This window comes from Embiotoca jacksoni, unplaced genomic scaffold (genome assembly GCF_022577435.1).
Source record: "Embiotoca jacksoni isolate LCO1_2020_lvr unplaced genomic scaffold, fEmbJac1.0.p SCAF_67, whole genome shotgun sequence".
NCBI lineage: Eukaryota > Metazoa > Chordata > Actinopteri > Embiotocidae > Embiotoca > Embiotoca jacksoni.
The window spans coordinates 1,418,891-1,489,450 of NW_027185422.1; the positions used below are offsets into that span (position 1 = coordinate 1,418,891).

The following is a 70,560-nucleotide window of genomic DNA, read 5'->3' on the forward strand; positions in this document are numbered from 1 at the left end:
AACCATGGCAACGACTAAAGGGCAAATTCTGGTTCAAAAGACACTCCTTGAACCATATAATCATGAGAGCTCTTTAAATGAGGTGGTTGAACACTTCAACAACTCTGTCGTCTGTTCTAAATACTGTTGTAATGTTTCTGAATACTTCATCCACCATTTGTCTGAGTTGAATTAGACTAAATGGTGCTGCTTGTTTCCAGAATGGCCACCAGAGGGAGCACTCTGCCCACTGACAGCGCTCGTTGCCCCTGGAGACTAATAAGTGAACTTATCAGAGGTAAAACAAAGATCCTCAAATCTTTGTTTCATGTTACAGCAGCAGAAACAGAGGGCGTCTCAGTTTGTGGGGAAACTTCAACTTAGTCATGAATCACAGCCGAGACGACGAGTTTGAGGAGGAATAAAAAAAACTGCTCTCAAACTCAGCAGCTGCAGTCTGTCACGTTTCCTTGTTCCCTCCATCAGATCTGCAGTTGGAAGATGGGCGGAGCCAACGTGGGTGGAGTCTAAGAGCTGACGTCCTCATTGGCTGCAGAGTCACATGATATTTAAATCAGAGCTGAAACTAGTTTTATCTTTGAGGAAGTGAAACTCACACAGTCACTGCTGCTGAGAGGTGAAATGGAGCAGAAAGGAGTTCAGTTGGACCGAGAAACCTTCTCTTGTTGCATCTGTCTGGATCTACTGAAGGATCCGGTGACTCTTCCATGTGGACACAACTACTGCATGGAGTGTATTAAAGTCCACTGGGACGGACAGGACGGGACAGGAGTCTACAGCTGTCCTCAGTGCATGAAGAAGTTCTCACCAAGGCCTTTACTGGACAAAAACACCATGTTGGCAGCTTTAGTGGAGGAGCTGAAGAAGACTGGACTCCAAGCTGCTCCTGCTGATCACTGCTATGCTGGACCTGAAGATGTGGCCTGTGATGTCTGCACTGGGAGAAAACTGAAAGCTGTCAAGTCCTGTTTAGTCTGTCTGGTTTCTTATTGTGAGAAACACCTTCAGCGTCATTATGATGTCGCTCCATTAAAGAAACACAAGCTGGTGAACCCCTCCAAGAAGCTCCAGGAGAACATCTGCTCTCTTCACGACGAGGTGATGAAGATGTTCTGCCGCACCGATCGTCAGATTATCTGTTCTCTCTGCTCTGTGGAGGAACATAAAGACCACGACACCGTCTCAGCTGCAGCAGAAAGGACCGAGAGGCAGAGAGAGCTCGAGGGGAGTCGAGGAAACGTCCAGCAGAAAATCCAGGACAGACAGAAAGATGTGAAGCTGCTTCAGCAGGAGGTGGAGGACATCAATCAGTCTGCTGAGAAAACACTGGAGGGCAACGAGAAGCTCTTCACCCAGGTGATGCGTCTCCTCAAGAAAAGAAGCCGCGATGTGAAGCAGGAGGTCAGATCCCAGCAGGAAACCCAAGTGAGTCGAGTCAAAGAGCTTCAGGAGAAGCTGGAGCAGGAGATCGCTGAGCTGAAGAGGAAAGACGCCGAGCTGGAGCAGCTCTCACACACAGAGGATCACAACGAGTTCCTGCACAACTACCCCTCAGTGTCAGCACTCAGTGAGCCTACAGACTCATCCAGCATCCATATCCGTCCTCTCACCTACTTTCAGGATGTGACAGCAGCTGTGTCAGAGGTCAGAGATAAACTACAGCAAGTTCTGGATGAAGAATGGAAGAAGATCTCAGTGTCAGTGAAGGAAGTGGACGTTTTACTGTCACAACCAGAACCAAAGACCAGAGCCGGATTCTTAAGATATTCACAAGAAATCACACTGGATCCAAACACAGTAAACAGACAGATGTTATTATCTGATGGGAACAGAAAAGTAACAGTAATGGATCAGAATCAGTCTTATTCTGATCATCCAGACAGATTCAGTAGATGTTATCAGGTCCTGAGTAGAGAGAGTCTGACTGGACGTTGTTACTTTGAGGTGGAGATGAGAGGAAGAAGAGTTCATGTAGCAGTCGCATACAAGAATATCAACAGAACAGGGAGCGGGAAGGAAAGTGGATTTGGACGTAATAACAAATCTTGGTCATTAAATTGTTCCAAGAACAGGTTTTGGTTCAACAACATTGAAACTCCCGTCTCAGGTCCTCCATCCTCCAGAGTGGGGGTGTACCTGGATCACAGTGCAGGTACTCTGTCCTTCTACAGCGTCTCTGAGACCATGACTCTCCTCCACAGAGTCCAGACCACGTTCACTCAGCCGCTCCACGTTGGGTTGGGGTTCGGGTTCAGGTTAGGGTTCGGGTTAGGGTTTGTCTCCGTTGGAGACTCTGCTGAGTTTTGTAAACTGAAATAAACTGAAGTCTTTCAGGTTTCAGTGGGTTTAAACCTGCATTTTCATTTTCCATTTCATTTTCTCTCCATCATTGAGGCGTTTCTGCTCTGAACAAAGATCTGCTGTCAATCAAGCATTATGGGCGTCACCTGGACGTCTTCTTGATAGTTGTTATCTTCATGTTAATATGTTTTATTATTGTTTTTAAACTCTTTTCACACCGTTCCTGTAGTGAAAACCACGTATCTCTAAATTTGGTGAAGTTGAATTTTGAATTATTTTCTGATCATTTAAAGTGATTTAAATGTTCTTTTATGGACTGAGATGATTCTCCTGCTAAATTAACTATTTTAAAAACCTGACAAAGCTGAAAAGGTGTTTATTTCTTAGATACGTGGTTCTCACAGGACAGCAACGCTCCAAATATGTGATGATCTGGTTCAATATGACGCTTTACAAATCAACAATATATAAAGTAGTTGAAATGAGCAAAACCTTCAGTGACTATGACGGTAAAATTCACTTTAATCCAGCAGCAATATGAATCTACAAACATCATATATATTATAGGAAAACACTAACAGGGAACATTTTCTGCTTCGTGTGTACTTTTACTTTTTGTGTTTTCAGTGTATTTCTGCTGACGATACTTTTACTTCAACAAGGTTTTGAATGCAGGACTTCTAGTATTTTCAGTCTGGTATCAGAACTTTTTCTGAAATAAAGGAGCTGAATTCTTTCACTGCTTCATATATAGTAATATAGATTGTTCAGAGGGAACAAAGCAGCACTTTTACTTTAATACTTTCACTAAATGTTGCTGCTAACGCTTCTGTACTTTTACCTGATTAAGCTGCTTAATTAAGGACTTTGACTTGTAATGGAGTATCTTTGTTTTCTTTGCTGAATTTGTACTTTTACTTCAATAAATGTTCTGAATACTTCATCCACCATTTGTCTGAGTTGAATTTGAAACTAGATTAGATGTTCACACGGGGAACACGTCTGCACTACATTTAACTATAGTATGGAGGAATCTAGCAGGGATGTGTGAGTGGGATGTAGAAGATGAAACATCGGTGGGTGGTGGCCATTTTCCAATATGTTGTAAAGTATCATTACAAAGGAGGAAGCAGGAGATATAGTGGGTAAGTTGGTCTTTAAAACATATATATATATGAGAGAGAAATGGATCAAATACATTTAAATGATGAAATTGAAGAGATTGATAGAAAATTAATATTTACAGTGCTGGAAGCTGCAAATCCAACAAGTGCTAAAGGTGAAGGAAGGATGAAGAGAAAGGCTGCCCCCTGGTGGACAGATGAGTGTTGGAGAGCAGCGACAGAAAGAAACAAAGCTCTCTTAGGTTATGAAGAAAAATCACATCACTTCCAGAATTTAATACAATACGAACAAGCAGAAACGAGAGTTCATAAAAAATCATTCTGAAAGCAAAGAGGGAAATCTGGAAGAGTTATTGGATCAGATTTGGGGGATGATTAGAAGCAGGAGAGGAATTAGAAGAGTACGGCAGGTTAGTTAAGATTATAAGATTATGGAAATAATGATTACAGACAGATTCACATTTTATTTTGAAACCAGGGAGAATGATACCAACTCATCAAAGTGGATTTCAGAAAGGTAGAGGAACTATGGACCCAGTTATTTGTTTAGAAACAGAAATTTAAAAAGAGCTCAAGTGAATAAGGAGTCAGTGATGTGTTTTTTGATGTGGAAAAGGCATCATGATTTGGTTTGGAAGGAGGGATTGTTGATGAAATTAAATATGATAGGAATATGTGTCAGAACATGTCATCGGATTAAAGAGATAAATGATGTTTCCTCTCAAGTTCAGGGTGATGTTGGACGATCCCTTTTTGCTGATGATGGAGCACCGTGGAAGAACACGAAGCACATTAAAGATGCTGTAAAGTAGAAATGAAAATGAGTTTTAAGTTTATCACACCACAGAAGTATGGGCTGTTAACTACCCATCCAAATTTGAATGGAAAAAAACACCGACAAGTTTGTTAAATTAGGGTTTGAAATGGTGAGAAAATCATCAGTCTTCTCTGCCCTGAGACTGAGGGGGCGTGTCCTGAAGGAGCTGAAGCTCCGCCCCCTCACTGGAAGGTGTTCAGCGTTCTGCAGGACAGTCCTCTGGCTGCAGTTCTTTTCCCCACTAAGCGGTCCGTCTGACATCCAACCTCTCGGTGACTTTATGCATGATGTCCCACTGGTCCTCTGTCTCTCTGGTGGACGGAGCAGCCTGCTTTAAGAAAACACAATAGAATCAGAATTTATTTGTCCAATGAGTGAAACATACAGATGCAATCAAATCCAGCTTGTCCCCCTGAGCTGTAACACAGGAAGTAAAACTGGACACCAGAGACAGCAGACAGTGAGTCTCCAACTACAGTGGTGTGAAAAAGTGTTTGCCTCCTTCCTGATTTCCAATTTTTTTGCATGTCTGTCACACTTAAATGTTTCAGATCATCAAACAAATTTAAATATTAGTCAAAGATAACACAAGTAAACACAAAATACAGTTTTTAAATGAAGGTTTTTATTATTAAGGGAGAAAAGAAATCCAAACCCACATGGCCCTGTGTGAAAAAGTGAAGTAGACCAAAAGATCCTCAAAAGATAGACATCATGTCGAGATCCAAAGAAATTCAGGAACAAATGAGAAAGAAAGTAATTGAGATCTATCAGTCTGGAAAAGGTTCTAAAGCCATTTCTAAAGCTTTGGGACTCCAGAGAACCACAGTGAGAACCATTATCCACAAATGGAGAAAACATGGAACAACGGTGAACCTTCCCAGGAGCGGCCGGCCGACCAAAATTACCCCGAGAGAGCAGCGACGACTCATCAGAGAGGTCACAAAAGACCCCACGACAACATCCAAAGAACTGCAGGCCTCACTTGCCTCAGTTCAGGTCAGTGTTCATGACTCCACCAGAAGAAAGAGACTCGGCAGAAATGGCTGCATGGCAGAGTTCCAAGACCAAAACCACCGCTGAGCAAAAAGAACATAAAGACTCGTCTGATTTTTGCCAGAAAACATCTTGATGATCCTCAAGACTTTTGGGAAAATACTCTGTGGACTGACAAGACAAAAGTTGAACTTTTTGGAAGGTGTGTGTCCCGTTACATCTGGTGTAAAAGTAACACCGCATTTCAGAACAAGAACATCATACCAACAGTAAAATATGGTGGTGGTAGTGTGATGGTCTGGGGCTGTTTTACTGCTTCAGGACCTGGAAGACTTGCTGTGATAAATGGAACCATGAATTCTACTGTCTACCAAAACATCCTGAAGGAGAACGTCCGACCATCTGTTTGTGACCTCAAGCTGAAGCCAACTTGGGTTCTGCAGCAGGACGATGATCCAAAACACACCAGCAAGTCCACCTCTGAATGGCTGAAGAAAAACAAAATGAAGACTTTGGAGTGGCCTCGTCAAAGTCCTGACCTGAATCCTATTGAGATGCTGTGACATGACCTTAAAAAGGAGGTTGGTGCTGGAAAACCCTCCAATGTGGCTGAATTACAACAACTCTGTGAAGATGAGTCGGCCAAAATTCCTCCACAGCTGGAAAAGACTCATTGGAAGTTATCGCAAACACTTGATTGCAGTTGTTGCTGCTAAGGGTGGCCCAACCAGTTATTAGGTTTAGAGGGAAACACTTTTTCACACAGGGCCATGTGGGTTTGGATTGTTTTTCTCCCTTAATAATAAAAACCTTCATTTAAAAACTGCATTTTGTGTTTACTTGTTATCTTTGACTAATATTTAAATTTGTTTGATGATCTGAAACATTTAAGTGACAAACATGCAAAACAATAAGAAATCAGGAAGGAGACAAACACTTTTTCACACCACTGTACTTCTAACGACCTGCATTACAATAGTGGAGATAATAAGAGAGGAGGAGTTGATTTAGTTCTGTAACGACTGCAACATGAACAACGCTGGATTATATCACGTTAATTAATTATATCACATGCTAATTAATTATATCACATGATAATTAATTATATCACATGATAATTAATTATATCACATGTTAATTAATTACATGTTAATTAATTATATCACATGTTAATTAATTACATGTTAATTAATTATATCACATGTTAATTAATTATATCACATGATAATTAATTATATCACATGTTAATTAATTACATGTTAATTAATTATATCACATGTTAATTAATTATATCACATGTTAATTAATTACATTACATGTTAATTAATTACATCACATGTTAATTCATTACATTACATGTTAATTAATTATATCACATGTTAATTCATTACATTACATGTTGATTAATTATATCACGTGTTAATTAACTACATTACATGTTAATTAATTATATCACATGTTAATTCATCACATCACATGTTATTTAATTACATCACATGTTAATTCATCACATCACATGTTATTTAATTATATCGCATGTTAATTAATTACATCACATCAATTCAAACTTTCAAGCTGCTCAGGTCGAGCCGACAGTCTTTCTCTTCCACTGATGTACCTTCTCCTCCTCCATCTCCACCACCTCCTCCATCTCCACCACCTTCTCCTCCTCCTCCACCTCCACCCCTCATTAATGTGAGGACTAGATCTCTGGTCCATGTCCACCATCACCCCGACATGTAAAATACAGAGTTACATATATTATAGTTTCTTATCGGATCTTTATTGAGACTCTTAAAACAATCTGCGGTTATCGGAACATTTTCTCTGAACTCTGCTACGAGCTCAATAGAAGCTAATTAGCACGTTAGCTCCCATTTCATTAAAATAAAGTTCTTCTACAACGAATAAAATCACGTTAGAGGTTTGAACCGCGGATTAAATACAGCAGAGTTACTGTGGACAAGTTATCTGGTTTAATTATAACAAGCACAGGACTTAGTGGTGGACCGGGGAGGGGACACTCTGGGACACTCTGGGACGGGACACTCTGGGACACTCTGGGACGGGACACTCTGGGACACTCTGGGACGGGACACTCTGGGACACTCTGGGACGGGACACTCTGGGACACTCTGGGACGGGACACTCTGGGACACTCTGGGACGGGACACTCTGGGACACTCTGGGACGGGACACTCTGGGACACTCTGGGACGGGACACTCTGGGACACTCTGGGACACTCTGGGACACTCGGCCGGCGGCGGACGGTGCCGGTGCGACCGGGAGATGAACGGCCGGGAGGGTGAAGCTCGGTTCGGCTCCACGCTGCAGGAGGAGCGGTGTGTCCGTGAACTCCGTCCGTCTCCGGCGGAAGTTGGTGAAACTATCCACCATGAAATGGTTCCTGCAGACGCCTGTTGGTGTTCATCCTAAAGACTCCTTTAGATCTTCACGAAATCAATCCACCTCTTTCTCCTTCATCAGTAGGACATTTAAATAGTGATGCAGCGCTGCTTTGGAGGTTCTTGCTTCGAGGAAAGATGGACGTGCAGGTGGAGGGAGACATCCAGCAGAAGGTGGAGGGAGACAGCCTGTATGTAGCAGGTGGAGTAGAACGGAAGTCCAGTGGGAGGAGCTCTTATGCAAATGACCTGCAGGCTTTTATAGCGCTTCACCGTGAGAGAGGAGGAGCCATGCAGAAGGTGATATAAACCAGCTGTGATCTGACGTAGTAGGTTGTTGTGACGTAGTAGGTTGTTGTGAGGTAGATACAGTAGGTTGTTGTGACGTAGATACAGTAGGTTGTTGTGACGCAGATAGGTTTTTGTGACGTAGATAGGTTGTTGTGAGGTTGATAGGTTGTTGTGACGTAGATAGGTTGTTGTGAGGTTGATAGGTTGTTGTGACGTAGATAGGTTGTTGTGACGTAGATAGGTTGTTGTGACGTAGTAGGTTGTTGTGACGTAGCAGGTTGTTGTGACATAGCAGGTTGTTGTGACGTAGTAGGTTGTTGTGACGCAGATAGGTTGTTGTGACGTAGATAGGTTGTTGTGAGGTTGATAGGTTGTTGTGACGTAGATATGTTGTTGTGACGTAGATAGGTTGTTGTGACGTAGTAGGTTGTTGTGACGTAGATAGGTTATTGTGACGTAGATAGGTTGTTGTGACGTAGTAGGTTGTTGTGACGTAGCAGGTTGTTGTGACATAGCAGTTTGTTGTGACGTAGTAGGTTGTTGTGACGCAGATAGGTTGTTGTGACGTAGATAGGTTGTTGTGAGGTTGATAGGTTGTTGTGACGTAGATATGTTGTTGTGACGTAGATAGGTTGTTGTGACGTAGTAGGTTGTTGTGACGTAGTAGGTTGTTGTGACGTAGATAGGTTGTTGTGAGGTAGATAGGTTGTTGTGAGGTTGATAGGTTGTTGTGACGTAGATAGGTTGTTGTGATGTAGTAGGTTGTTGTGACGTAGATAGGTTATTGTGACGTAGATAGGTTGTTGTGACGTAGTAGGTTGTTGTGACGTAGCAGGTTGTTGTGACGCAGATAGGTTGTTGTGACGTAGATAGGTTGTTGTGAGGTTGATAGGTTGTTGTGACGTAGATAGGTTGTTGTGATGTAGTAGGTTGTTGTGACGTAGATAGGTTATTGTGACGTAGATAGGTTGTTGTGACGTAGTAGGTTGTTGTGACGTAGCAGGTTGTTGTGACATAGCAGGTTGTTGTGACGTAGTAGGTTGTTGTGACGCAGATAGGTTGTTGTGACGTAGATAGGTTGTTGTGAGGTTGATAGGTTGTTGTGACGTAGATATGTTGTTGTGACGTAGATAGGTTGTTGTGACGTAGTAGGTTGTTGTGACGTAGATAGGTTGTTCTGAGGTAGATAGGTGGTTGTGACGTAGATACAGTAGGTTGTTGTGACGTAGATACAGTAGGTTGTTGTGACGTAGTAGGTTGTTGTGACATAGCAGGTTGTTGTGACGTAGTAGGTTGTTGTGACGCAGATAGGTTGTTGTGACGTAGATAGGTTGTTGTGAGGTTGATAGGTTGTTGTGACGTAGATAGGTTGTTGTGACGTAGTAGGTTGTTGTGACGTAGCAGGTTGTTGTGACATAGCAGGTTGTTGTGACGTAGTAGGTTTTTGTGACGCAGATAGGTTGTTGTGACGTAGATAGGTTGTTGTGAGGTTGATAGGTTGTTGTGACGTAGTAGGTTGTTGTGACGCAGATAGGTTGTTGTGACGTAGATAGGTTGTTGTGAGGTTGATAGGTTGCTGTGACGTAGATAGGTTGTTGTGACGTAGTAGGTTGTTGTGACGTAGATAGGTTATTGTGACGTAGATAGGTTGTTGTGACGTAGTAGGTTGTTGTGACGTAGCAGGTTGTTGTGACATAGCAGGTTGTTGTGACGTAGTAGGTTGTTGTGACGTAGATAGGTTGTTGTGAGGTAGATAGGTTGTTGTGACGTAGATACAGTAGGTTGTTGTGACGTAGATACAGTAGGTTGTTGTGACGTAGTAGGTTGTTGTGACATAGCAGGTTGTTGTGACGTAGTAGGTTGTTGTGACGTAGATAGGTTGTTGTGACATAGTAGGTTGTTGTGACGTAGCAGGTTGTTGTGACGTAGTAGGTTGTTGTGACGTAGATAGGTTGTTGTGACGTAGTAGGTTGTTGTGACGTAGCAGGTTGTTGTGAGGTTGATATGTTGTTGTGAGGTAGATAGGTTGTTGTGACGTAGATAGGTTGTTGTGACGTAGATAGGTTGTTGTGACGTAGATAGGTTGTTGTGACGTAGTAGGTTGTTGTGACGTAGATAGGTTGTTGTGACGTAGTAGGTTGTTGTGACGTAGATAGGTTGTTGTGACGTAGTAGGTTGTTGTGATGTAGTAGGTTGTTGTGACGTAGCAGGTTGTTGTGACGTAGATAGGTTATTGTGACGTAGATAGGTTGTTGTGACGTAGATAGGTTGTTGTGAGGTTGATAGGTTGTTGTGACGTAGTAGGTTGTTGTGACGTAGCAGGTTATTGTGACGTAGATAGGTTATTGTGACGTAGATAGGTTGTTGTGAGGTTGATAGGTTGTTGTGACGTAGTAGGTTGTTGTGACGTAGCAGGTTATTGTGACGTAGATAGGTTATTGTGACGTAGATAGGTTGTTGTGACGTAGATAGGTTATTGTGACGTAGATAGGTTGTTGTGAGGTTGATAGGTTGTTGTGACGTAGCAGGTTATTGTGACGTAGCAGGTTGTTGTGATGTAGTAGGTTGTTGTGACGTAGCAGGTTATTGTGACGTAGATAGGTTATTGTGACGTAGATAGGTTGTTGTGAGGTTGATAGGTTGTTGTGACGTAGCAGGTTGTTGTGACGTAGATATGTTGACTGTCCAACAGTTTAAATCCACATTTCAGTGCGACAAAGTTTTCTATCTTTTCAGAATCTTTCAGCGACTCATTTCAAACGTATAAAATGTTCTGAGAAGGAAATCATGGAATTTACTTTACAGCACATTAAAGGGAAAAGTCCAAGAGGCTGTGAACGTGGTAGAAAGATGGTCTTCTTCATGGAGATTCAAGTTTTCTGTGGAATAAAAACAACTAAATGTCGCCGGGCGAAGTGGAGACAGGAAGGTTGTTGGTTCTGTCCCCGATAGATGTGATCTACGTGCAGGTTAGTGACGGTGACAGCTGCTGCTTTTATTTTGGTCGTACTGTCACTTTAAGAGCAGCGAAGCGGGAGACGCGCGAGACTACGGAGTTCACGTGAGATGTGGAGATCCAGAGCGGGAATTAGAGGCTGCTGAGGACCGAGCATTTAGCATTTAGCATTTAGCACCCAGACTGATGAAGGGAAAGACTTGAACGACGGGTCAGCGTCAGTAGCGGGAGAAGTCGCTGAGAAATGAAGAATCACCTCGTAACTGGGTTTGTTAACTGGTATAGAGGGAGTTCATTATTCTCTTTGAACATGTTGGTGTTCCTGTAGAAATGAATGCTACCTACATATCATCCTTTTAACCAGGACACATAAAACAGTGTTGTTCACCAGGAAGAGAGGAGTTGATGCTCAGATAAAGATTCATGGACAAAACATCATGACGGTAAGATTCACTTTAATCCAGCAGCAATATGAATCTACAAACATCAGATATATAATAGGAAAACACCAACAGGGAACATTTTCTGCTTCGTGTGTACTTTTACTTTTTGTGTTTTCAGTGTATTTTTGCTGACGATACTTTTACTCCAACAAGGTTTTGAATGCAGGACTTCTAGTATTTTCAATCTGGTATCAGAACTTTTTCTGAAATAAAGGAGCTGAATTCTTTCACTGCTTCATATATAGTAATATAGATTATTCAGAGGGAACAAAGCAGCACTTTTACTTTAATACTTTCACTAAATGTTGCTGCTAACGCTTCTGTACTTTTACCTGAGGAAGCTGTTTAATTAAGGACTTTGACTTGTAATGGAGTATCTTTGTTTTCTTTGCTGTATTTGTACTTTTACTTCAATAAATGTTCTGAATACTTCATCCACCATTTGTCTGAGTTGAATTAGACAACATGATGCTGCTTGTTTCCAGAATGGCCACCAGAGGGAGCACTCTGCCCACTGACAGCGCTGGTTGCAGCTGAAGACTACATATCCCAGAATGCCTCGCGTTCAGTCTTCGTTCCCAGGAAGTGAGGAGCGGGGTGAATTTTCTATAGTTGGATGGTGAAAACTTCCCAGATTGAGGATATTCTCGAGGCTAAAGTTTGGAAAGATGGAAACCTGTTGATTGTGTGTAGAAATGCAGAACAAAGAGAGCGAGCGGACGGGATTAAAGAAACATGTCGTTTTAAAGTAGTGAATAGTAGTGACGTCACGAGGTGAGCCAACGCTTCGAAGTGCGTGTCGAGGCTTGCTTCATTTAGGGGAGGAGCCACAAATGATGACGTCCGAAGCCTGGCTGCCAGGCTGTACCACGTGACTGTTTCAGGAAGTGGTTCAGATTTTGCCTGGAGGTTTGACAGCAATATAAACTCTTCAGGCTCCATTCAAAATGTGGGTTGTTGGTGGAGAGTTGAGGTCAGTTGAGAGTTTGGATAGTTTGGAGAAGTTAGAGAGAGAGAGATAGTTTGGAGATTTAGGAGAGTGAGGAGAGAAGGAGGTGATAAGATGGAGCCAGCTAGGAAGAGGAGGATTTCCCCTGTGGGAACACTTTGATTTGATAACTCCTAATAAGCTAAATCTAACTCTATTTCAGACACATTAGGTTTGCTTATCAAGAACTGTATTTTTCACAGTTTCTTATTTTATTCAAAGGTGAGGTGTTTATTGTGCTCCAAGGAGTTGGGGTACAATAACAACACCTCATCCATGCTGAGGTGTTACCGTGCCTTGCATGAGAATAAGGAGGAAACTGGAGCTTCACCCAGCCAAGGTAAGTCATTACAATATTACAAATGCACCATCACAATTTTTCCCTGTTCACTTTTGTTTATTGTGCAAATAAAGACAGGTAACAGACTCTGTATTTATTCTCTTTTAACCAGCCACCAGAAAACAAGAGCTGGATGAAGCCCTCGTCTCCATGATAGTGAAGGACACACAGCCCTTCAGTATTGTGGATGATGTTGGATTCAGGGCATTTGTGTCCAAACTGGATCCTAATTATGTTCTCCCTACAAGGCAGGTATGTATGGGTGCATGCATGAAACAAATGAGTACTTTATTGTGTCTCACAGTTCAGCACTATATGTTTTTTCCTTGAGGCTCTGAAGGCCATGGTGGAGGCCAAGTATGAGTCAGCTAAGGAGAAGGAGAAGGCTAAAGTGGAAAAGGTGGCTGCTGTTAGCCTTACTTCTGACATGTGGACATCCACAAAACCAAAAACTGTTGAGAAACTGTTATTTCTGAATAAAAATGAATAAAATGTCCCCTGTCCTGTACATCATTGTCCAAGTTACACAAGCATATTCAGTCCCCTCTTCCTCATTCCACAAACACTTCCACTGTCCTCTGCCTGCTTAAGCTCATGACATTTTCCTAAAGTGACAGAAAAACATGATTACACAACCTGCCATATCATATGATACGACCATTTTGGGAAAATTTACACACAGAATACATTCAAAAAATATTTTATTATGCACATATGTGATAATTTATGTACAGAAATTATTTGGTCATACATTTTTGTAATTCATAGTCATTCCCAACAGCCATAACAGACACAAAAATTCAATGCATCACATGATGTGGTTCAGATACAGCTGCCTGTGATTATACACTTGGCCAGCAGGTGGTTTCGTGTTCACGTGAAGCTTCGAGAAATGAACCCTTTCTAGAACCAATTGGCTGAAGTGGTTCGATGCCTCATGAGGCTTCATCTCACCATCACTAGTGGATAGAAACCGTATCCAAAAAGAAAGTAAGTGGAGTAATGATTGAGAAAGGGGAGAGGGAAATACAGCAGGTGAAGGTGCAGAATAAAACCACCTCTGCAGAGGCAGTGAAGAGGTTCAGCCAGAGTGGAGGAGCCGATGGAAGAAGTAAAGCCGGCAAAACGAGCCACAGCAGTCCTCCATCAGACAAAACGAGGGGGAAACAACGGTTGACTTACAAAACACAAACAAAGCTGGTCACTTTCACAGCAGGGGGTAGTAAATGCTACGATGGAGGTCGAATCCAAACCAGAGAGGATTCAGATCATTGTTAAAGCAGCAGTCCACCACTTAGATATCAGCGGACTAACACGGGAGGACGTCAGAAATGATCTCAGTATTCAGGCAAGTCCGGAGCAAATATGATCTGAGAGTTTTTAAATACACATCGCACTGGAGCGAGGCCCAAAACATCACCTCCATCCAGGGCTCAGTTTGATGTTATCCACCACAGAAACAAACACATGAGGAACACAGCTCCAACGCTCACTCCACCGCTGGAACTCTCCCTGCACAACAGGTATGAGCTGCTGACTCATGAAGTGTGTGATGACACTAAGTCTGTGGAAACTGGTCATTACATCACCAGAAACAAGGCTGATGGAAGCACGAGAAACAGCCTCAAAACCACTGCTAGATCAAGAGCCAGAAGAGACACAGTTCAGGTCCCTCAGACACCAGGCGGTATTTTGATGGAGGACGCCATCACCAAGCACGTTAAAATGGCTGAAAATCTGTGTTTGGATACCACCAGTGTGAAGGAGTTAACGGAGCTCCTCCCAGTTATCCTCTGGACTCGTCCAAGAAGTCTGAGGGTTCTGATCCACACGGGTTCTTCTGACATCCTGCAAAAGAGAACGGGCTCTGAGACTCTGGAAAAAGATTTCACACTGCTGCTGAAAACCCTGAGTGACCATCGATCACAAGACGCGTTTATTTCCGGACCGATTCCGACGCGCAAGAAAGGAAGTGAATCGTTCAGTGGACTCCTGATCCTGAAAACATGGCTGACGTCAACACGCCTCAAACATGGGATACGTTTGATTGACAGTTTTAACCCTTTGTGGAACCGTGAGGAGCGTTTCAACCTGATGGAGTTCATCTGAACTTCACTGGATCCAGACTTCTCGGCGCCGACCTACAACCTAAATTACTATCTTACTAGACGGCGATCTCAAAATTGTCAAAGTTCATCCACAACCAGCCTCCTCTCCAGTCTGAGAGTCCCTGCAGATGAAATTGCCTTTTTTTTATCGTCGGATCTTTGACCGATAAATCTTTTCTGGTTAATGATCTCATCATCGATAAGACTTTGTACTTTCTGCTCCTGGTTGAAACGTGGCTTAACAACACGACTGGTGAAGCAACTCTGATAGAGGCTTGTCCTCCTCACTATAAATGTTATCAGTCAGTTACACAGAACAAGAGAGGAGGAGGGATCGCAGTGATCTTCACCACAGTTTGGGTGTAATGACATCGACCTCGCTGATTTGACATCATTTGAATATGTTGCTCTGCAGCTGAAAGGTAAATCAACAGTACTGATCATCACAGTTTACCGGCCACCGACGTACTCGGCACTATTTCTGCAGGAACTCTCAGAGTCGATCTCACCAGGTATCACCAGATATGACAGGTTCATTCTGAACGGAGACTTTAATATTCATGTAAATAACAAGAACGACCACAAAGCTCCAGAGCTGATGGATTTACTGGACAGCTTTGAAGTGACCCAACATGTAAAGGAAGCCGCCCACCAGCAGGGTAACACCCTGGACTTGGTGATAACAAGAGGGTTACACGTGGATCAGGTTTCAGGACGTGAATTATCTTTCTCTGACCATCGCTGTATACTTTATGATGTGATTGTAACCATGGCAACAACTAAAGGGCAAATTCTGGTTCAAAAGACACTCCTTGAACCATATAATCATGAGTGCTCTTTAAATGAGGTGGTTGAACACTTCAACAACTCTGTCGTCTGTTCTAAATACTGTTGTAATGTTTCTGAATACTTCATCCACCATTTGTCTGAGTTGAATTAGACTAAATGGTGCTGCTTGTTTCCAGAATGGCCACCAGAGGGAGCACTCTGCCCACTGACAGCGCTCGTTGCCCCTGGAGACTAATAAGTGAACTTATCAGAGGTAAAACAAAGATCCTCAAATCTTTGTTTCATGTTACAGCAGCAGAAACAGAGGGCGTCTCAGTTTGTGGGGGAAACTTCAACTTAGTCATGAATCACAGCCGAGACGACGAGTTTGAGGAGGAATAAAAAAAACTGCTCTCAAACTCAGCAGCTGCAGTCTGTCACGTTTCCTTGTTCCCTCCATCAGATCTGCAGCTGGGAGATGGGCGGAGCCAACGTGGGTGGAGTCTAAGAGCTGACGTCCTCATTGGCTGCAGAGTCACATGATATTTAAATCAGCTGAAACCAGTTTTATCTTTGAGGAAGTGAAACTCACACAGTCACTGCTGCTGAGAGGTGAAATGGAGCAGAAAGGAGTTCAGTTGGACCGAGAAACCTTCTCTTGTTGCATCTGTCTGGATCTACTGAAGGATCCGGTGACTCTTCCATGTGGACACAACTACTGCATGGAGTGTATTAAAGTCCACTGGGACGGACAGGACGGGACAGGAGTCTACAGCTGTCCTCTGTGCAGGAAGAGGTTCATACCGAGGCCTGTCCTGGTGAAAAACACCATGTTGGCAGCTTTAGTGGAGGAGCTGAAGAAGACTGGACTCCAAGCTGCTCCTGCTGATCACTGCTATGCTGGACCTGAAGATGTGGCCTGTGATGTCTGCACTGGGAGAAAACTGAAAGCTGTCAAGTCCTGTTTATTCTGTCTGGCTTCTTATTGTGAGAAACACCTTCAGCCTCATTATGATGCCGCTCCATTAAAGAAACACAAGCTGGTGAACCCCTCCAAGAAGCTCCAGGAGAACATCTGCTCTCTTCACGACGAGGTGATGAAGATGTTCTGCCGCACCGATCGTCAGATTATCTGTTATCTCTGCTCTGTGGAGGAACATAAAGACCACGACACCGTCTCAGCTGCAGCAGAAAGGACCGAGAGGCAGAGAGAGCTCGAGGGGAGTCGAGGAAACGTCCAGCAGAAAATCCAGGACAGACAGAAAGATGTGAAGCTGCTTCAGCAGGAGGTGGAGGACATCAATCAGTCTGCTGAGAAAACACTGGAGGGCAACGAGAAGCTCTTCACCCAGCTGATGAGTCTCCTCCAGGAAAGAAGCCGCGATGTGAAGCAGGAGGTCAGATCCCAGCAGGAAACCCAAGTGAGTCGAGTCAAAGAGCTTCAGGAGAAGCTGGAGCAGGAGATCGCTGAGCTGAAGAGGAAAGACACCGAGCTGGAGCAGCTCTCTCACACAGAGGATCACAACGAGTTCCTGCACAACTACCCCTCAGTGTCAGCACTCAGTGAGCCTACAGACTCATCCAGCATCCATATCCGTCCTCTCACCTACTTTCAGGATGTGACAGCAGCTGTGTCAGAGGCCAGAGATAAACTACAGCAAGTTCTGGATGAAGAATGGAAGAAGATCTCAGTGTCAGTGAATGAAGTGGACGTTTTACTGTCACAACCAGGACCAAAGACCAGAGCTGGATTCTTAAGATATTCACAAGAAATCACACTGGATCCAAACACAGCATACAGACAGATGTTATTATCTGATGGGAACAGAAAAGTAACAGTAATGGATCAGAATCAGTCTTATTCTGATCATCCAGACAGATTCAGTAGATGTTGGCAGGTCCTGAGTAGAGAGAGTCTGACTGGACGTTGTTACTTTGAGGTGGAGAGGAGAGGAGGAGGAGGAGTTGATGTAGCAGTCGCATACAAGAATATCAACAGAACAGGGAGCGTGATGGAAAGTAGATTTGGATTTAATAACAAATCTTGGTCATTAGATTGTTTCAATAACAGTCTTTGGTACAACAACATCAAAACTCCCGTCTCAGGTCCTCCACCCTCCAGAGTGGGGGTGTACCTGGATCACAGTGCAGGTACTCTGTCCTTCTACAGGGTCTCTGAGACCATGACTCTCCTCCACAGAGTCCAGACCACGTTCACTCAGCCGCTCCACGCTGGGTTAGGGTTAGAGTTCGGGTTCAGGTTAGGGTTCGGGTTAGGGATTGTCTCCGTTGGAAACTCTGCTGAGTTTTGTAAACTGAAATAAACTGAAGTCTTTCAGGTTTCAGTGGGTTTAAACCTGCATTTTCATTTTCCATTTCATTTTCTCTCCATCATTGAGGCGTTTCTGCTCTGAACAAAGATCTGCTGTCAATCAAGCATTATGGGCGTCACCTGGACGTCTTCTTGATAGTTGTTATCTTCATGTTAATATGTTTTATTATTGTTTTTAAGCTCTTTTCACACCGTTCCTGTAGTGAAAACCACGTATCTCTAAATTTGGTGAAGTTGAATTAGATTATTTTCTGATAAACTAAAGAGATTTAAATGTTATTTTATGGACTGAGATATTTCTCCTGCTAAATTAACTATTTTAAAAAACCTGACAAAGCTGAAAAGGTGTTTATTTCTTAGATACGTGGTTCTCACAGGACAGCAACGCTCCAAATATGTGATGATCTGGTTCAATATGACGCTTTACAAATCAACAATATATAAAGTAGTTGAAATGAGCAAAACCTTCAGTGACTATGACGGTAAAATTCACTTTAATCCAGCAGCAATATGAATCTAAAAACATCAGATATATAATAGTAAAACACTAACAGGGAACATTTTCTGCTTCGTGTGTACTTTTACTTTTTGTGTTTTCAGTGTATTTTTGCTGACGATACTTTTACTTCAACAAGGTTTTGAATGCAGGACTTCTAGTATTTTCAGTCTGGTATCAGAACTTTTTCTGAAATAAAGGAGCTGAATTCTTTCACTGCTTCATATATAGTAATATAGATTATTCAGAGGGAACAAAGCAGCACTTTTACTTTAATACTTTCACTAAATGTTGCTGCTAACGCTTCTGTACTTTTACCTGAGTAAGCTGTTTAATTAAGGACTTTGACTTGTAATGGAGTATCTTTGTTTTCTTTGCTGTATTTGTACTTTTACTTCAATAAATGTTCTGAATACTTCATCCACCATTTGTCTGAGTTGAATTAGACAACATGATGCTGCTGTTTCACAAACTGACCACCAGAGGGAGCACTCTGCCCACTGACAGCGCTGGTTGCCGCTGAAGACTCTCAAAGGTCATGAAATGTCATCTTCCAGCCTTTGGTGCAGATCCCTGTGAGAGAGGAACGCCCCTCAGCTTCATCAATATGTTCAGGCTGAGAAAGTTTCTTCCTGAAATGACTTCCATGATAAATCAAATCCCGGCTCTGTGCTGAGCACGGTCACCTCAGAGCAGAAAGCTTCTCCGTGTGGACGTTGGACGGTCTCACGTTGTCTGCTTGGTTTTCTCCAGCTGCTCTGTTTTCCTGCCAGTTTAGATACTTGCAGGTCGGTTAACTGGTAAATCTGCTAGCTGTGAATGTGTCGGTCAGTTAACAGCTTGTCCCGGCTGTATTCTGCATCTCTGCAAAGTTTAGAAATGAATGCTGGTAATTGTAAAAGTCAGATAAAGTACATTGTGGTGTCGTCACATGCTGCATATGCTGACATTTATGAACACGTCCAAAGGTTTTCTTGAATGAGAATTAACGGTTTGTTTCACTCAAATTCTCCCCAAAATCAAACAAACAGATGTTTTGCATTTAGATCTGGAGGTGTGCAGATATAGTTTGTATTCTCGACCTCAGAAAGAGGTTGTTTACCCCCAAAAGAAAAACCCAAGTTCGCTAAAGATTCTCTTCCTTGTTTTTCCAGAAGCTTCTAAATGCATGTCGTGGTCTTTGTCAGTAAACTGTAATGTAGAAACACACCAAGTCATTCAAGGGTTCCTGAACTTTTGCCTTTTTTCTACCCTGTAGAACAACACTGAAGACATTTAAAACTCATATCTATTTCCTTTGAAATGTATTTTTCAGCTGTATGGCTCTCCACTTCTAGAAATAAGCAGTGCTCACTACAAATCCATTTAAAAATCCCTTCTGCTGGTACTTTTAATCCTTTGATCCAGATTGAATTTGTATGGTACGTACTGCTTCCAAGAAACAGCTGTAAGCACAGACTCTAAATTCAGACTCTGAAAATGTCTCCTGACTTCTCCCTCCTCCTTGATTTGATGTTTTACCAAACCATCCATATAAATGGAAACAGTCGGACCTCAAATCACGTTGAAAACGAGCTTTTTCATCCCGACCGTCTTTTGAGCTCGATCACGTTACATTTGAATCACGACACAATCAGACTTCTTTTGTCGTCTCTCCTCAAACATTGAAGCGCTGAGGTTTAGATGATGAGGAGAGAGAAAGTTCTTCAGGACATGAGAATCCAGAGTTGTGCTGCCGGTACAGACCTGTACTGAGCCGGCTAAAGCAGAGGAAACAAGCACGGGACAATTCTTTTACTTTTGATATCAGTGTTACTCACCTTCGACCACCGACATGAAACGGGAGGTCCAATTCATATTCTATCTTCAGGATCCCTCTGCAGGTCACTCACATGGTTGAAGAGAATCTCTTTTCAATAAGTGACCTTTTCAAACGACAAAACCAAACACAGACCTCGTCCATCTTTATGGAATCAGATCAAATGTAGTAACGGCTGAAAAAGGCTGCTTAAATCTGAAATGAAGATGTTTCCAGTGAGCACAGAAACAGAAGTGAACCTTCAACCTGCTTCTCGTCTCGCTCGTCACGTCTCCGCTTCTCAACAACGTTGGACTTTGTTCTTCTTTCAACCTGAACGTCTCCTCGTCGGCTCGTTGCAGGTCTCCGCGTTCTGTTTCCGGTTTCCTGTCTCAGCTCGCTTTGGGACAGACGGGCTAAAAAGACGTAGCGGACGGTGAGGACGTCCTGTTCAATGTTTCCTTTAGTCACTAGATTTCTAATCCAAATGAAGAAGCAGCAGCAGCCGGCCAGGCAGCATGTGTTTCCTTCATGTTAGCGGTGACAGAGTGCTGCACCTGTTACCTGTTCTTCTGATCTTTTAGCTTTCTGCTGAAGAGGTTTCATCTTTGTGACCGTTGTCCATCGTGGAAGATGAACAGCTGAGCAACAGCAATATTTAAAGAGACTCTGATACTAAACATAGTGTTCTTCTTCTGGAGTGACAACAAAGTGATGAAAGAAGACTTGTTTAAAAAACAAAAGGGATATTTTTCTTCGTGACATATAGAGATTGCTGGATTTGATCCTATTTGCTCCGAGCTAATCAACAAGGTCATATGTTATCGTGACGTTGTGAATTGTATAGATTGTCACTAAATGTTCACGTGTACGATGATTTAAGCCTTCGTAATGTTTTACAGGAGTTATTTGAACTATTTTAGCGCCTCCATCTGAGGCAGCGTTCTCCGTATCCAAGTGAAATTAGAACAAATAACTGGCCTTTATTGTGTGAATGCTGATTCAGCATTTACACTGTTGACATCCTGTTTCTGACTTCTTCCACGCGGTTTGTTTTGGTCGCTCACTACTTCTGCATACTCACCGAGTTCAACCATTCACATTTGAAATTGTTCAACTCTTTCAGGACATTTACGCCGACATTCAACTTTTTTCAAACATTTATCATTTTTTTGAACATATTTGTAACATTTGAGTGAATGAGGAGATTCTTCAACTCCTCTCAAACTTTCTGTCGTTGTCACAACAGCAGTCAGACATCATCTGTTAGAAAAATGACTCCGAGGCTGAATTCAAAATCAAACACATCGGACATTTATTCTTGCAAGAATACTATGAGCTATGACAGTGAGGGCCGCCGCTTTCAGGAGCGGTGGGAATTACAATACTTCTTCACTGAAAATCGAGGCAATTGTGTTTGTCTAATTTGTAAAGAGGCGGTTGCCTTGTTTAAGGATTTCAACGTAAAGAGACACTACGAGACTAAACATGCTCCAACGTACGGCAACCTAACAGGGAGAGGCCGCGCTGAAAAAGTGAAGCAACTCCAAGCTGCTCCGGCATCACAACAGAGAGTCTTCACGGGCCTCTGAGTCAAAGGAAAACACAACAAAAGCCAGCTATGTTAACAGCTAAACATGGCAAACCTTTTACTGAAGGTGCGTTCATCAAAGACTGTGTCATGAAAATGGTGGAGAACATTTGCCCCGAGAAGAAGCAAGAATTTATGAATGTGTGACATTAGTGTCAGCAAGTTATCTGTTCCTTGATCAATCTGAAATTGAGTGTTTTGAACGGTAACATCTGTCACTATTAACAGTGAAAAGCCTAAAGCACACTAATGCACTTGGACTTATGGCACTTCTGTTATTAAACTCTTGAATAAGATGTGTGTTATAACTGTTGATGTTATGTACCTGTAGATGTGACACAAACTATTGCTTTCTGAAAGATCTTGTAAAAGACAAAGGCAAAATTCACTTGTTTTAAAGTTTAATGGTAACAGACCACTTCGCATTACTTATAACTCCTGTTTAAAATGTTCATGAGGCAAAGATATTTAACTCGTGGAAATTGAAGGTATTCTATACAGTTTGTTCAAAGTTATCTGACTGAATGAAAGGCAGAATTGTGTTTTTAGAGTTGTTCACGTCTGCCTGAGTGGCTTATATTTGGTGACATTGTCATTTGAAAAATAAAGGTAATTGTGACAATGAAAATAGTTTTATAACAGTGTGTATTTTCATGTAACTTTTGTGGTTAAAAAAATGTCAGAAGGAACTATTGGCCCCCGGGCATCTTCACTTTATCAAATTTGGCCCTCTTTGCAAAAAGTTTGGACACCCCTGGTTGAGGGCAAAGGTCCTCAACAGGGGGTCCGCGACCCCTAGGGGGTCTGTGGTGGTACTGCAGGGTGTAATTTTTCATATTTTTCCAAAATCGTTTTCTGTTTCTGGTGTCCATTGTATGTTATGGTGGGCAGCCACAGGGTCATCATAAATGAGTTTAGACAGTGGGGAAGTCATTTCTGCAAATACTTCTCCGTTTGCTGATCTTACTCAGATCTGTTCTTGTGCCAATTTCTGTAATTTTGGGTCCTCATCACTCCTAATAAGTGACCTACATGCTCCTGAATCGCACAATAAGGTTACTTCAATCTCTTCTATCAGTAGAGTCACAAAAGGTTGATCTTGTTCTGTGAGTAGTATTTCAACTGTACTTATCTCTAACACATCACTGGTCTCCTCCTCTTTAGTTTCTAGTTGGTCTGTGTCTGTGAATCATGTGAATGTGTGTGTTTCTGTATGACCTGATCCTGGAGTGGTTGTGGTTAGTCATGTTGAACCTGTCTGCCACCGCCAACCGTCTCCTCCTCCTCCTCCTCCTCCTCTTCCTCCGCTCCTCCCGTCTCTCCACCCCCTGCAGTCTCTTGCCCAGTGTCCATTCCTCCTGCAATTATAGCAGGTGCCCTTACCTGTCTCTGGTGGTCCTCCCCCACGGCCGCCAGCCCCTCTCCATCCACCTCGCTTCCTCCTTCTGGTTGGAGTAGAGGGGGTGGAGTTTGGTGACGGTGTCGTGGGTTCGGAGACGGAAGCTGGCTGAGCAGCCGGAGACGGAATAGACGGTAACGGGCGGATCAGCTGTTACCGGGACGTCTCCCATGTTAGGGTATGGAGGAGGATCGGGCCGCGGTCCCATGTTGGTTCGTTTTTGTACCACATAATCATCATCTTCATCATTTTTCCGGGAGAAATGTATTTCAATTATTAGATATAGTATTGGTGCATTAAGAGCTATACTACCTTCCCCCGCCTTTTTGTTTTTAATCTCTCCCAGATCAGTTCTCTTTCTCTTTTTTTTTGTACTTTTCCTCTCCTCTTTTCAACTTTTTTCTTTTATTTCCCTCACACTTGCTCTCTATCTTCTCTGTCAACTCTCTACATGCTATCATTGTCAGTTTTCCCTTGAATCTGTGTTCCTTTTCCCATTTTTTTCAAATATTTTACGTTATCTGCACCTTTTGAGTGCATGTGTTTTACGTCTCCCTCCAGAGGTATCTCTTCGATCTTATTACAGCATAATCCCATTTTTTCTGTCTGTGAGTCAACCAGTTTGTATGGAGTTCACCCGAGCAACCGGACGCTCACAGTATCTAATTATTTGTATATTTTTATTTATTTCATCTTCCGGAAGTTTTTTTCTGTATTTATCTGGAGGTCCCTGACCTATTTTTGTGCGCGTGACTTTTAGTTTACCTAGTCTACTCAGACTCTTTAGTTTACCGAGTCAATTCAGACTCTTTAGTTTACCTAGTCAATTCAGACTCTTTAGTTTACCTAGTCTACTCAGACTCTTTAGTTTACCTAGTCAATTCAGACTCTTTAGTTTACCTAGTCAATTCAGACTCTTTAGTTTACCTCGTCTACTCAGACTCTTTAGTTTACCTCGTCTACTCATACTCTTTAGTTTACCGAGTCTATTCAGACTCTTTAGTTTACCTAGTCTACTCAGACTCTTTAGTTTACCTAGTCAATTCAGACTCTTTAGTTTACCGAGTCAATTCAGACTCTTTAGTTTACCTAGTCTATTCAGACTCTTTAGTTTACCGAGTCTATTCAGACTTTTTAGTTTACCTAGTCAATTCAGACTCTTTAGTTTACCTAGTCTACTCAGACTCTTTAGTTTACCTAGTCTACTCACACTCTTTAGTTTACCGAGTCTATTCAGACTCTTTAGTTTACCTCGTCTACTCACACTCTTTAGTTTACCGAGTCTATTCAGACTCTTTAGTTTACCTCGTCTACTCACACTCTTTAGTTTACCTAGTCAATTCAGACTCTTTAGTTTACCTCGTCTATTCAGACTTTTTAGTAGGTCCCTGACCTATCTCTTTTTAGTAGGTCCCTGACCTGACTCTTTAGTACAACAAGAACAAAAAAAGTCTTACACGGGTGTCTGACATTTGATGGTGAATCAGTCTTGTTCTAGGATCCCGTCACCCCTCCTCTCTCCAGTTCGTCCTGGCCTCACCAATGTCCAAACTGTTTCGATAAAGAAACAGGGCGGAGGTCTTTCCTCAGGAGTCCCAGACTCCCCCGTGAACGGTTTCAGGCTGTGTCCGGAGAGAGGAGGGATGTTGGGATCCGGCTCGAAGGACCAATTATGTTAGAAAAATGACTCCGAGGCTGAATTCAAAATCAAACACATCGGACATTTATTCTTGCAAGAAGGAGCAAATACATGTTCACTCAAAGAAAGGTGTCCAGCATTGCTCGAAGTCTCTCCTCCGTAGTTCAGCTTTTATACAGCGTGACAAACAGTTGACAGTCATCCCCACTTCCTCTGTAGATCTGATTTTGTAGATAGTACTGAGTGAGGTCGTAGGTCACCAGATAAAGGTACAGAGACGTTGTAACTGAGACTAGAGAACCATGTTGTGCAGATAAATGGGTTCATCTTTCCTGAGACAACAGGAACATGTTATGCAACAGATAGACAAACATTTGACAAGTATGATGAGCTCATTATTTCCCATCATCATCTCTCTCAGATTCCTCACGTTTCCCGTGTTTCTTTGTCTGACTGATTATTTGTGGAACGTGTCCGAGCCGTCCTCTCCTGAGTCGCAGCTCCGCCTCACCTGCTCCTGATCACAAGTGACAAAACTGCACTCAGTGAACTCATCAGCTTCTCCTGCTGAAATTATCTGGTCCTTCAACTACTCTGTGCCAAATGAAGTCACGCCAGGTGGTAGTTTCAGTCTCTGTGTAACTTGTTTAACTTGTTTTTTTGTTGTTGCTTCCTGGATTGCAGCCTGTTCAGTCATCAGCTCCTGTCTGCCTCGCCCCGTATGCGTCTTTTGGTTAAGTTTGATTATAAAATGCGTTTCTTTTTGTTAAATCCCTGATGTGCTCTGTCTTTGCTGCGGCCAAGAACACAAAATATACAAAAATAATATAAAATGCTGGTTTATTAAGGACTTTGACTTGTAATGGAGTATCTTTGTTTTCTTTGCTGTATTTGTACTTTTACTTCAATAAATGTTCTGAATACTTCATCCAACACTTGTCTGAGTTGAATTTGAAACTAGATTAGATGTTCATTTAAATTTAAAAAGAGCTCAAGTGAATAAGGAGTCAGTGATGTGTTTTTTGATGTGGAAAAGGCATCATGATTTGGTTTGGAAGGAGGGATTGTTGATGAAATTAAATATGATAGAAATATGTGTCAGAACATTTCATCGGATTAAAGAGATAAATGATGTTTCCTCTCAAGTTCAGAGTGATGTTGGACGATCCCTTTTTGCTGATGATGGAGCACCGTGGAAGAACACGAAGCACATTAAAGGGAAAAGTCCAAGAGGCTGTGAACGTGGTAGAAAGATGGTCTTCTTCATGGAGATTCAAGTTTTCTGTGGAATAAAAACAACTAAATGTCGCCGGGCGAAGTGGAGACAGGAAGGTTGTTGGTTCTGTCCCCGATAGATGTGATCTACGTGCAGGTTAGTGACGGTGACAGCTGCTGCTTTTATTTTGGTCGTACTGTCACTTTAAGAGCAGCGAAGCGGGAGACGCGCGAGACTACGGAGTTCACGTGAGATGTGGAGATCCAGAGCGGGAATTAGAGGCTGCTGAGGACCGAGCATTTAGCATTTAGCATTTAGCACCCAGACTGATGAAGGGAAAGACTTGAACGACGGGTCAGCGTCAGTAGCGGGAGAAGTCGCTGAGAAATGAAGAATCACCTCGTAACTGGGTTTGTTAACTGGTATAGAGGGAGTTCATTATTCTCTTTGAACATGTTGGTGTTCCTGTAGAAATGAATGCTACCTACATATCATCCTTTTAACCAGGCCACATAAATCAGTGTTGTTCACCAGGAAGAGAGGAGTTGATGCTCAGATAAAGATTCATGGACAAAACATCATGACGGTAAGATTCACTTTAATCCAGCAGCAATATGAATCTACAAACATCACATATATAATAGTAAAACACCAACAGGGAACATTTTCTGCTTCGTGTGTACTTTTACTTTTTGTGTTTTCAGTGTATTTTTGCTGACGATACTTTTACTTCAACAAGGTTTTGAATGCAGGACTTCTAGTATTTTCAATCTGGTATCAGAACTTTTTCTGAAATAAAGGAGCTGAATTCTTTCACTGCTTCATATATAGTAATATAGATTATTCAGAGGGAACAAAGCAGCACTTTTACTTTAATACTTTCACTAAATGTTGCTGCTAACGCTTCTGTACTTTTACCTGAGTAAGCTGTTTAATTAAGGACTTTGACTTGTAATGGAGTATCTTTGTTTTCTTTGCTGTATTTGTACTTTTACTTCAATAAATGTTCTGAATACTTCATCCACCATTTGTCTGAGTTGAATTAGACTAAATGGTGCTGCTTGTTTCCAGAATGGCCACCAGAGGGAGCACTCTGCCCACTGACAGCGCTCGTTGCCCCTGGAGACTAATAAGTGAACTTATCAGAGGTAAAACAAAGATCCTCAAATCTTTGTTTCATGTTACAGCAGCAGAAACAGAGGGCGTCTCAGTTTGTGGGGAAACTTCAACTTAGTCATGAATCACAGCCGAGACGACGAGTTTGAGGAGGAATAAAAAAAACTGCTCTCAAACTCAGCAGCTGCAGTCTGTCACGTTTCCTTGTTCCCTCCATCAGATCTGCAGCTGGAAGATGGGCGGAGCCAACATGGGTGTAGTCTAAGAGCTGATGTCCTCATTGGCTGCAGAGTCACATGATATTTAAATCAGCTGAAACCAGTTTTATCTTTGAGGAAGTGAAACTCACACAGTCACTGCTGCTGAGAGGTGAAATGGAGCAGAAAGGAGTTCAGCTGGACCGAGAAACCTTCTCTTGTTCCATCTGTCTGGATCTACTGAAGGATCCGGTGACTCTTCCATGTGGACACAACTACTGCATGGAGTGTATTAAAGTCCACTGGGACGGACAGGACGGGACTGGAGTCTACAGCTGTCCTCAGTGCAGGAAGAGGTTCATACCGAGGCCTGTCCTGGACAAAAACACCATGTTGGCAGCTTTAGTGGAGGAGCTGAAGAAGACTGGACTCCAAGCTGCTCCTGCTGATCACTGCTATGCTGGACCTGAAGATGTGGCCTGTGATGTCTGCACTGGGAGAAAACTGAAAGCTGTCAAGTCCTGTTTAGTCTGTCTGGCTTCTTATTGTGAGAAACACCTTCAGAGTCATTATGATGTCGCTCCATTAAAGAAACACAAGCTGGTGAACCCCTCCAAGAAGCTCCAGGAGAACATCTGCTCTCTTCACGACGAGGTGATGAAGATGTTCTGCCGCACCGATCAGCAGATTATCTGTTATCTCTGCTCTGTGGAGGAACATAAAGACCACGACACCGTCTCAGCTGCAGCAGAAAGGACCGAGAGGCAGAGAAAGCTCGAGGGGAGTCGAGGAAACGTCCAGCAGAAAATCCAGGACAGACAGAAAGATGTGAAGCTGCTTCAGCAGGAGGTGGAGGACATCAATCAGTCTGCTGAGAAAACACTGGAGGGCAACGAGAAGCTCTTCACCCAGCTGATGAGTCTCCTCCAGGAAAGAAGCCGCGATGTGAAGCAGGAGGTCAGATCCCAGCAGGAAACCCAAGTGAGTCGAGTCAAAGAGCTTCAGGAGAAGCTGGAGCAGGAGATCGCTGAGCTGAAGAGGAAAGACGCCGAGCTGGAGCAGCTCTCACACACAGAGGATCACAACGAGTTCCTGCACAACTACCCCTCAGTGTCAGCACTCAGTGAGCCTACAGACTCATCCAGCATCCATATCCGTCCTCTCACCTACTTTCAGGATGTGACAGCAGCTGTGTCAGAGGCCAGAGATAAACTACAGCAAGTTCTGGATGAAGAATGGAAGAAGATCTCAGTGTCAGTGAAGGAAGTGGACGTTTTACTGTCACAACCAGGACCAAAGACCAGAGCTGGATTCTTAAGATATTCACAAGAAATCACACTGGATCCAAACACAGCAAACAGATACCTGTTATTATCTGATGGGAACAGAAAAGTAACACGAATGAATCAGAATCAGTCTTATTCTGATCATCCAGACAGATTCATTGGATGTTGTCAGGTCCTGAGTAGAGAGAGTCTGACTGGACGTTGTTACTTTGAGGTGGAGATGAGAGGAAGAGGAAGAGTTGAAGTAGCAGTCGCATACAAGAATATCAACAGAACAGGGAGCGGGATGGAAAGTGGATTTGGATGTAATGACAAATCTTGGTCATTAGATTGTCCCAATAACAGTCTTTGGTACAACAACATCAAAACTCCCGTCTCAAGTCCTCCATCCTCCAGAGTGGGGGTGTACCTGGATCACAGTGCAGGTACTCTGTCCTTCTACAGAGTCTCTGAGACCATGACTCTCCTCCACAGAGTCCAGACCACGTTCACTCAGCCGCTCCACGTTGGGTTAGGGTTCAGGTTAGGGTTTATCTTCGTTGAAAACTCTGCTGAGTTTTGTAAACTGAAATAAACTGAAGTCTTTCAGGTTTCAGTGGGTTTAAACCTGCATTTTCATTTTCCATTTCATTTTCTCTCCATCATTGAGGCGTTTCTGCTCTGAACAAAGATCTGCTGTCAATCAAGCATTATGGGCGTCACCTGGACGTCTTCTTGATAGTTGTTATCTTCATGTTAATATGTTTTATTATTGTTTTTAAACTCTTTTCACACCGTTCCTGTAGTGAAAACCACGTATCTCTAAATTTGGTGAAGTTGAATTTTGAATTATTTTCTGATAATTTAAAGAGATTTAAATGTTCTTTTATGGACTGAGATGATTCTCCTGCTAAATTAACTATTTAAAAAAACCTGACAAAGCTGAAAAGGTGTTTATTTCTTAGATACGTGGTTCTCACAGGACAGCAACGCTCCAAATATGTGATGATCTGGTTCAATATGACGCTTTACAAATCAACAATATATAAAGTAGTTGAAATGAGCAAAACCTTCAGTGACTATGACGGTAAAATTCACTTTAATCCAGCAGCAATATGAATCTACAAACATCAGATATATATAATAGTAAAACACCAACAGGGAACATTTTCTGCTTCGTGTGTACTTTTACTTTTTGTGTTTTCAGTGTATTTTTGCTGACGATACTTTTACTTCAACAAGGTTTTGAATGCAGGACTTCTAGTATTTTCAGTCTGGTATCAGAACTTTTTCTGAAATAAAGGAGCTGAATTCTTTCACTGCTTCATATATAGTAATATAGATTATTCAGAGGGAACAAAGCAGCACTTTTACTTTAATACTTTCACTAAATGTTGCTGCTAACGCTTCTGTACTTTTACCTGAGTAAGCTGTTTAATTAAGGACTTTGACTTGTAATGGAGTATCTTTGTTTTCTTTGCTGTATTTGTACTTTTACTTCAATAAATGTTCTGAATACTTCATCCACCATTTGTCTGAGTTGAATTAGACTAAATGGTGCTGCTTGTTTCCAGAATGGCCACCAGAGGGAGCACTCTGCCCACTGACAGCGCTCGTTGCCCCTGGAGACTAATAAGTGAACTTATCAGAGGTAAAACAAAGATCCTCAAATCTTTGTTTCATGTTACAGCAGCAGAAACAGAGGGCGTCTCAGTTTGTGGGGAAACTTCAACTTAGTCATGAATCACAGCCGAGACGACGAGTTTGAGGAGGAATAAAAAAAACTGCTCTCAAACTCAGCAGCTGCAGTCTGTCACGTTTCCTTGTTCCCTCCATCAGATCTGCAGCTGGGAGATGGGCGGAGCCAACGTGGGTGGAGTCTAAGAGCTGATGTCCTCATTGGCTGCAGAGTCACATGATATTTAAATTAGAGCTGAAACTATTTTGATCTTTGAGGAAGTGAAACTCACACAGTCACTGCTGCTGAGAGGTGAAATGGAGCAGAAAGGAGTTCAGTTGGACCGAGAAACCATCTCTTGTTGCATCTGTCTGGATCTACTGAAGGATCCAGTGACTCTTCCATGTGGACACAACTACTGCATGGAGTGTATTAAAGTCCACTGGGACGGACAGGACGGGACTGGAGTCTACAGCTGTCCTCTGTGCATGAAGAGGTTCATACCGAGGCCTGTCCTGGACAAAAACACCATGTTGGCAGCTTTAGTGGAGGAGCTGAAGAAGACTGGACTCCAAGCTGCTCCTGCTGATCACTGCTATGCTGGACCTGAAGATGTGGCCTGTGATGTCTGCACTGGGAGAAAACTGAAAGCTGTCAAGTCCTGTTTAGTCTGTCTGGCTTCTTATTGTGAGAAACACCTTCAGCCTCATTATGATGTCGCTCCATTAAAGAAACACAAGCTGGTGAACCCCTCCAAGAAGCTCCAGGAGAACATCTGCTCTCTTCACGACGAGGTGATGAAGATGTTCTGCCGCACAGATCGTCAGATTATCTGTTATCTCTGCTCTGTGGAGGAACATAAAGACCACGACACCGTCTCAGCTGCAGCAGAAAGGACCGAGAGGCAGAGAGAGCTCGAGGGGAGTCGAGGAAACGTCCAGCAGAAAATCCAGGACAGACAGAAAGATGTGAAGCTGCTTCAGCAGGAGGTGGAGGACATCAATCAGTCTGCTGAGAAAACACTGGAGGGCAACGAGAAGCTCTTCACCCAGCTGATGCGTCTCCTCAAGAAAAGAAGCCGCGATGTGAAGCAGGAGGTCAGATCCCAGCAGGAAACCCAAGTGAGTCGAGTCAAAGAGCTTCAGGAGAAGCTGGAGCAGGAGATCGCTGAGCTGAAGAGGAAAGACGCCGAGCTGGAGCAGCTCTCACACACAGAGGATCACAACGAGTTCCTGCACAACTACCCCTCAGTGTCAGCACTCAGTGAGCCTACAGACTCATCCAGCATCCATATCCGTCCTCTCACCTACTTTCAGGATGTGACAGCAGCTGTGTCAGAGGTCAGAGATAAACTACAGCAAGTTCTGGATGAAGAATGGAAGAAGATCTCAGTGTCAGTGAATGAAGTGGACGTTTTACTGTCACAACCAGAACCAAAGACCAGAGCTGGATTCTTAAGATATTCACAAGAAATCACACTGGATCCAAACACAGCAAACAGACAGATGTTATTATCTGATGGGAACAGAAAAGTAACAGTAATGGATCAGAATCAGTCTTATTCTGATCATCCAGACAGATTCAGTAGATGTTGGCAGGTCCTGAGTAGAGAGAGTCTGACTGGACCTTGTTACTTTGAGGTGGAGATGAGAGGAGGAGGAGGAGTTGATGTAGCAGTCGCATACAAGAATATCAACAGAACAGGGAGCGGGATGGAAAGTAGATTTGGATTTAATAACAAATCTTGGTCATTAGATTGTTCCAATAACAGTCTTTGGTACAACAACATTCAAACTCCCGTCTCAGTTCCTCCATCCTCCAGAGTGGGGGTGTACCTGGATCACAGTGCAGGTACTCTGTCCTTCTACAGCGTCTCTGAGACCATGACTCTCCTCCACAGAGTCCAGACCACGTTCACTCAGCCGCTCCACGTTGGGTTAGGGTTAGAGTTCGGGTTCAGGTTAGGGTTCGGGTTAGGGATTTTGTCTCTCTCCGTTGGAAACTCTGCTGAGTTTTGTAAACTGAAATAAACTGAAGTCTTTCAGGTTTCAGTGGGTTTAAACCTGCATTTTCATTTTCCATTTCATTTTCTCTCCATCATTGAGGCGTTTCTGCTCTGAACAAAGATCTGCTGTCAATCAAGCATTATGGGCGTCACCTGGACGTCTTCTTGATAGTTGTTATCTTCATGTTAATATGTTTTATTCTTGTTTTTAAGCTCTTTTCACACCGTTCCTGTAGTGAAAACCACGTATCTCTAAATTTGGTGAAGTTGAATTAGATTATTTTCTGATAAACTAAAGAGATTTAAATGTTCTTTTATGGACTGAGATGATTCTCCTGCTAAATTAACTATTTTAAAAACCTGACAAAGCTGAAAAGGTGTTTATTTCTTAGATACGTGGTTCTCACAGGACAGCAACGCTCCAAATATGTGATGATCTGGTTCAATATGACGCTTTACAAATCAACAATATATAAAGTAGTTGAAATGAGCAAAACCTTCAGTGACTATGACGGTAAAATTCACTTTAATCCAGCAGCAATATGAATCTAAAAACATCAGATATATAATAGGAAAACACTAACAGGGAACATTTTCTGCTTCGTGTGTACTTTTACTTTTTGTGTTTTCAGTGTATTTTTGCTGACGATACTTTTACTTCAACAAGGTTTTGAATGCAGGACTTCTAGTATTTTCAGTCTGGTATCAGAACTTTTTCTGAAATAAAGGAGCTGAATTCTTTCACTGCTTCATATATAGTAATATAGATTATTCAGAGGGAACAAAGCAGCACTTTTACTTTAATACTTTCACTAAATGTTGCTGCTAACGCTTCTGTACTTTTACCTGAGTAAGCTGTTTAATTAAGGACTTTGACTTGTAATGGAGTATCTTTGTTTTCTTTGCTGTATTTGTACTTTTACTTCAATAAATGTTCTGAATACTTCATCCACCATTTGTCTGAGTTGAATTAGACAACATGATGCTGCTGTTTCACAAACTGACCACCAGAGGGAGCACTCTGCCCACTGACAGCGCTGGTTGCCGCTGAAGACTCTCAAAGGTCATGAAATGTCATCTTCCAGCCTTTGGTGCAGATCCCTGTGAGAGAGGAACGCCCCTCAGCTTCATCAATATGTTCAGGCTGAGAAAGTTTCTTCCTGAAATGACTTCCATGATAAATCAAATCCCGGCTCTGTGCTGAGCACGGTCACCTCAGAGCAGAAAGCTTCTCCGTGTGGACGTTGGACGGTCTCACGTTGTCTGCTTGGTTTTCTCCAGCTGCTCTGTTTTCCTGCCAGTTTAGATACTTGCAGGTCGGTTAACTGGTAAATCTGCTAGCTGTGAATGTGTTGGTCAGTTAACAGCTTGTCCCGGCTGTATTCTGCATCTCTGCAAAGTTTAGAAATGAATGCTGGTAATTGTAAAAGTCAGATAAAGTACATTGTGGTGTCGTCACATGCTGCATATGCTGACATTTATGAACACGTCCAAAGGTTTTCTTGAATGAGAATTAACGGTTTGTTTCACTCAAATTCTCCCCAAAATCAAACAAACAGATGTTTTGCATTTCGATCTGGAGGTGTGCAGATATAGTTTGTATTCTCGACCTCAGAAAGAGGTTGTTTACCCCCAAAAGAAAAACCCAAGTTCGCTAAAGATTCTCTTCCTTGTTTTTCCAGAAGCTTCTAAATGCATGTCGTGGTCTTTGTCAGTAAACTGTAATGTAGAAACACACCAAGTCATTCAAGGGTTCCTGAACTTTTGCCTTTTTTTCTACCCTGTAGAACAACACTGAAGACATTTAAAACTCATATCTATTTCCTTTGAAATGTATTTTTCAGCTGTATGGCTCTCCACTTCTAGAAATAAGTAGTGCTCACCACAAATCCATTTAAAAATCCCTTCTGCTGGTACTTTTAATCCTTTGATCCAGATTGAATTTGTATGGTACGTACTGCTTCCAAGAAACAGCTGTAAGCACAGACTCTAAATTCAGACTCTGAAAATGTCTCCTGACTTCTCCCTCCTCCTTGATTTGATGTTTTACCAAACCATCCATATAAATGGAAACAGTCGGACCTCAAATCACGTTGAAAACGAGCTTTTTCATCCCGACCGTCTTTTGAGCTCGATCACGTTACATTTGAATCACGACACAATCAGACTTCTTTTGTCGTCTCTCCTCAAACATTGAAGCGCTGAGGTTTAGATGATGAGGAGAGAGAAAGTTCTTCAGGACATGAGAATCCAGAGTTGTGCTGCCGGTACAGACCTGTACTGAGCCGGCTAAAGCAGAGGAAACAAGCACGGGACAATTCTTTTACTTTTGATATCAGTGTTACTCACCTTCGACCACCGACATGAAACGGGAGGTCCAATTCATATTCTATCTTCAGGATCCCTCTGCAGGTCACTCACATGGTTGAAGAGAATCTCTTTTCAATAAGTGACCTTTTCAAACGACAAAACCAAACACAGACCTCGTCCATCTTTATGGAATCAGATCAAATGTAGTAACGGCTGAAAAAGGCTGCTTAAATCTGAAATGAAGATGTTTCCAGTGAGCACAGAAACAGAAGTGAACCTTCAACCTGCTTCTCGTCTCGCTCGTCACGTCTCCGCTTCTCAACAACGTTGGACTTTGTTCTTCTTTCAACCTGAACGTCTCCTCGTCGGCTCGTTGCAGGTCTCCGCGTTCTGTTTCCGGTTTCCTGTCTCAGCTCGCTTTGGGACAGACGGGCTAAAAAGACGTAGCGGACGGTGAGGACGTCCTGTTCAATGTTTCCTTTAGTCACTAGATTTCTAATCCAAATGAAGAAGCAGCAGCAGCCGGCCAGGCAGCATGTGTTTCCTTCATGTTAGCGGTGACAGAGTGCTGCACCTGTTACCTGTTCTTCTGATCTTTTAGCTTTCTGCTGAAGAGGTTTCATCTTTGTGACCGTTGTCCATCGTGGAAGATGAACAGCTGAGCAACAGCAATATTTAAAGAGACTCTGATACTAAACATAGTGTTCTTCTTCTGGAGTGACAACAAAGTGATGAAAGAAGACTTGTTTAAAAAACAAAAGGGATATTTTTCTTCGTGACATATAGAGATTGCTGGATTTGATCCTATTTGCTCCGAGCTAATCAACAAGGTCATATGTTATCGTGACGTTGTGAATTGTATAGATTGTCACTAAATGTTCACGTGTACGATGATTTAAGCCTTTGTAATGTTTTACAGGAGTTATTTGAACTATTTTAGCGCCTCCATCTGAGGCAGCGTTCTCCGTATCCAAGTGAAATTAGAACAAATAACTGGCCTTTATTGTGTGAATGCTGATTCAGCATTTACACTGTTGACATCCTGTTTCTGACTTCTTCCACGCGGTTTGTTTTGGTCGCTCACTACTTCTGCATACTCACCGAGTTCAACCATTCACATTTGAAATTGTTCAACTCTTTCAGGACATTTACGCCGACATTCATCTTTTTTCAAACATTTATCATTTTTTTGAACATATTTGTAACATTTGAGTGAATGAGGAGATTCTTCAACTCCTCTCAAACTTTCTGTCGTTGTCACAACAGCAGTCAGACATCATCTGTTAGAAAAATGACTCCGAGGCTGAATTCAAAATCAAACACATCGGACATTTATTCTTGCAAGAAGGAGCAAATACATGTTCACTCAAAGAAAGGTGTCCAGCATTGCTCGAAGTCTCTCCTCCGTAGTTCAGCTTTTACACAGCGTGACAAACAGTTGACAGTCATCCCCACTTCCTCTGTAGATCTGATTTTGTAGATAGTACTGAGTGAGGTCGTAGGTCACCAGATAAAGGTACAGAGACGTTGTAACTGAGACTAGAGAACCATGTTGTGCAGATAAATGGGTTCATCTTTCCTGAGACAACAGGAACATGTTATGCAACAGATAGACAAACATTTGACAAGTATGATGAGCTCATTATTTCCCATCATCATCTCTCAGATTCCTCACGTTTCCCGTGTTTCTTTGTCTGACTGATTATTTGTGGAACGTGTCCGAGCCGTCCTCTCCTGAGTCGCAGCTCCGCCTCACCTGCTCCTGATCACAAGTGACAAAACTGCACTCAGTGAACTCATCAGCTTCTCCTGCTGAAATTATCTGGTCCTTCAACTACTCTGTGCCAAATGAAGTCACGCCAGGTGGTAGTTTCAGTCTCTGTGTAACTTGTTTAACTTGTTTTTTGTTGTTGCTTCCTGGATTGCAGCCTGTTCAGTCATCAGCTCCTGTCTGCCTCGCCCCGTATGCATCTTTTGGTTAAATTTGATTATAAAATGCGTTTCTTTTTGTTAAATCCCTGATGTGCTCCGTCTTTGCTGCGGCCAAGAACCGGGCCAGAACACAAAATATACAAAAATAATATAAAAAGCTGGTTTATTAAGGACTTTGACTTGTAATGGAGTATCTTTGTTTTCTTTGCTGTATTTGTACTTTTACTTCAATAAATGTTCTGAATACTTCATCCAACACTTGTCTGAGTTGAATTTGAAACTAGATTAGATGTTCATTTAAATTTAAAAAGCGCTCAAGTGAATAAGGAGTCAGTGATGTGTTTTTTTATGTGGAAAAGACATCATGATTTGGTTTGGAAGGAGGGATTGTTGATGAAATTAAATATGACAGGAATATGTGTCAGAACATGTCATCGGATTAAAGAGATAAATGATGTTTCCTCTCAAGTTCAGGGTGATGTTGGACGATCCCTTTTTGCTGATGATGGATCAGAAATGAATGCTACCTACATATCATCCTTTTAACCAGGACACATAACACAGTGTTGTTCACCAGGAAGAGAGGAGTTGATGCTCAGATAAAGATTCATGGACAAAACATCATGACGGTAAGATTCACTTTAATCCAGCAGCAATATGAATCTACAAACATCACATATATAATAGGAAAACACCAACAGGGAACATTTTCTGCTTCGTGTGTACTTTTACTTTTTGTGTTTTCAGTGTATTTTTGCTGACGATACTTTTACTTCAACAAGGTTTTGAATGCAGGACTTCTAGTATTTTCAGTCTGGTATCAGAACTTTTTCTGAAATAAAGGAGCTGAATTCTTTCACTGCTTCATATATAGTAATATAGATTATTCAGAGGGAACAAAGCAGCACTTTTACTTGAATACTTTCACTAAATGTTGCTGCTAACGCTTCTGTACTTTTACCTGAGTAAGCTTTTTAATTAAGGACTTTGACTTGTAATGGAGTATCTTTGTTTTCTTTGCTGTATTTGTACTTTTACTTCAATAAATGTTCTGAATACTTCATCCACCATTTGTCTGAGTTGAATTTGAAACTAGATTAGATGTTCACACGGGGAACACGTCTGCACTACATTTAACTATAGTATGGAGGAATCTAGCAGGGATGTGTGAGTGGGATGTAGAAGATGAAACATCGGTGGGTGGTGGCCATTTTCCAATATGTTGTAAAGTATCTTTACAAAGGAGGAAGCAGGAGATATAGTGGGTAAGTGGGTCTTTAATATATACATATACGAGAGAGAGAAATGGATCAAATAGATTTAAATGAAGATATTGAAGAGATTGATAGAAAATTAATGTTTACAGTGCTGGAAGCTGCAAATCCAACAAGTGTTAAAGGTGAAGGAAGGATGAAGAGAAAGGCTGCCCCCTGGTGGACAGATGAGTGTTGGAGAGCAGCGACAGAAAGAAACAAAGCTCTCTTAGGTTATGAAGAAAAATCACATCACTTCCAGAATTTAATACAATACGAACAAGCAGAAACGAGGGTTCATAAAAAATCATTCTGAAAGCAAAGAGGGAAATCTGGAAGAGTTATTGGATCAGATTTGGGGGATGATTAGAAGCAGGAGAGGAATTAGAAGAGTACCGCAGGTTAGTTAAGATTATAAGATTATGGAAATAATGATTACAGACAGATTCACATTTTATTTTGAAACCATGGAGAATGATACCAACTCATCAAAGTGGATTTCAGAAAGGTAGAGGAACTATGGACCCAGTTATTTGTTTAGAAACAGAAATTTAATTAAAACTGCAAGCAGTGATGTACGGGCCCTCGCACTCCCACGCGCCGCCTCCCAATAGTGCAGCAGGCTAGTGACCACATATCCCAGGGTAAAGTTGCTATTTTTGTCTCGCTTCCTGTCTCCAGCAGGGGGCGCTGGCGAGCCGTTTGGCCACGCCCACTTGCAAAACACATCAAATGTATCATCTCACCACGCCGGATGTATGTGACACGTTTCGTGAGGTTTCAAGCATCCTTTGACCTTAAACATCAACTTCCTGTGCCACGGCGAGTCATCCAACTTTGCCGCATCGTCACGGCGACGCCCATTGACAAAGTCGAAGGAATGTCTCAATATATCATCAACTATATGTTTAGGTTATTGTGACCCAACTTTAGGTTCATGTGATCAACCAGCTCGATGTAGAATGTGAAAGTATGAAAAGTGTCATTTCCAGTGGCCAACAGGGGGCGCTATGACTATGAGCGAATATTACCCCACAGGGGTCTTCAGGGCGGGGCTGTCATCATACCTGTGATGTTTGGAGAAGGTCGGTCCATGTTCATAAGATTTAAAGCAACTCGTAGTTTCATGGCGAGACGCTCAAAATGGCAGCCACGCTACGGGCACACACATCTACGAAAACGAATTATTTTAAGAAGATTTAATCCCAAACATGTTTTCTATCCAGAGAACCCAAATTCAAGTCGGGACGACAAAATCCCTCGGAGGAGTTTGACAAAGTACAACGTGTCAGAATTGCCCAAAATGGCGACTAAATTCAAAATGGTGGACTTCCTGTCGAGTTGACCTAATGGTGCAATGTATCTTTTTTCTGCATCGAGGTGTGATACACGTGTCCATTGGATTTTGTGAATTTAGGTAAATGTGGCCGCCGGGGCATCTCTTTAGGGGGCGCTCTCGAGCCATTTGGCCACGCCCACTCACGACTCCACTAGAATACAAAATTTTAGACGGGAGACAAATGTTTATCGACTTTCATGAGTTTTTGAATATGATAAAGCCTCCAAAAAGGAAAATCACTTTACGTAAGAAGAAGAACGTCCAAGAACATCTTTACGAAAAACAACACCGCTGTCGCACCGATTCTCGGTGCTCCGGCCCTAATTAATATTTACAGTGCTGGAAGCTGCAAATCCAACAAGTGCTAAAGGTGAAGGAAGGATGAAGAGAAAGGCTGCCCCCTGGTGGACAGATGAGTGTTGGAGAGCAGCGACAGAAAGAAACAAAGCTCTCTTAGGTTATGAAGAAAAATCACATCACTTCAAGAATTTAATACAATACGAACAAGCAGAAACGAGGGTTCATAAAAAATCATTCTGAAAGCAAAGAGGGAAATCTGGAAGAGTTATTGGATCAGATTTGGGGGATGATTAGAAGCAGGAGAGGAATTAGAAGAGTACGTCAGGTTAGTTAAGATTATAAGATTATGGAAATAATGATTCCACACAGATTCAGATTTTCTCCGTCGGGATCTGCGCCTGTCTCTGTTTGTCGTTCCCTCCGTTTCCCCCGATCTCCCTTTTCCTGGTGTTTCCTGTCTCTCCTGTTTGTTTCTGTCCTCCAGGTGTTTCTATGTTCTGGTCTGCGTCTGGAGGGTTTGGATTCATTGGTCAGCGCCTCCAGTCACCTCCCACTACCACACCTCTTTCAGCTGGCACAGCTGCTTCTCATCCCGGTAATCACCACCTGGCAGCACGTGAACCCCGGACCTGGACTCCACCTGCGTCCGTCCGTCCGTCCGATCGTCTCACCTGGTACCACGTTGCAAGTTCTGTAAGTCCGGTTCTGACCCCCCTTGTCTGTCTCCCGCCTGCCGCGGTCCTGCCTGTCTGTCTGCTACCAGGTGGTACGTACCCGCCGTCCTCCGTCGGTTCCTCGGAGACCACCGGGTGTCCGGCCCCCTGCTCGGCGTCGGTTCCTCGGAGACCACCTTGCTGCCCGGTGTGGAGCGCGGGGACCGGTGTCCATTGTCTGAGGCTATTAGAAGACGGTTTGTAACTTTCACCAGTCCTGTTTCTGTGCTGTGATGAACTCTAAAGCCCGACTGAACATCTTCAAACAGACCGTTCCTCTGGAAATGATCACAAAGTTGATTTGCAACAACTTTTTCAAGGATTTTAGAAACAAACGGCAGGTTGGTAACTGGTCTGTAAGTTTTCCTGAAACAGCTGATCAAGAGTCGACTTTTTAAGTACAGTTTTGATTACAGACACTTTAAAAGCTTGTGGTACATAAACGGTTCCAAGAGAAAGGTTTGATCTGATCTAATATAGAAGTACTAATTAAAGGGAAGACTTCCTCGAGGAGTTTAGTTGGGATGAGATCCAAGAGACCTGCAGATGATCCAGATGAGAAAATAATTGAAGTTAGCTCGGAGATCTCAACAGGAGAGAAATGTTCAATTTGGGTGTAACAGACTAAAGGTCTGACTTTTTAAAGGAGTTACCACAAAGTTTAGGTCTGGGGTTAATTGATAAGCTCGAGTGGAAGATTACTGCCAGAATCTGGAGGAATATGATAATATGGGAGGAGTTGTTTCATATCTTTGTCCACTTTTATATAAAGTCTGAGGGCACAACACAGGACAACCTTTTGGAGAACAGAAAACTGGAGCGCAAACTGTGAACACAGAATCAAAGAAGAATCTAGAATTTAAAAACTTGAGGTGACGAGTGTTTTAAACAGGAAATGATTGAAAAGGAGGCTTGAATACAAAGTGCTTCTCTCCTTTTCCTGGAAGTGAAACTCACACAGTCACTGCTGCTGAGAGGTGAAATGGAGCAGAAAGGAGTTCAGCTGGACCGAGAAACTTTCTCTTGTTCCATCTGTCTGGATCTACTGAAGGATCCGGTGACTCTTCCATGTGGACACAACTACTGCATGGAGTGTATTAAAGTCCACTGGGACGGACGGGACGGGAGTCTACAGCTGTCCTCAGTGCAGGCAGGACTTCATACCGAGGCCTGTCCTGGACATAAACACCATGTTGGCAGCTTTAGTGGAGGAGCTGAAGAAGACTGGACTCCAAGCTGCTCCTGCTGATCACTGCTATGCTGGACCTGAAGATGTGGCCTGTGATGTCTGCACTGGGAGAAAACTGAAAGCTGTCAAGTCCTGTTTATTCTGTCTGGCTTCTTATTGTGAGAAACACCTTCAGCCTCATTATGATGTCGCTCCATTAAAGAAACACAAGCTGGTGAACCCCTCCAAGAAGCTCCAGGAGAACATCTGCTCTCTTCACGACGAGGTGATGAAGATGTTCTGCCGCACCGATCATCAGATTATCTGTTATCTCTGCTCTGTGGATGAACATAAAGACCACGACACCGTCTCAGCTGCAGCAGAAAGGACCGAGAGGCAGAGAGAGCTCGAGGGGAGTCGAGGAAACGTCCAGCAGAAAATCCAGGACAGACAGAAAGATGTGAAGCTGCTTCAGCAGGAGGTGGAGGACATCAATCAGTCTGCTGAGAAAACACTGGAGGGCAGCGAGAAGCTCTTCACCCAGCTGATGAGTCTCCTCCAGGAAAGAAGCCGCGATGTGAAGCAGGAGGTCAGATCCCAGCAGGAAACCCAAGTGAGTCGAGTCAAAGAGCTTCAGGAGAAGCTGGAGCAGGAGATCGCTGAGCTGAAGAGGAAAGACGCCGAGCTGGAGCAGCTCTCACACACAGAGGATCACAACGAGTTCCTGCACAACTACCCCTCAGTGTCAGCACTCAGTGAGCCTACAGACTCATCCAGCATCCATATCCGTCCTCTCACCTACTTTCAGGATGTGACAGCAGCTGTGTCAGAGGTCAGAGATAAACTACAGCAAGTTCTGGATGAAGAATGGAAGAAGATCTCAGTGTCAGTGAAGGAAGTGGACGTTTTACTGTCACAACCAGGACCAAAGACCAGAGCTGGATTCTTAAGATATTCACAAGAAATCACACTGGATCCAAACACAGCAAACAGAGAGATGTTATTATCTGATGGGAACAGAAAAGTAACACGAATGGATCAGAATCAGTCTTATTCTGATCATCCAGACAGATTCAGTGGATGTTTTCAGGTCCTGAGTAGAGAGAGTCTGACTGGACGTTGTTACTTTGAGGTGGAGATGAGAGGAAGAGGAGGAGTTCATGTAGCAGTCGCATACAAGAATATCAACAGAACAGGGAGCTGGAAGGAAAGTGGATTTGGATTTAATGACAAATCTTGGTCATTAGATTGTTCCAATAACAGTCTTTGGTTCAACAACATTGAAACTCCCGTCTCAGGTCCTCCATCCTCCAGAGTGGGGGTGTACCTGGATCACAGTGCAGGTACTCTGTCCTTCTACAGCGTCTCTGAGACCATGACTCTCCTCCACAGAGTCCAGACCACGTTCACTCAGCCGCTCCACGTTGGACTTTGGTTTGTCTCCGTTGGAAACTCTGCTGAGTTTTGTAAACTGAAATAAACTGAAGTCTTTCAGGTTTCAGTGGGTTTAAACCTGCATTTTCATTTTCCATTTCATTTTCTCTCCATCATTGAGGCGTTTCTGCTCTGAACAAAGATCTGCTGTCAATCAAGCATTATGGGCGTCACCTGGACGTCTTCTTGATAGTTGTTATCTTCATGTTAATATGTTTTATTATTGTTTTTAAGCTCTTTTCACACCGTTCCTGTAGTGAAAACCACGTATCTCTAAATTTGGTGAAGTTGAATTTTGAATTATTTTCTGATAAACTAAAGAGATTTAAATGTTCTTTCATGGACTGAGATGATTCTCCTGCTAAATTAACTATTTTAAAAAAACCTGACAAAGCTGAAAAGGTGTTTATTTCTTAGATACGTGGTTCTCACAGGACAGCAACGCTCCAAATATGTGATGATCTGGTTCAATATGACGCTTTACAAATCAACAATATATAAAGTAGTTGAAATGAGCAAAACCTTCAGTGACTATGACGGTAAAATTCACTTTAATCCAGCAGCAATATGAATCTACAAACATCATATATATAATAGGAAAACACTAACAGGGAACATTTTCTGCTTCGTGTGTACTTTTACTTTTTGTGTTTTCAGTGTATTTTTGCTGACGATACTTTTACTTCAACAAGGTTTTGAATGCAGGACTTCTAGTATTTTCAGTCTGGTATCAGAACTTTTTCTGAAATAAAGGAGCTGAATTCTTTCACTGCTTCATATATAGTAATATAGATTATTCAGAGGGAACAAAGCAGCACTTTTACTTTAATACTTTCACTAAATGTTGCTGCTAACGCTTCTGTACTTTTACCTGAGTAAGCTGTTTAATTAAGGACTTTGACTTGTAATGGAGTATCTTTGTTTTCTTTGCTGTATTTGTACTTTTACTTCAATAAATGTTCTGAATACTTCATCCACCATTTGTCTGAGTTGAATTAGACTAAATGGTGCTGCTTGTTTCCAGAATGGCCACCAGAGGGAGCACTCTGCCCACTGACAGCGCTCGTTGCCCCTGGAGACTAATAAGTGAACTTATCAGAGGTAAAACAAAGATCCTCAAATCTTTGTTTCATGTTACAGCAGCAGAAACAGAGGGCGTCTCAGTTTGTGGGGAAACTTCAACTTAGTCATGAATCACAGCCGAGACGACGAGTTTGAGGAGGAATAAAAAAAACTGCTCTCAAACTCAGCAGCTGCAGTCTGTCACGTTTCCTTGTTCCCTCCATCAGATCTGCAGCTGGAAGATGGGCGGAGCCAACATGGGTGTAGTCTAAGAGCTGATGTCCTCATTGGCTGCAGAGTCACATGATATTTAAATCAGCTGAAACCAGTTTTATCTTTGAGGAAGTGAAACTCACACAGTCACTGCTGCTGAGAGGTGAAATGGAGCAGAAAGGAGTTCAGTTGGACCGAGAAACCTTCTCTTGTTCCATCTGTCTGGATCTACTGAAGGATCCAGTGACTCTTCCATGTGGACACAACTACTGCATGGAGTGTATTAAAGTCCACTGGGATGGACAGGACGGGACAGGAGTCTACAGCTGTCCTCAGTGCATGAAGAGGTTCATACCGAGGCCTGTCCTGGACATAAACACCATGTTGGCAGTTTTAGTGGAGGAGCTGAAGAAGACTGGACTCCAAGCTGCTCCTGCTGATCACTGCTATGCTGGACCTGAAGATGTGGCCTGTGATGTCTGCACTGGGAGAAAACTGAAAGCTGTCAAGTCCTGTTTAGTCTGTCTGGCTTCTTATTGTGAGAAACACCTTCAGCCTCATTATGATGTCGCTCCATTAAAGAAACACAAGCTGGTGAAGCCCTCCAAGAAGCTCCAGGAGAACATCTGCTCTCTTCACGACGAGGTGATGAAGATGTTCTGCCGCACCGATCGTCAGATTATCTGTTATCTCTGCTCTGTGGAGGAACATAAAGACCACGACACCATCTCAGCTGCAGCAGAAAGGACCGAGAGGCAGAGAGAGCTCGAGGGGAGTCGAGGAAACGTCCAGCAGAAAATCCAGGACAGACAGAAAGATGTGAAGCTGCTTCAGCAGGAGGTGGAGGACATCAATCAGTCTGCTGAGAAAACACTGGAGGGCAACGAGAAGCTCTTCACCCAGCTGATGCGTCTCCTCAAGAAAAGAAGCCGCGATGTGGAGCAGGAGGTCAGATCCCAGCAGGAAACCCAAGTGAGTCGAGTCAAAGAGCTTCAGGAGAAGCTGGAGCAGGAGATCGCTGAGCTGAAGAGGAAAGACGCCGAGCTGGAGCAGCTCTCACACACAGAGGATCACAACGAGTTCCTGCACAACTACCCCTCAGTGTCAGCACTCAGTGAGCCTACAGACTCATCCAGCATCCATATCCGTCCTCTCACCTACTTTCAGGATGTGACAGCAGCTGTGTCAGAGGTCAGAGATAAACTACAGCAAGTTCTGGATGAAGAATGGAAGAAGATCTCAGTGTCAGTGAAGGAAGTGGACGTTTTACTGTCACAACCAGGACCAAAGACCAGAGCTGGATTCTTAAGATATTCACAAGAAATCACACTGGATCCAAACACAGCAAACAGACAGATGTTATTATCTGATGGGAACAGAAAAGTAACACGAATGGATCAGAATCAGTCTTATTCTGATCATCCAGACAGATTCAGTAGATGTTTTCAGGTCCTGAGTAGAGAGAGTCTGACTGGACGTTGTTACTTTGAGGTGGAGATGAGAGGAAGAGGAGGAGTTCATGTAGCAGTCGCATACAAGAATATCAACAGAACAGGGAGCGGGAAGGAAAGTGTGTTTGGACGTAATAACAAATCTTGGTCATTAGATTGTTACAATAACAGTTTTTGGTACAACAACATTGAAACTCCCGTCTCAGGTCCTCCATCCTCCAGAGTGGGGGTGTACCTGGATCACAGTGCAGGTACTCTGTCCTTCTACAGCGTCTCTGAGACCATGACTCTCCTCCACAGAGTCCAGACCACGTTCACTCAGCCGCTCCACGCTGGGTTTTGGTTCGGGTTTGTCATCGTTGGAAACTCTGCTGAGTTTTGTAAACTGAAATAAACTGAAGTCTTTCAGGTTTCAGTGGGTTTAAACCTGCATTTTCATTTTCCATTTCATTTTCTCTCCATCATTGAGGTGTTTCTGCTCTGAACAAAGATCTGCTGTCAATCAAGCATTATGGGCGTCACCTGGACGTCTTCTTGATAGTTGTTATCTTCATGTTAATATGTTTTATTATTGTTTTTTAGCTCTTTTCACACCGTTCCTGTAGTGAAAACCACGTATCTCTAAATTTGGTGAAGTTGAATTTTGAATCATTTTCTGATAAACTAAAGAGATTTAAATGTTCTTTTATGGACTGAGATGATTCTCCTGCTAAATTAACTATTTTAAAAAAAACCTGACAAAGCTGAAAAGGTGTTTATTTCTTAGATACGTGGTTCTCACAGGACAGCAACGCTCCAAATATGTGATGATCTGGTTCAATATGACGCTTTACAAATCAACAATATATAAAGTAGTTGAAATGAGCAAAACCTTCAGTGACTATGATGGTAAAATTCACTTTAATCCAGCAGCAATATGAATCTACAAACATCATATATATAATAGTAAAACACTAACAGGGAACATTTTCTGCTTCGTGTGTACTTTTACTTTTTGTGTTTTAAGTGTATTTTTGCTGACGATACTTTTACTTCAACAAGGTTTTGAATGCAGGACTTCTATTATTTTCAGTCTGGTATCAGAACTTTTTCTGAAATAAAGGAGCTGAATTCTTTCACTGCTTCATATATAGTAATATAGATTATTCAGAGGGAACAAAGCAGCACTTTTACTTTAATACTTTCACTAAATGTTGCTGCTAACGCTTCTGTACTTTTACCTGAGTAAGCTGTTTAATTAAGGACTTTGACTTGTAATGGAGTATCTTTGTTTTCTTTGCTGTATTTGTACTTTTACTTCAATAAATGTTCTGAATACTTCATCCACCATTTGTCTGAGTTGAATTAGACTAAATGGTGCTGCTTGTTTCCAGAATGGCCACCAGAGGGAGCACTCTGCCCACTGACAGCGCTCGTTGCCCCTGGAGACTAATAAGTGAACTTATCAGAGGTAAAACAAAGATCCTCAAATCTTTGTTTCATGTTACAGCAGCAGAAACAGAGGGCGTCTCAGTTTGTGGGGAAACTTCAACTTAGTCATGAATCACAGCCGAGACGACGAGTTTGAGGAGGAATAAAAAAAACTGCTCTCAAACTCAGCAGCTGCAGTCTGTCACGTTTCCTTGTTCCCTCCATCAGATCTGCAGCTGGAAGATGGGCGGAGCCAACATGGGTGGAGTCTAAGAGCTGATGTCCTCATTGGCTGCAGAGTCACATGATATTTAAATCAGCTGAAACCAGTTTTATCTTTGAGGAAGTGAAACTCACACAGTCACTGCTGCTGAGAGGTGAAATGGAGCAGAAAGGAGTTCAGTTGGACCGAGAAACCTTCTCTTGTTGCATCTGTCTGGATCTACTGAAGGATCCGGTGGCTCTTCCATGTGGACACAACTACTGCATGGAGTGTATTAAAGTCCACTGGGATGGACAGGACGGGACTGGAGTCTACAGCTGTCCTCAGTGCAGGAAGACATACATACCTAGGCCTGTCCTGGTGAAAAACACCATGTTGGCAGCTTTAGTGGAGGAGCTGAAGAAGACTGGACTCCAAGCTGCTCCTGCTGATCACTGCTATGCTGGACCTGAAGATGTGGCCTGTGATGTCTGCACTGGGAGAAAACTGAAAGCTGTCAAGTCCTGTTTAGTCTGTCTGGTTTCTTATTGTGAGAAACACCTTCAGCCTCATTATGATGTCGCTCCATTAAAGAAACACAAGCTGGTGAACCCCTCCAAGAAGCTCCAGGAGAACATCTGCTCTCTTCACGACGAGGTGATGAAGATGTTCTGCCGCACCGATCGTCAGATTATCTGTTATCTCTGCTCTGTGGAGGAACATAAAGACCACGACACCGTCTCAGCTGCAGCAGAAAGGACCGAGAGGCAGAGAGAGCTCGAGGGGAGTCGAGGAAACGTCCAGCAGAAAATCCAGGACAGACAGAAAGATGTGAAGCTGCTTCAGCAGGAGGTGGAGGACATCAATCAGTCTGCTGAGAAAACACTGGAGGGCAGCGAGAAGCTCTTCACCCAGCTGATGAGTCTCCTCCAGGAAAGAAGTCGCGATGTGAAGCAGGAGGTCAGATCCCAGCAGGAAACCCAAGTGAGTCGAGTCAAAGAGCTTCAGGAGAAGCTGGAGCAGGAGATCGCTGAGCTGAAGAGGAAAGACGCCGAGCTGGAGCAGCTCTCACACACAGAGGATCACAACGAGTTCCTGCACAACTACCCCTCAGTGTCAGCACTCAGTGAGCCTACAGACTCATCCAGCATCCATATCCGTCCTCTCACCTACTTTCAGGATGTGACAGCAGCTGTGTCAGAGGTCAGAGATAAACTACAGCAAGTTCTGGATGAAGAATGGAAGAAGATCTCAGTGTCAGTGAAGGAAGTGGACGTTTTACTGTCACAACCAGGACCAAAGACCAGAGCTGGATTCTTAAGATATTCACAAGAAATCACACTGGATCCAAACACAGCATTCAGTTACCTGTTATTATCTGATGGGAACAGAAAAGTAACAGTAATGGATCAGAATCAGTCTTATTCTGATCATCCAGACAGATTCAGTAGATGTTATCAGGTCCTGAGTAGAGAGAGTCTGACTGGACGTTGTTACTTTGAGGTAGAGAGGAGAGGAAGAGGAAGAGTTGAAGTAGCAGTCGCATACAAGAATATCAACAGAACAGGGAGCTGGATGGAAAGTAGATTTGGATTTAATAACAAATCTTGGTCATTAGATTGTTCCAATAACAGGTTTTGGTGCAACAACATTGAAACTCCCGTCTCAGGTCCTCCATCCTCCAGAGTGGGGGTGTACCTGGATCACAGTGCAGGTACTCTGTCCTTCTACAGCGTCTCTGAGACCATGACTCTCCTCCACAGAGTCCAGACCACGTTCACTCAGCCGCTCCACGTTGGGTTTTGGTTCGGGTTTGTCATCGTTGGAAACTCTGCTGAGTTTTGTAAACTGAAATAAACTGAAGTCTTTCAGGTTTCAGTGGGTTTAAACCTGCATTTTCATTTTCCATTTCATTTTCTCTCCATCATTGAGGCGTTTCTGCTCTGAACAAAGATCTGCTGTCAATCAAGCATTATGGGCGTCACCTGGACGTCTTCTTGATAGTTGTTATCTTCATGTTAATATGTTTTATTATTGTTTTTCAGCTCTTTTCACACCGTTCCTGTAGTGAAAACCACGTATCTCTAAATTTGGTGAAGTTGAATTTTGAATTATTTTCTGATAATTTAAAGTGATTTAAATGTTCTTTTATGGACTGAGATGATTCTCCTGCTAAATTAACTATTTTAAAAACCTGACAAAGCTGAAAAGGTGTTTATTTCTTAGATACGTGGTTCTCACAGGACAGCAACGCTCCAAATATGTGATGATCTGGTTCAATATGACGTTTTACAAATCAACAATATATAAAGTAGTTGAAATGAGCAAAACCTTCAGTGACTATGACGGTAAAATTCACTTTAATCCAGCAGCAATATGAATCTACAAACATCATGTATATAATAGTAAAACACTAACAGGGAACATTTTCTGCTTCGTGTGTACTTTTACTTTTTGTGTTTTCAGTGTATTTTTGCTGACGATACTTTTACTTCAACAAGGTTTTGAATGCAGGACTTCTAGTATTTTCAGTCTGGTATCAGAACTTTTTCTGAAATAAAGGAGCTGAATTCTTTCACTGCTTCATATATAGTAATATAGATTATTCAGAGGGAACAAAGCAGCACTTTTACTTTAATACTTTCACTAAATGTTGCTGCTAACGCTTCTGTACTTTTACCTGAGTAAGCTGTTTAATTAAGGACTTTGACTTGTAATGGAGTATCTTTGTTTTCTTTGCTGTATTTGTACTTTTATTTCAATAAATGTTCTGAATACTTCATCCACCATTTGTCTGAGTTGAATTTGAAACTAGATTAGATGTTCACACGGGGAACACGTCTGCACTACATTTAACTATAGTATGGAGGAATCTAGCAGGGATGTGTGAGTGGGATGTAGAAGATGAAACATCGGTGGGTGGTGGCCATTTTCCAATATGTTGTAAAGTATCATTACAAAGGAGGAAGCAGGAGATATAGTGGGTAATTGGGTTTTTAAAATATATATATATATGAGAGAGAAATGGATCAAATAAATTTAAATGAAGATATTGAAGAGATTGATAGAAAATTAATGTTTACAGTGCTGGAAGCTGCAAATCCAACAAGTGTTAAAGGTGAAGGAAGGATGAAGAGAAAGGCTGCCCCCTGGTGGACAGATGAGTGTTGGAGAGCAGCGACAGAAAGAAACAAAGCTCTCTTAGGTTATGAAGAAAAATCACATCACTTCCAGAATTTAATACAATACGAACAAGCAGAAACGAGGGTTCATAAAAAATCATTCTGAAAGCAAAGAGGGAAATCTGGAAGAGTTATTGGATCAGATTTGGGGGATGATTAGAAGCAGGAGAGGAATTAGAAGAGTACGTACGGCAGGTTAGTTAAGATTATAAGATTATGGAAATAATGATTACAGACAGATTCACATTTTATTTTGAAACCAGGGAGAATCACACCAACTTATCAAATTGATTTCAGAAAGGTAGAGGAACTATGGACCCAGTTATTTGTTTAGAAACAGAAATTTAATTAAAACTGCAAACAGTGATGTACGGGCCCTCGCACTCCGGTGGGCAAGAGACCTGTATACCCGCTAAAAGTTGCTATTTTTGTCTCGTTTCCTGTCTCCAACAGGGGGCGCTGGCGAACCGTTTGGCCACGCCCGCTCGCGAAACACATATCACGTGTATCGTCTCACCACGCAGGATGTTTGCTCCACGTTTCGTGAGGTTTCAAACATCCTTTGACCTTAAACATTAACTTCTTTTGTCACTGCGAACGAGCTGGTGTGCCACGTCCATCAAAATGGCCGCCCCTCACGGGCTCACACATCGACGAAAACGAATTATTTTGATAACTTTTAATCCCAAACATGTTTTCTATCCAGAGAACCTAAATTCAAGTCGGGGCGACAAAATCCCTCGGAGGAGTTCGACAAAGTACAACGTGTTAGAATTGCCCAAAATGGCGACTAAATTCAAAATGGTGGACTTCCTGTCGAGTTGACATAATGGTGCAATGTAACTTTTTTGTGTGTCTCGGTGTGATACACCTGTCCACTGGATTTGGTGAATTTAGATAAATGTGGCCGCCGGGGCATCTCTTTAGGGGGCGCTCTCGAGCCATTTGGCCACGCCCACTCGCGACTCCACTGGAATAAGACATTTTTCGCCGGGAGACATATGTTTATCCACTTTCATGAGTTTTTGAAGATGATAAAGCCTCCAAAAAGGCAAATCACTTTACTTAAGAATAATAAGGAAAGAGAAAAATAATTCCTTGAAAAACAACAGGGCTTCTCACCCTGAAAACCAGACTGGCCTGTCAGACCACGTTCCTTCCCGACAGGCCCGCCTCCTGTTTTACCTCATGAACGTGAACGCATCACAGAGATGAAGTTCAGGTGGTGTCTTTGAGGGAAGCTGAGAGAAGGAGGTGAAAGAGGAAGGCTCGTTTCACACACACACATTTCCCTTTTAACAGCATCGTGTCAGTGTGTGATCAGTGTGTGTCGCAGCAGCACCTCCTCCTCATCATCATCATCATCATCACCACCACCTGCAGCATCTCCGGCCGCCCGGCAACACCGTGAGTTTTATTTTAAATATTCTGACTAACACTTCTGATGTTTTTACTTTCATCTCCAAGTATTTGTTTCTCTCTGTGACTGTTTTTAAAAAAATATATATTTATAAACGGTTGGATACTCCGGTTTTCAGCAGTAGTTTGTGTTTTTCAGTCGTAGACGGAGTCTGTGGTAACTCGTCCGATTCATCAGATAAGATGAGGCGCATTCCTTTAAACAAGTTTCCTTCGATCTATTTTTAAATCACAAAATGTTTTATTCATTACTTGCAAAACCCATATCAGATGTATCGTCTCACTACGGTGGATGTATGTCACACGTTTCATGAGGTTTCAAACATCCTTTGACCTTAAACATCAACTTCCTGTGTCACGGCATCAAAGTTTGCCGCATCGTCACGGCGACGCCCATTGACAAAGTCGAACGAATGTCTCAATATATCATCAACTACATGTTTAGGTTATTGTGACCTGAGTTTAGGTTCATGTGATCAACCAGCTCGATGTAGAATGTGAAAGTATGAAAAGTGTCATTTCCAGTGACCAACAGGGGGCGCTATGACTATGAGTGAATATTACCACACAGGGGTCTTCAGGGCGGGGCTGTTATCATACCTGTGATGTTTGGAGAAGGTCAGTCCATGTACATAAGATTTAAAGCAACTCGTAGTTTCATGGCGAGATGCTCAAAATGGCCGCCTCTTCTGGGCACACGTATCGATGAAAACGAATTATTTTGATAACTTTTAATCCCAAACATGTTTTCTATCCAGAGAACCTAAATTCAAGTCGGGGCGACAAAATCCCTCGGAGGAGTTGGACAAAGTACAACGTGTCAGAATTGCCCAAAATGGCGACTACATTCAAAATGGTGGACTTCCTGTCTCATTGACATAATGGTGCAATGTAACTTTTTTGTGCGTCCAGGTGTGATACACCTGTCCACCGGATTTGGTGAATTTAGGTAAATGTGGCCACCGGGGCATCTCTTTAGGGGGCGCTCTCGAGCAATTTGGCCACGCCCACTCGCGACTCCACTGGAATACGACATTTTTCGCCGGGAGACAAATGTTTATCCACTTTCATGAGTTTTTGAATATGATAAAGCCTCCAAAAAGGAAAATAACTTTACATAAGAATAATAAGGAAAGAGAAAAATAATTCCTTGAAAAACAACAGGGCTTCTCACCATGAAAACCAGACTGGCCTGTCAGACCATGTTCCTTCGCGACAGGCCCGCCTCCTGTTTTACCTCATGAACGTGAACGCATCACAGAGATGAAGTTCAGGTGGTGTCTTTGAGGGAAACTGAGAGAAGGAGGTGAAAGAGGAGGTGAAAGAGGAAGGCTCATTTCACACACACACATTTCCCTTTTAACAGCATCGTGTCAGTGTGTGATCAGTGTGTGTCGCAGCAGCACCTCCTCCTCATCATCATCATCATCATCACCACCACCTGCAGCAGCTGCAGCATCTCCGGCCGCCCGGCAACACCGTGAGTTTTATTTTAAATATTCTGACTAACACTTCTGATGTTTTTACTTTCATCTCCAAGTATTTGTTTCTCTCTGTGACTGTTTTTTTTATTTTTGTTTTTATAAATGTTTGGATACTCCGGTTTTCAGCAGTAGTTTGTGTTTTTCAGTCGTAGACGGAGTCTGTGGAAACTCGTCCGATTCATCAGATAAGATAAGGCACATTCCTTTAAACACGTTCCCTTCGATCTATTTTTAAATCACAAAATGTTTTACTTCATTACTTAAATATCAACTTCCTGTGAGCTAGCCGTTTGGCCACGCCCACTCGCAAAACCCATATCAGATGTATCGTCTCACTACGGCGGATGTTTGCTCCACGTTTCATGAGGTTTCAAACATCCTTTGACCTTAAACATCAACTTCCTGTGTCACGGCGAACGAGCTGGTGTGCCACGTTCATCAAAATGGCCGCCCCTCACGGGCACATACATCGGCGAAAACGAATTATTTTGATAACTTTTAATCCCAAACCTGTTTTCTATCCAGAGAACCTAAATTCAAGTCGGGGCGACAAAATCCCTCGGAGGAGTTGGACAAAGTACAACGTGTTAGAATCACCCAAAATGGCAACTAAATTCAAAATGTTGGACTTCCTGTCGAGTTGACATAAAGGTGCAATGTAACTTTTTTGTGCGTCTCGGTGTGATACACCTGTCCACCGGATTTGGTGAATTTAGGTAAATGTGGCCGCCGGGGCATCTCTGTAGGGGGCGCTCTCGAGCCATTTGGCCACACCCACTCACGACTCCACTGGAATATGACATTTTTCGCTGGGAGACAAATGTTTATCCACTTTCATGAGTTTTTGAATATGATAAAGCCTCCAAAAAGGAAAATCACTTTACGTAAGAACGACTAACGACCAACATCTTTCCTAAATACAGTCGGGCTTCAGCAGCGATTCTCAGTTTCTTTGTCTGACTGATTATTTGTGGAACGTGTCCGAGCCGTCCTCTCCTGAGTCGCAGCTCCGCCTCACCTGCTCCTGATCACAAGTGACAAAACTGCACTCAGTGAACTCATCAGCTTCTCCTGCTGAAATTATCTGGTCCTTCAACTACTCTGTGCCAAATGAAGTCACGTCAGGTGGTAGTTTCAGTCTCTGTGTAACTTGTTTAACTTGTTTTTTTGTTGTTGCTTCCTGGATTGCAGCCTGTTCAGTCATCAGCTCCTGTCTGCCTCGCCCCGTATGCGTCTTTTGGTTAAGTTTGATTATGAAATGCGTTTCTTTTTGTTAAATCCCTGATGTGCTCCGTCTTTGCTGCGGCCAAGAACCGGGCCGGAACACAAAATATACAAAAATAATATAAAATGCTGGTCAAAACATTTCAGCATTTTAGTTTTTGTCATAAAGAGCAACATAATTCTTCATAATGCTTGTAGGTAAGATTGGAGGGATATAATTTAGAGGAAGGGATTTCATTTCCAAAACTTCTTTATCATTTGGACTATCAGTAGTTGTAAAGCTAATCCTTTCCTTCCAGTGTCCTTTTTACCGTTAGTCACAGGTTGGTGTTGAAGTGACTTTACATCACACTTTGCAGAACGCTTCCCCAAACCAGCGTCTGTGGACACGATCTAAACTCTCCTGTTTCCCAGCGAGTGATTTATCTTCCCTCTATCTCACAAGGCCTTGAGTGAAGGGATGGACCTCAATCTTTGATCAGGTTGTTTGGCGGTCTTGCTGTCGTTTTATTGGAGTAAAACAACAAAGTGTAAAAATGTATTAGAAAATGTAAAAATTACACGAAAAAACGTTCCTTCTAATCTCATGAAATACAAAAGAGAGAAAAACAAATCTTTGATTCGATGTTTTGCGATCTTATTTTTTGGAGACCTGGTAGCAGTAATTGGAAGCACATGGGTGTGTGGGTTATTGTATATGTGACCAGGTGAGAAAACACAGGAGACAGAATAAACTGGAACTTGAGACCGACGTAGACAAAGATGTGAACTTTATTACATCATAGAAAATAAAACGTATCTCCAGTCGACTGGATAATCCAACTAAACACAGGGAATAATGAAGGGGTTGAAATAACTATGTTTAATACAAAAATCAAATCAACCATGAATTAACAGCCAAAGAAATAAAGAACGTGGGTCCAAACTGCTCTGTCAGGGAATTATCAAAACAAGCTCTGGAGTGTCAGCACAGTACAGAGATTTTATTCAGTGAAGCAGAAGCTAAATTAATAGAGAAGAAACATCGTGAAGGAGCGGCAGCACAGTTTGGAGACACAGGAAGACGCCTTCATGCTATTCAGAGAGAAGTTGGCAAAGGGAGGACGTCCGGAGGAAAACACATGAACCAGACTGAGGGTCGGACACACAAGGCTGAACAAAACAATACAGTTAATGAATAAAACACCCGACGGGATTATGTGAGTGCTGCAAAATACCAGAATCTGTAGATCATATCATTTGTTATTGACAGAAATTCACACGAGAGCGAGACGAGTTTAAAGAAGAAGCTGGAAGTTGAGGAGTCAAAGAGATGAAATAAACCTGAAGGGGAAGGAAGTGTTATTACAATACTTGAAAGAAACAGGATTGAGGAAAAGAATTTAGTTCACTGAATTGGTAAAACCTATATTTTATATTTTAGGTTGATTTTTGTTTTCATTTATTTATTTATCTGTCACGTTTCCTTGTTCCCTCCATCAGATCTGCAGCTGGAAGATGGGCGGAGCCAACATGGGTGGAGTCTAAGAGCTGATGTCCTCATTGGCTGCAGAGTCACATGATATTTAAATCAGCTGAAACCAGTTTTATCTTTGAGGAAGTGAAACTCACACAGTCACTGCTGCTGAGAGGTGAAATGGAGCAGAAAGGAGTTCAGCTGGACAGAAAAACCTTCTCTTGTTCCATCTGTCTGGATCTACTGAAGGATCCAGTGACTCTTCCATGTGGACACAACTACTGCATGGAGTGTATTAAAGTCCACTGGGACGGACAGGACGGGACGGGAGTCTACAGCTGTCCTCAGTGCATGAAGAGGTTCACACCGAGGCCTGTCCTGGACAAAAACACCATGTTGGCAGCTTTAGTGGAGGAGCTGAAGAAGACTGGACTCCAAGCTGCTCCTGCTGATCACTGCTATGCTGGACCTGAAGATGTGGCCTGTGATGTCTGCACTGGGAGAAAACTGAAAGCTGTCAAGTCCTGTTTATTCTGTCTGGCTTCTTATTGTGAGAAACACCTTCAGCCTCATTATGATGTCGCTCCATTAAAGAAACACAAGCTGGTGAACCCCTCCAAGAAGCTCCAGGAGAACATCTGCTCTCTTCACGACGAGGTGATGAAGATGTTCTGCCGCACAGATCGTCAGATTATCTGTTATCTCTGCTCTGTGGAGGAACATAAAGACCACGACACCGTCTCAGCTGCAGCAGAAAGGACCGAGAGGCAGAGAGAGCTCGAGGGGAGTCGAGGAAACGTCCAGCAGAAAATCCAGGACAGACAGAAAGATGTGAAGCTGCTTCAGCAGGAGGTGGAGGACATCAATCAGTCTGCTGAGAAAACACTGGAGGGCAGCGAGAAGCTCTTCACCCAGCTGATGAGTGTCCTCAAGAAAAGAAGCCGCGATGTGAAGCAGGAGGTCAGATCCCAGCAGGAAACCCAAGTGAGTCGAGTCAAAGAGCTTCAGGAGAAGCTGGAGCAGGAGATCGCTGAGCTGAAGAGGAAAGACGCCGAGCTGGAGCAGCTCTCACACACAGAGGATCACAACGAGTTCCTGCACAACTACCCCTCAGTGTCAGCACTCAGTGAGCCTACAGACTCATCCAGCATCCATATCCGTCCTCTCACCTACTTTCAGGATGTGACAGCAGCTGTGTCAGAGGTCAGAGATAAACTACAGCAAGTTCTGGGTGAAGAATGGAAGAAGATCTCAGTGTCAGTGAATGAAGTGGACGTTTTACTGTCACAACCAGAACCAAAGACCAGAGCTGGATTCTTAAGATATTCACAAGAAATCACACTGGATCCAAACACAGCAAACAGAGACCTGTTATTATCTGATGGGAACAGAAAAGTAACTTTCATGATTCATAATCAGTCTTATTCTGATCATCCAGACAGATTCAGTGAATGTTGGCAGGTCCTGAGTAGAGAGAGTCTGACTGGACGTTGTTACTTTGAGGTGGAGAGGAGAGCAAGAGTTGAAGTAGCAGTCGCATACAAGAATATCAACAGAACAGGGAGCGGGGAGGAAAGTGGATTTGGACGTAATAACAAATCTTGGTCATTAGATTGTTACAATAACAGGTTTTGGTCCAACAACATTGAAACTCCCGTCTCAGGTCCTCCATCCTCCAGAGTGGGGGTGTACCTGGATCACAGTGCAGGTACTCTGTCCTTCTACAGCGTCTCTGAGACCATGACTCTCCTCCACAGAGTCCAGACCACGTTCACTCAGCCGCTCCACGTTGGACTTTGGTTAGGGTTCAGGTCAGTGTTCGGGATTTGGTTAGGGTTCAGGTTAGGGTTAGTGTTCGTTGAAAACTCTGCTGAGTTTTGTAAACTGAAATAAACTGAAGTCTTTCAGGTTTCAGTGGGTTAAAACCTGCACTTTCATTTTCCATTTCATTTTCTCTCCATCATTGAGGCGTTTCTGCTCTGAACAAAGATCTGCTGTCAATCAAGCATTATGGGCGTCACCTGGACGTCTTCTTGATAGTTGTTATCTTCATGTTAATATGTTTTATTATTGTTTTTAAACTCTTTTCACATCGTTCCTGTAGTGAAAACCACGTATCTCTCAATTTGGTGAAGTTGAATTTTGAATTATTTTCTGATAAACTAAAGAGATTTAAATGTTCTTTTATGGACTGAGATGATTCTCCTGCTAAATTAACTATTTTAAAAACCTGACAAAGCTGAAAAGGTGTTTATTTCTTCGATACGTGGTTCTCACAGGACAGCAACGCTCCAAATATGTGATGATCTGGTTCAATATGACGCTTTACAAATCAACAATATATAAAGTCGTTGAAATGAGCGAAACCTTCAGTAACTATGACGGTAAAATTCACATTAATCCAGCAGCAATATGAATCTACAAACATCACATATATAATAGTAAAACACCAACAGGGAACATTTTCTGCTTCGTGTGTACTTTTACTTTTTGTGTTTTCAGTGTATTTTTGCTGACGATACTTTTACTTCAACAAGGTTTTGAATGCAGGACTTCTAGTATTTTCAGTCTGGTATCAGAACTTTTTCTGAAATAAAGGAGCTGAATTCTTTCACTGCTTCATATATAGTAATATAGATTATTCAGAGGGAACAAAGCAGCACTTTTACTTTAATACTTTCACTAAATGTTGCTGCTAACGCTTCTGTACTTTTACCTGAGTAAGCTGTTTAATTAAGGACTTTGACTTGTAATGGAGTATCTTTGTTTTCTTTGCTGTATTTGTACTTTTACTTCAATACATGTTCTGAATACTTCATCCACCACTTGTCTGAGTTGAATTTGAAACTAGATTAGATGTTCACACGGGGAACACGTCTGCACTACATTTAACAATAGTATGGAGGAATCTAGCAGGGATGTGTGAGTGGTATGTTGAAGATGAAACATCGGTGGGTGGTGGCCATTTTCCAATATGTTGTAAAGTATCATTACAAAGGAGGAAGCAGGAGATATAGTGGGTATGTGGGTCTGTGGGGCGCTGGCGAACCGTTTGGCCACGCCCGCTCGCGAAACACATATCACGTGTATCGTCTCACCACGCCAGATGTTTGCTCCACGCTTCGTGAGGTTTCAAACATCCTTTGACCTTAAACATTAACTTCTTTTGTCACTGCGAACGAGCTGGTGTGCCACGTCCATCAAAATAGCCGCCTCTCACGGGCTCACACATCGACGAAAACGAATTATTTTGATAACTTTTAATCCCAAACATGTTTTCTATTCAGAGAACCTAAATTCAAGTCGGGGCGACAAAATCCCTCGGAGGAGTTGGACAAAGTACAACGTGTCAGAATCGCCCAAAATGGCGACTAAATTCAAAATGGTGGACTTCCTGTCGAGTTGACATAAAAGTGCAAAGTAACTTTTTTGTGCGTCTCGGTGTGATACACCTGTCCACCGGATTTGGTGAATTTAGGTAAATGTGGCCACCGGGGCATCTCTTTAGGGGGCGCTCTCGAGCCATTTGGCCACGCCCACTCGCGACTCCAGGAGAATAAGACATTTTTCGCCGGGAGACAATTGTTTATCCACTTTCATGAGTTTTTGAATATGATAAAGCCTCCAAAAAGGAAAATCACTTTACATAAGAATAATAAGGAAAGAGAAAAATAATTCCTTGAAAAACAACAGGGCTTCACACCCTGAAAACCAGACTGGCCTGTCAGACCACGTTCCTTCGCGACAGGCTCGCCTCCTGTTTTACCTCATGAACGTGAACGCATCACAGAGATGAAGTTCAGGTGGTGTCTTTGAGGGAAGCTGAGAGAAGGAGGAGGTGAAAGAGGAGGTGAAAGAGGAAGGCTCGTTTCACACACACACATTTCCCTTTTAACAGCATTGTGTCAGTGTGTGATCAGTGTGTGTCGCAGCAGCACCTCCTCCTCCTCCTCCTCATCATCATCACCACCAGCTGCAGCATCTCCGGCCGCCCGGCAACACCGTGAGTTTTATTTCAAATATTCCGACTGACACTTCTGATGTTTTTACTTTCATCTCCAAGTATTTGTTTCTCTCTGTGACTGTTTTTTTTTTTTTTTATATATAAATGTTTGGATACTCCGGTTTTCAGCAGTAGTTTGTGTTTTTCAGTCGTAGACGGAGTCTGTGGTAACTCGTCCGATTCATCAGATAAGATAAGGCGCATTCCTTTAAACAAGTTCCCTTCGATCTATTTTTAAATCACAAAATGTTTACTTCATTACTTAAACATTAACTTCCTGTGTCACGGCGAGACATCCAACTTTGCCGCATCGTCACGGCGACGCCCAATGACAAAGCCGAACGAATGTCTCAATATATCATCAACTACATGTTTAGGTTATTGTGACCCGACTTTAGGTTCATGGGATCAACCAGCTCGATGTAGAATGTGAAAGTATGAAAAGTGTCATTTCCAGTGGCCAACAGGGGGCGCTGTGACTATGAGCAAATATTACCCCACAGAGGTCTTCAGGGCGGGGCTGTTATCATACCTGTGATGTTTGGAGAAGGTCGGTCCATGTACATAAGATTTAAAGCAACTCGTAATTTCATCGCGAGACGCTCAAAATGGCCGCCACGCTGGAGGCACACACATCGATGAAAACGAATTATTTTGATAACTTTTAATCCCAAACATGTTTTCTATCCAGAGAACCTAAATTCAAGTCGGGGCGACAAAATCCCTCGGAGGAGTTCGACAAAGTACAACGTGTTAGAATCACCCGAAATGGCGACTACATTCAAAATGGTGGACTTCCTGTCTCATTGACATAATGGTGCAATGTAACTTTTTTCTGCTTCTCCATGTGATACACGTGTCCACTGGATTTTGTGAATTTAGGTAAATGTGGCCGCCGGGGCATCTCTTTAGGGGGCGCTCTCGAGCCATTTGGCCACGCCCACTCGCGACTCCACTGGAATAAGACATTTTTCGCCGGGAGACAAATGTTTATCCACTTTCATGAGTTTTTGAATATGATAAAGCCTCCAAAAAGGAAAATCACTTTACGTAAGAACGACTAACGACCAACATCTTTCCTAAATACAGTCGGGCTTCAGCAGCGATTCTCGGTTTCTTTGTCTGACTGATTATTTGTGGAACGTGTCCGAGCCGTCCTCTCCTGAGTCGCAGCTCCGCCTCACCTGCTCCTGATCACAAGTGACAAAACTGCACTCAGTGAACTCATCAGCTTCTCCTGCTGAAATTATCTGGTCCTTCAACTACTCTGTGCCAAATGAAGTCACGTCAGGTGGTAGTTTCAGTCTCTGTGTAACTTGTTTAACTTGTTTTTTTGTTGTTGCTTCCTGGATTGCAGCCTGTTCAGTCATCAGCTCCTGTCTGCCTCGCCCCGTATGCGTCTTTTGGTTAAGTTTGATTATAAAATGCGTTTCTTTTTGTTAAATCCCTGGTGTGCTCCGTCTTTGCTGCGGCCAAGAACACAAAATATACAAAAATAATATAAAATGCTTGTCAAAACATTTCAGCATTTTAGTTTTTGTCATAAAGAGCAACAGAATTCTTCATAATGCTTGTAGGTACGATTGGAGGGATATAATTTAGAGGAAGGGATTTCATTTCCAAAACTTCTTTATCATTTGGACTATCAGTAGTTGTAAAGCTAATCCTTTCCTTCCAGTGTCCTTTTTACCGTTAGTCACAGGTTGGTGTTGAAGTGACTTTACATCACACTTTGCAGAACGCTTCCCCAAACCAGCGTCTGTGGACACGATCTAAACTCTCCTGTTTCCCAGCGAGTGATTTATCTTCCCTCTATCTCACAAGGCCTTGAGTGAAGGGATGGACCTCAATCTTTGATCAGGTTGTTTGGCGGTCTTGCTGTCGTTTTATTGGAGTAAAACAACAAAGTGTAAAAATGTATTAGAAAATGTAAAAATTACACGAAAAAACGTTCCTTCTAATCTCATGAAATACAAAAGAGAGAAAAACAAATCTTTGATTCGATGTTTTGCGATCTTATTTTTTGGAGACCTGGTAGCAGTAATTGGAAGCACATGGGTGTGTGGGTTATTGTATATGTGACCAGGTGAGAAAACACAGGAGACAGAATAAACTGGAACTTGAGACCGACGGAGACAAAAATGTGAACTTTATTACATTATAGAAAATAAAACGTATCTCCAGTCGACTGGATAATCCAACTAAACACAGGGAATAATGAAGGGGTTGAAATAACTATGTTTAATACAAAAATCAAATCAACCATAAATTAACAGCCAAAGAAATAAAGAACGTGGGTCCAAACTGCTCTGTCAGGGAATTATCAAAACAAGCTCTGGAGTGTCAGCACAGTACAGAGATTTTATTCAGTGAAGCAGAAGCTAAATTAATAGAGAAGAAACATCGTGAAGGAGCGGCAGCACAGTTTGGAGACACAGGAAGACGCCTTCATGCTATTCAGAGAGAAGTTGGCAAAGGGAGGACGTCCGGAGGAAAACACATGAACCAGACTGAGGGTCGGACACACAAGGCTGAACAAAACAATACAGTTAATGAATAAAACACCCGACGGGATTATGTGAGTGCTGCAAAATACCAGAATCTGTAGATCATATCATTTGTTATTGACAGAAATTCACACGAGAGCGAGACGAGTTTAAAGAAGAAGCTGGAAGTTGAGGAGTCAAAGAGATGAAATAAACCTGAAGGGGAAGGAAGTGTTATTACAATACTTGAAAGAAACAGGATTGAGGAAAAGAATTTAGTTCACTGAATTGGTAAAACCTATATTTTATATTTTAGGTTGATTTTTGTTTTCATTTATTTATTTATCTGTCACGTTTCCTTGTTCCCTCCTTCAGATCTGCAGCTGGAAGATGGGCGGAGCCAACATGGGTGGAGTCTAAGAGCTGATGTCCTCATTGGCTGCAGAGTCACATGATATTTAAATCAGCTGAAACCAGTTTTATCTTTGAGGAAGTGAAACTCACACAGTCACTGCTGCTGAGAGGTGAAATGGAGCAGAAAGGAGTTCAGCTGGACAGAAAAACCTTCTCTTGTTCCATCTGTCTGGATCTACTGAAGGATCCAGTGGGTCTTCCATGTGGACACAACTACTGCATGGAGTGTATTAAAGTCCACTGGGACGGACAGGACGGGACGGGAGTCTACAGCTGTCCTCAGTGCATGAAGAGGTTCACACCGAGGCCTGTCCTGGACAAAAACACCATGTTGGCAGCTTTAGTGGAGGAGCTGAAGAAGACTGGACTCCAAGCTGCTCCTGCTGATCACTGCTATGCTGGACCTGAAGATGTGGCCTGTGATGTCTGCACTGGGAGAAAACTGAAAGCTGTCAAGTCCTGTTTATTCTGTCTGGCTTCTTATTGTGAGAAACACCTTCAGCCTCATTATGATGTCGCTCCATTAAAGAAACACAAGCTGGTGAACCCCTCCAAGAAGCTCCAGGAGAACATCTGCTCTCTTCACGACGAGGTGATGAAGATGTTCTGCCGCACAGATCGTCAGATTATCTGTTATCTCTGCTCTGTGGAGGAACATAAAGACCACGACACCGTCTCAGCTGCAGCAGAAAGGACCGAGAGGCAGAGAGAGCTCGAGGGGAGTCGAGGAAACGTCCAGCAGAAAATCCAGGACAGACAGAAAGATGTGAAGCTGCTTCAGCAGGAGGTGGAGGACATCAATCAGTCTGCTGAGAAAACACTGGAGGGCAGCGAGAAGCTCTTCACCCAGCTGATGAGTGTCCTCAAGAAAAGAAGCCGCGATGTGAAGCAGGAGGTCAGATCCCAGCAGGAAACCCAAGTGAGTCGAGTCAAAGAGCTTCAGGAGAAGCTGGAGCAGGAGATCGCTGAGCTGAAGAGGAAAGACGCCGAGCTGGAGCAGCTCTCACACACAGAGGATCACAACGAGTTCCTGCACAACTACCCCTCAGTGTCAGCACTCAGTGAGCCTACAGACTCATCCAGCATCCATATCCGTCCTCTCACCTACTTTCAGGATGTGACAGCAGCTGTGTCAGAGGTCAGAGATAAACTACAGCAAGTTCTGGGTGAAGAATGGAAGAAGATCTCAGTGTCAGTGAATGAAGTGGACGATTTACTGTCACAACCAGAACCAAAGACCAGAGCTGGATTCTTAAGATATTCACAAGAAATCACACTGGATCCAAACACAGCAAACAGACAGATGTTATTATCTGATGGGAACAGAAAAGTAACTTTCATGATTCATAATCAGTCTTATTCTGATCATCCAGACAGATTCAGTGAATGTTGGCAGGTCCTGAGTAGAGAGAGTCTGACTGGACGTTGTTACTTTGAGGTGGAGAGGAGAGCAAGAGTTGAAGTAGCAGTCGCATACAAGAATATCAACAGAACAGGGAGCGGGGAGGAAAGTGGATTTGGACGTAATAACAAATCTTGGTCATTAGATTGTTACAATAACAGGTTTTGGTCCAACAACATTGAAACTCCCGTCTCAGGTCCTCCATCCTCCAGAGTGGGGGTGTACCTGGATCACAGTGCAGGTACTCTGTCCTTCTACAGCGTCTCTGAGACCATGACTCTCCTCCACAGAGTCCAGACCACGTTCACTCAGCCGCTCCACGTTGGACTTTGGTTAGGGTTCAGGTCAGTGTTCGGGATTTGGTTAGGGTTCAGGTTAGGGTTAGTGTTCGTTGAAAACTCTGCTGAGTTTTGTAAACTGAAATAAACTGAAGTCTTTCAGGTTTCAGTGGGTTAAAACCTGCACTTTCATTTTCCATTTCATTTTCTCTCCATCATTGAGGCGTTTCTGCTCTGAACAAAGATCTGCTGTCAATCAAGCATTATGGGCGTCACCTGGACGTCTTCTTGATAGTTGTTATCTTCATGTTAATATGTTTTATTATTGTTTTTAAACTCTTTTCACATCGTTCCTGTAGTGAAAACCACGTATCTCTCAATTTGGTGAAGTTGAATTTTGAATTATTTTCTGATAAACTAAAGAGATTTAAATGTTCTTTTATGGACTGAGATGATTTTCCTGCTAAATTAACTATTTTAAAAAAACCTGACAAAGCTGAAAAGGTGTTTATTTCTTAGATACGTGGTTCTCACAGGACAGCAACGCTCCAAATATGTGATGATCTGGTTCAATATGACGCTTTACAAATCAACAATATATAAAGTAGTTGAAATGAGCAAAACCTTCAGTGACTATGACGGTAAAATTCACTTTAATCCAGCAGCAATATGAATCTACAAACATCACATATATAATAGTAAAACACTAACAGGGAACATTTTCTGCTTCGTGTGTACTTTTACTTTTTGTGTTTTCAGTGTATTTTTGCTGACGATACTTTAACTTCAACAAGGTTTTGAATGCAGGACTTCTAGTATTTTCAGTCTGGTATCAGAACTTTTTCTGAAATAAAGGAGCTGAATTCTTTCACTGCTTCATATATAGTAATATAGATTATTCAGAGGGAACAAAGCAGCACTTTTACTTTAATACTTTCACTAAATGTTGCTGCTAACGCTTCTGTACTTTTACCTGAGTAAGCTGTTTAATTAAGGACTTTGACTTGTAATGGAGTATCTTTGTTTTCTTTGCTGTATTTGTACTTTTACTTCAATAAATGTTCTGAATACTTCATCCACCATTTGTCTGAGTTGAATTAGACAACATGATGCTGCTTGTTTCCAGAATGGCCACCAGAGGGAGCACTCTGCCCACTGACAGCGCTCGTTGCCTCTGAAGACTACATATCCCAGAATGCCTCGCGTTCAGTCTTCGTTCCCAGGAAGTGAGGAGCGGGGTGAATTTTCTATAGTTGGATGGTGAAAACTTCCCAGATTGAGGATATTCTCGAGGCTAAAGTTTGGAAAGATGGAAACCTGTTGATTGTGTGTAGAATTGCAGAACAAAGAGAGCGAGCGGACGGGATTAAAGAAACATGTCGTTTTAAAGTAGTGAATAGTAGTGACGTCACGAGGTGAGCCGACGCTTCGAAGCACGTGTCGAGGCATGCTTCATTTAGGGGAGGAGCCACAAATGATGACGTCCGAAGCCTCGCTGCCCGGCTGTACCACGTGACTGCTTCAGGAAGTGGTTCAGATTTTGCCTGGAGGTTTGACAGCAATATAAACTCTTCAGGCTCCATTCAAAATGTGGGTTGTTGGTGGAGAGTTGAGGTCAGTTGAGAGTTTGGATAGTTTGGAGAAGTTAGAGAGAGAGAGATAGTTTGGAGATTTAGGAGAGTGAGGAGAGAAGGAGGTGATAAGATGGAGCCAGCTAGGAAGAGGAGGATTTCCCCTGTGGGAACACTTTGATTTGATAACTCCTAATAAGCTAAATCTAACTCTATTTCCGACACATTAGGTTTGCTTATCAAGAACTGTATTTTTCACAGTTTCTTATTTTATTCAAAGGTGAGGTGTTTATTGTGCTCCAAGGAGTTGGGGTACAATAACAACACCTCATCCATGCTGAGGCGTTACCGTGCCTTGCATGAGAATAAGGAGGAAACTGGAGCTTCACCCAGCCAAGGTAAGTCATTACAATATTACAAATGCACCATCACAATTTTTCCCTGTTCACTTTTGTTTATTGTGCAAATAAAGACAGGTACCAGACACTGTATTTATTCTCTTTTAACCAGCCACCAGAAAACAAGAGCTGGATGAAGCCCTGGTCTCCATGATAGTGAAGGACACACAGCCCTTCAGTGTTGTGGATGATGTTGGATTCAGGGCATTTGTGTCCAAACTGGATCCTAATTATGTTCTCCCTACAAGGCAGGTATGTCTGGGTGCATGCATGAAACAAATGAGTACTTTATTGTGTCTCACAGTTCAGCACTATATATTTTTTCCTTGAGGCTCTGAAGGCCATGGTGGAGGCCAAGTATGAGTCAGCTAAGGAGAAGGAGAAGGCTAAAGTGGAAAAGGTGGCTGCTGTTAGCCTTACTTCTTACATGTGGACATCCACAAAACCAAAAACTGTTGAGAAACTGTTATTTCTGAATAAAAATGAATAAAATGTCCCCTGTCCTGTACATCATTGTCCAAGTTACACAAGCATATTCAGTCCCCTCTTCCTAGTTCCACAAACACTTCCACTGTCCTCTGCCTGCTGAAGCTCATGCCATTTTACTAAAGTGACAGAAAAACATGATTACACAACCTGCCATATCATATGATACGACCATTTTGGGGAAATTTACACACAGAATACATTCAAAAAATATTTTATTATGCACATATGTGATGATTTATGTACAGAAATTATTTGGTCATACATTTTTGTAATTCATAGTCATTCCCAACAGCCATAACAGACACAAACATTCAATGCATCACATGATGTGGTTCAGATACAGCTGCCTGTGATTATACACTTGGCCAGCAGGTGGTTTCGTGTTCACGTGAAACTTCGAGAAATGAACCGTTTCTAGAACCAACTGGCTGAAGTGGTTCGATGCCTCATGAGGGTTCATCTCACCATCACTAGTGAATAGAAACCGTATCCAAAAAGAAAGTAAGTGGAGTAATGATTGAGAAAGGGGAGAGGGAAATACAGCAGGTGAAGGTGCAGAATAAAACCACCTCTGCAGAGGCAGTGAAGAGGTTCAGCCAGAGTGGAGGAGCCGATGGAAGAAGTAAAGCCGTCAAAAGGAGCCACAGCAGTCCTCCATCAGACAAAACGAGGGGGAAACAACGGTCGACTTACAAAACACAAACAAAGCCGGTCACTTTCACAGCAGGGGGTAGTAAATGCTACGATGGAGGTCGAATCCAAACCAGAGAGGATTCAGATCATTGTTAAAGCAGCAGTCCACCACTTAGATATCAGCGGACTAACACGGGAGGACGTCAGAAATGATCTCAGTATTCAGGCAAGTCCGGAGCAAATATGATCTGAGAGTTTTTAAATACACATCGCACTGGAGCGAGGCCCAAAACATCACCTCCATCCAGGGCTCAGTTTGATGTTATCCACCACAGAAACAAACACATGAGGAACACAGCTCCAACGCTCACTCCACCGCTGGAACTCTCCCTGCACAACAGGTATGAGCTGCTGACTCATGAAGTGTGTGATGACACTAAGTCTGTGGAAACTGGTCATTACATCACCAGAAACAAGGCTGATGGAAGCACGAGAAACAGCCTCAAAACCACTGCTAGATCAAGAGCCAGAAGAGACACAGTTCAGGTCCCTCAGACACCAGGCGGTATTTTGATGGAGGACGCCATCACCAAGCACGTTAAAATGGCTGAAAATCTGTGTTTGGATACCACCAGTGTGAAGGAGTTAACGGAGCTCCTCCCAGTTATCCTCTGGACTCGTCCAAGAAGTCTGAGGGTTCTGATCCACACGGGTTCTTCTGACATCCTGCAAAAGAGAACGGGCTCTGAGACTCTGGAAAAAGATTTCACACTGCTGCTGAAAACCCTGAGTGACCATCGATCACAAGACGCATTTATTTCCGGACCGATTCCGACGCGCAAGAAAGGAAGTGAATCGTTCAGTGGACTCCTGATCCTGAAAACATGGCTGACGTCAACACGCCTCAAACATGGGATACGTTTGATTGACAGTTTTAACCCTTTGTGGAACCGTGAGGAGCGTTTCAACCTGATGGAGTTCATCTGAACTTCACTGGATCCAGACTTCTCGGCGCCGACCTACAACCTAAATTACTATCTTACTAGACGGCGATCTCAAACTTGTCAAAGTTCATCCACAACCAGCCTCCTCTCCAGTCTGAGAGTCCCTGCAGCTGAAATTGCCTTTTTTTTATCGTCGGATCTTTGACCGATAAATCTTTTCTGGTTAATGATCTCATCATCGATAAGACTTTGTACTTTCTGTTCCTGGTTGAAACGTGGCTTAACAACACGACTGGTGAAGCAACTCTGATAGAGGCTTGTCCTCCTCACTATAAATGTTATCAGTCAGTTACACAGAACAAGAGAGGAGGAGGGATCGCAGTGATCTTCACCACAGTTTGGGTGTAATGACATCGACCTCGCTGATTTGACATCATTTGAATATGTTGCTCTGCAGCTGAAAGGTAAATCAACAGTACTGATCATCACAGTTTACCGGCCACCGACGTACTCGGCACTATTTCTGCAGGAACTCTCAGAGTCGATCTCACCAGGTATCACCAGATATGACAGGTTCATTCTGAACGGAGACTTTAATATTCATGTAAATAACAAGAACGACCACAAAGCTCCAGAGCTGATGGATTTACTGGACAGCTTTGAAGTGACCCAACATGTAAAGGAAGCCGCCCACCAGCAGGGTAACACCCTGGACTTGGTGATAACAAGAAGGTTACACGTGGATCAGGTTTCAGGACGTGAATTATCTTTCTCTGACCATCGCTGTATACTTTATGATGTGATTGTAACCATGGCAACGACTAAAGGGCAAATTCTGGTTCAAAAGACACTCCTTGAACCATATAATCACGAGTGCTCTTTAAATGAGGTGGTTGAACACTTCAACAACTCTGTCGTCTGTTCTAAATACTGTTGTAATGTTTCTGAAGACTTCATCCACCATTTGTCTGAGTTGAATTAGACTAAATGGTGCTGCTTGTTTCCAGAATGGCCACCAGAGGGAGCACTCTGCCCACTGACAGCGCTCGTTGCCCCTGGAGACTAATAAGTGAACTTATCAGAGGTAAAACAAAGATCCTCAAATCTTTGTTTCATGTTACAGCAGCAGAAACAGAGGGCGTCTCAGTTTGTGGGGGAAACTTCAACTTAGTCATGAATCACAGCCGAGACGACGAGTTTGAGGAGGAATAAAAAAAACTGCTCTCAAACTCAGCAGCTGCAGTCTGTCACGTTTCCTTGTTCCCTCCATCAGATCTGCAGCTGGAAGATGGGCGGAGCCAACATGGGTGGAGTCTAAGAGCTGACGTCCTCATTGGCTGCAGAGTCACATGATATTTAAATTAGAGCTGAAACCAGTTTTATCTTTGAGGAGGTGAAACTCACACAGTCACTGCTGCTGAGAGGTGAAATGGAGCAGAAAGGAGTTCAGTTGGACCGAGAAACCTTCTCTTGTTCCATCTGTCTGGATCTACTGAAGGATCCAGTGACTCTTCCATGTGGACACAACTACTGCATGGAGTGTATTAAAGTCCACTGGGATGGACAGGACGGGACTGGAGTCTACAGCTGTCCTCAGTGCATGAAGAGGTTCATACCGAGGCCTGTCCTGGTGAAAAACACCATGTTGGCAGCTTTAGTGGAGGAGCTGAAGAAGACTGGACTCCAAGCTGCTCCTGCTGATCACTGCTATGCTGGACCTGAAGATGTGGCCTGTGATGTCTGCACTGGGAGAAAACTGAAAGCTGTCAAGTCCTGTTTAGTCTGTCTGGCTTCTTATTGTGAGAAACACCTTCAGCCTCATTACGATGTCGCTCCATTAAAGAAACACAAGCTGGTGAACCCCTCCAAGAAGCTCCAGGAGAACATCTGCTCTCTTCACGACGAGGTGATGAAGATCTTCTGCCGCACCGATCGTCAGATTATCTGTTATCTCTGCTCTGTGGATGAACATAAAGACCACGACACCGTCTCAGCTGCAGCAGAAAGGACCGAGAGGCAGAGAGAGCTCGAGGGGAGTCGAGGAAACGTCCAGCAGAAAATCCAGGACAGACAGAAAGATGTGAAGCTGCTTCAGCAGGAGGTGGAGGACATCAATCAGT

General features: G+C 42.8%; 8 protein-coding genes across 8 annotated transcripts in view; all 8 read left to right on the forward strand.

Moving 5' to 3' along the window:
* The first annotated feature begins 621 nt into the window (after positions 1–621).
* On the forward strand, positions 622–3,242 carry LOC138214079 (tripartite motif-containing protein 16-like). Its single transcript, XM_069175447.1, has one exon. It carries the CDS (start codon positions 622–624, stop codon positions 2,317–2,319), a length of 1,698 nt encoding a protein of 565 aa, XP_069031548.1. The 3' UTR covers positions 2,320–3,242.
* A 4,377-nt stretch (positions 3,243–7,619) lies between these two features.
* LOC138214090 (tripartite motif-containing protein 16-like) lies at positions 7,620–18,790 on the forward strand. Its single transcript, XM_069175459.1, has 7 exons — positions 7,620–8,343; positions 8,436–8,584; positions 8,697–9,227; positions 9,285–10,164; positions 10,482–11,158; positions 11,256–11,334; positions 16,002–18,790. The coding sequence occupies exon 7, from the start codon at positions 16,078–16,080 to the stop codon at positions 17,860–17,862; it is 1,785 nt and encodes a 594-aa protein (XP_069031560.1). The 5' UTR covers positions 7,620–8,343; positions 8,436–8,584; positions 8,697–9,227; positions 9,285–10,164; positions 10,482–11,158; positions 11,256–11,334; positions 16,002–16,077; the 3' UTR covers positions 17,863–18,790.
* Positions 18,791–40,756: 21,966 nt separating this feature from the next.
* LOC138214066 (tripartite motif-containing protein 16-like) lies at positions 40,757–43,696 on the forward strand. Its single transcript, XM_069175435.1, is given in 2 exon segments — positions 40,757–41,236; positions 41,238–43,696. Coding segments are annotated over 2 exon segments (1,665 nt in total). The 5' UTR covers positions 40,757–41,099; the 3' UTR covers positions 42,766–43,696.
* A 377-nt stretch (positions 43,697–44,073) lies between these two features.
* On the forward strand, positions 44,074–46,771 carry LOC138214095 (tripartite motif-containing protein 16-like). The gene has a single exon (XM_069175464.1). The coding sequence runs from the start codon at positions 44,085–44,087 to the stop codon at positions 45,837–45,839; it is 1,755 nt and encodes a 584-aa protein (XP_069031565.1). The 5' UTR covers positions 44,074–44,084; the 3' UTR covers positions 45,840–46,771.
* Positions 46,772–46,845: 74 nt separating this feature from the next.
* On the forward strand, positions 46,846–48,935 carry LOC138214094 (tripartite motif-containing protein 16-like). Its single transcript, XM_069175463.1, has one exon. The coding sequence runs from the start codon at positions 47,160–47,162 to the stop codon at positions 48,912–48,914; it is 1,755 nt and encodes a 584-aa protein (XP_069031564.1). The 5' UTR covers positions 46,846–47,159; the 3' UTR covers positions 48,915–48,935.
* Positions 48,936–55,912: 6,977 nt separating this feature from the next.
* LOC138214074 (tripartite motif-containing protein 16-like) lies at positions 55,913–58,627 on the forward strand. Its single transcript, XM_069175442.1, has 2 exons — positions 55,913–57,633; positions 57,664–58,627. The coding sequence occupies exons 1-2, from the start codon at positions 55,925–55,927 to the stop codon at positions 57,713–57,715; spliced, it is 1,761 nt and encodes a 586-aa protein (XP_069031543.1). The 5' UTR covers positions 55,913–55,924; the 3' UTR covers positions 57,716–58,627.
* Positions 58,628–62,750: 4,123 nt separating this feature from the next.
* Positions 62,751–65,484, forward strand: LOC138214080 (tripartite motif-containing protein 16-like). The gene is made up of 2 exons (XM_069175448.1): positions 62,751–64,471; positions 64,502–65,484. The coding sequence occupies exons 1-2, from the start codon at positions 62,763–62,765 to the stop codon at positions 64,551–64,553; spliced, it is 1,761 nt and encodes a 586-aa protein (XP_069031549.1). The 5' UTR covers positions 62,751–62,762; the 3' UTR covers positions 64,554–65,484.
* Positions 65,485–69,869: 4,385 nt separating this feature from the next.
* LOC138214069 (tripartite motif-containing protein 16-like) overlaps positions 69,870–70,560 on the forward strand; it is a 2,429-nt gene continuing 1,738 nt past the window's right edge. Inside the window, exon 1 of the mRNA XM_069175438.1 lies at positions 69,870–70,560. This exon is cut by the window's right edge and continues 1,738 nt beyond it. Within this exon, the coding sequence (XP_069031539.1) occupies positions 69,870–70,560 (691 nt within the window).

Coding starts and splice junctions, on each gene's coding strand:
- LOC138214079 (XM_069175447.1), top strand. CDS start 622: ATGGAGCAGAAAGGAGTTCAGTTGGACCGAGAAACCTTCTCTTGTTGC.
- LOC138214090 (XM_069175459.1), top strand. CDS start 16,078: ATGATATTTAAATCAGCTGAAACCAGTTTTATCTTTGAGGAAGTGAAA.
- LOC138214095 (XM_069175464.1), top strand. CDS start 44,085: ATGATATTTAAATCAGCTGAAACCAGTTTTATCTTTGAGGAAGTGAAA.
- LOC138214094 (XM_069175463.1), top strand. CDS start 47,160: ATGATATTTAAATCAGCTGAAACCAGTTTTATCTTTGAGGAAGTGAAA.
- LOC138214074 (XM_069175442.1), top strand. CDS start 55,925: ATGATATTTAAATCAGCTGAAACCAGTTTTATCTTTGAGGAAGTGAAA. Junction 57,634..57,663: donor GGACTTTGGTTAGGGTTCAG/GTCAGTGTTCGG, acceptor GTTAGGGTTCAG/GTTAGGGTTAGTGTTCGTTG.
- LOC138214080 (XM_069175448.1), top strand. CDS start 62,763: ATGATATTTAAATCAGCTGAAACCAGTTTTATCTTTGAGGAAGTGAAA. Junction 64,472..64,501: donor GGACTTTGGTTAGGGTTCAG/GTCAGTGTTCGG, acceptor GTTAGGGTTCAG/GTTAGGGTTAGTGTTCGTTG.